Source organism: Aphelocoma coerulescens, chromosome 1 (genome assembly GCF_041296385.1).
Source record: "Aphelocoma coerulescens isolate FSJ_1873_10779 chromosome 1, UR_Acoe_1.0, whole genome shotgun sequence".
Lineage (NCBI taxonomy): Eukaryota > Metazoa > Chordata > Aves > Passeriformes > Corvidae > Aphelocoma > Aphelocoma coerulescens.
Genome location: NC_091013.1, coordinates 45,471,553 through 45,543,641, shown reverse-complemented (window position 1 = coordinate 45,543,641; position 72,089 = coordinate 45,471,553). Strand labels below are relative to the sequence as shown.

Below are 72,089 nucleotides of genomic sequence, written 5' to 3'. Positions count from 1 at the left end.
AGAGTATTCAATTAATTTAGAAACTTACCTTGAATGTTCTTACTATATCCCTTTTCTACTTTGTGATTAAAAGGTAAAATAAATGCATTTTTAAATTTGATGCACAGTCTTTGCAATCTTTACAAAGGCTATAATAACAACAAAAACTGTTCTCCCCTATTATTTTGAAAATGAAAAATATCTGCACATTGCCCCACTATTCAGTTTTCAGAGTTATTAATATATAAGGAAAGAGTTGAGATTAAATTGTGGACAAGAGTCACATATTTATACTAAAATGGAGGGGAGGGACGTGGGGGGGTGTTGTTCCATTACCTTGATCTAGATAGAACAAATTCTATGGAGCAGATACAAGATAAAAATCCCTCTGTTCTTACTATGGGTGTGGCAGAATGCAGATGGAGAAATAGACATGCACCTTTCATACTTATATTTCTTATGTGGTCTTCTTCAGTGAATCAGTTCCTTTTTTTCAACTTTGTGAATTTTCAGCATGTTTTGAATCATAATTTTTCCCATGAAAGAATGAAGAAACTTTGGTGACTGTGAATATCTCCCAAGGAGCGTGATGCGGATTCAGCTTTCTAGCCCATCCTCATAAAATAATTAAGTACACAAGTTATCAGAAGAAATACAACATTCTAGAAAGCATGAAATCATTTTTAGAACAAAGGCTATTAAATAACCCAAACAAAAAAACAGAAAATGACAACTCTCTTGGGGAACAAATCCTTCTCAGAAAAATAAATAGAAAAAAAGGGGTTGTTTTTTGGGTTTCTGGGGTGGGTTTTTTTAATGTGTGTGTGTTTGGTTGTTGTTTGTGTTTAGATTTTTTTTCCAGAAGTCTCATTTGAGGAGGAGAGTTATAAAGTGGAAAGTGGAAAATGTCCAAAATGCTTAACAAATTAGATCTTGAAACTCGTAGTCCTTTAAGCCATTAACTGTATTGTACTGTACCACCTTTTCACTCGTCTTGTTCCATTCCCTTTTCCTTCTTTATCTCCTTCTTTTCCCTTCCTTCTTCTTCCCCACAAAGAGACAAGCCCACTAACTTGACATTGAGGGCTCCATTTGCCCACACACAGACATGTATTATCATCTGGCTTGTTCCAAGGCAGCTTTCCAGGCTTTCAGTTGCCTGTCCAGAATGGCACACATACTGTCTTGATGCCTAGATTTAGAGTTGCTGGCTGTGCATGAATTATTTTGAGTAAACCTGTTCTCTTGCAAGGTACCAGATGCTAGTGTGGGGCAACTGAATGGAATCCTTGGAGCCTAACTCAGGATGAGACAAGTCACTAGACTCTGTTGAAGTACATTTCCATTGACTGTAGTGTATGTTTAGACCCTAGCTGACCATTTGCACACCTTGAGGCCCTTTTAGATAACTTAGTCCTTAACAACATATGCAAAAAGAGTTGCAATCAAATTAATTTTATCTTAATATTTGATTTATAACACTATCTACAGTCTCAACTTTTCTTTCCATGACAGAAGGGCTGGCAATCCAGCTTGCCTAATTTTACAAACTTGATTTGATTACCTAAACATCTTACTTATTCCCATTTGAGATGCACTACTCTATCCCTCCTTACCTCCAGCTACTAAACTAGAAGACCAAGGGTCTCCCATAAGTCCTTTGTCAGTTCTGCCAGCTTTGTGCAGATGTCTTCAGTATCCTGAATCATCTTAAATGACATTAGATATCTATCTTTAGCAACTTAGTCAACCCTGAGGATCTTAGTCAACCCTGAGGTGTCAACATAGAGAAATCTACATTTGAGCTAGTCATTGTAAGCTGTCTTTGTAGCTAATGAAGAGAAATGAGTCACAATTTATTTGCTTTAAATAATCTACAGTAGGATGAGATGATTGGCAATCTGTAAGTTTGTCTTTGTTTCCACTTGCTATAAAAAGAATCTAAGATGACTAACTCAGATGCAGAAATGCAACATTTCATTAATTAGATTTATTGGTATATTTGGTCTACATTTGGTTACAAAATCACAGAATCACTTACATTGGAAAGGACCTCTGAGGTCATTGAGTCCAACCTTTGACCAAACACTATCTTGTCAATTAGAACATGCATTAAGTGCCACATCCAGTCATTTCTTGAATGACTCCAGGGACAGTGACTCAATCCCCTCCCTGGGCAGTCTATTCCAGTGCTTAAGCACACTTTCCATGAAGAAATTCCTCCTGATGTCCAGCTGAATCTTCCCTGTTGCAGCTTGAGGCTACGTCCTCTCATCATGTCACTAACTGTCTGGGAGAAAAGGCCAACCCCCACCTTACTACACCCTCTTTTCAGGTCACTGTAGACAGCAATAAGGACCCCCCTAAGCCTCCTTTTCTTCAGGCTTAAACAATCCCAGTTCCTTCAGCTGCATTTCATATGACTTCCCTTCTAGACCCTTCCTCAGCTCTGATGTCCTTCTCTGGACACACTCCAGCCCCTCAATGTCTTTGTTGTAGTGAGGGACTCAGACCTGGAAACAGAAGTCTGAGGTGTGGCCTCACCAGTGCTGACTCCAGGGGAAAGATCACTGCTCAGGTCCTGCTGGCCACACTATTGCTGATACAGGCCAGATGCCATTGGTCTTCTTGGCCACCTGGGCACACTGCTGGCTCATGTTTAGCTGGTTGTCAGCCAGCACTCCCAGGCCCTTTTCCACTGGGAAGCCTTCCAGCCACTCTTCCTCCAGCCTGTAGCGCTACATGGGGTTGTTGTGATTGAAGTCCAGGACCTGGCACTTGGCCTTGTAGAACCTCACACCACTGGACTCAGCCCATCTAGCCAGCCTGTCCAGATCCCTTTGCAGAGCCTTCCTACCCTCCAGCAGATCAACTCTCCTACCCACCTTGGAGTCGTCTGTGAAATTGCTGAGGGCGGACTTGATCCCCTTACCCATCAATAAAGATATTAAATAGGACTGTGCTCAACACTGAGGCCTGGGGAACCCCATTAGTGACTGGCCCCCAGGTGGATGCAGCACCACTCACCACCACTCTCTGGGGACAGCCATCAAACATAGAGAAAACCTGTCCAAGCCATGGGCAGACATGGACAGGAGAATGCCATGGGAGACAGTGTCCAAGGCTGTGCTGAAGTTCCAGGCAAACATCCATGGCTTTTCCCGCATCCATTAGGCAGGTCACCTGGTCATAAAAGGAGACCAGGTTGGTCAGGAAGGATCTGCCTTTCTTAAACCCATACTGGCTGTGTCTGATCCCTTGGGTGTCCTGAGAGATAGCTTCTGTTCTACATGACCACTGTGAAGGCTACAATCAAACATAGGAATAGTTTCTTTTGGTAACATCAGCAATGATTGCATAAAGGAGAAAATACGTAAGAATGAATCATTGCTGCCAAGATATGGTTTTTTTCTCATTTGTTTTAGTGTTCTACTTCTACCTTTCTTGAAAATCAAAAACTGACAATATTGATATCTCTTCATTGATTTTGTTCAGATACACTGAAACTGAAAATAATATCTACTACAAAATATTCAGTATACCGATTACTGTCTCTTTATCAAATAGATGCTAACACTTCTGTGAAATTAAATATATATGTAGTTTACATGATAATTAATCTGTTTTTAACCTGTTTTTTAGTCATGTGTATGTTTAAAACTCAGAAGTCAAAACAATGAAAGTTTATTGCAATTTTAATCTTCTTATGTTTTCGTTTATGTCAAACTAGTCCTTATAAAGCAGCTTTATAAAAGGATTAATTATGTTAATTTTTAATTCTGTAGGCAGGAAAACAATAGGTTATTAGTCATCACAAGAATTTAGAGATTTTGTCTGGAAACACAGGTAATATAGATATAGGCCTGCAAGACAGAAAGACTTTCAAATGAAAAGGGAAAAAGAATCTAATCCATGAAAATCCTCCCAATGCAAGGACACAGGCGCCAAATTGCCCTGATTATCCACAAGTATTCCAATCTGCTTATTTTCTAATGCTGACTAACCTGTAGGGGACTATATTAAGTTCTTCTCCATTTAGCACGAGAATCTCCCAGGAACATAACAACAGGCAAACATTAATGCTTTGAGGTATCTGTTTTGGCCACAGAAGAGCCTATCACCTAGCTTTTCTGCAGTGTAGGCTGCAGTGAACAACTCCTAGAAAAGTGCTCAATGTCTTAAAAAGGTGGAAGGCATAGGTTTGCTGTCAGTATTTTTCATTCTTCACATAACTGATGTGAATGATTATTCCACACAAAATACAAGCCCTATTCAGTTTGAGGGACCACAGAGGATTTCTTCAGTGTGCAGGGTGTTTCTGAGTTATATGTCCCCCATCTCTTACCCTCTGGACACTGCTAGGTATGTAAGGGTGACAGTGATAATGCAAATGGGATTGTGGCTTCAGCCATGATAAAACCATTCCTATCGAGGTGGGTGACAGGGAGGAATAGACTTAGGATCTTAATTTCAACTGCCAGTTTCTGATTTATACTGCGAAAGGTAAACTTAATGTCTTTACATCTTTCAGGGAAATTACTGTGATCAGTGGCCTTTAACTTAAATCAAATGTATAATATATTCAAGACTATTGCTGACACTGCAGGTAGACAATTGAATCTTCAGAATGACGTTTATCAAAAGCTGAAAGCAAATTATGACCATATTTTCTGAGACAAACTGACTATGTTACTCTATATGATCATATTTGTTCTTGGCAATCTGATATATCTGGATTTCCAACTAATAAATGTTCAGATCCTTAAAAAAATACACAGACCAATATGCCTACTTCTACATATATCTTCTGCTGTTCAAACAACAGATTTTTGTAAATATTTCCAAGGAAAAAATACTCTACAATATTTCCAATATGTCTGGTTTATGAAGCTTATCGATGGAATATGAAAATCTGTCTTTTCATTTACTGCAATGTCTGTGAAAGCAAAACTGATTTGCCCTGTATATTAAACTGTTTTTTAAAGTTGAAAAATCGTAATTATGTATGCGCCACACATCATATCAGTTTCAGTAAAATATTTTTTGTTTGGTTTGTGTTATTATGCTAATTTTCACTCAGAAAGATGAATGAGAGAAAGATCTTCTATATGCATTAAATAACTTTCATTTTAAATGAGTTTTTTGGTATAAACTGCAACAATCTGATTGATAAATAATCTGTGAAATATCAATTTAAGCAAGTCCTTCAGAAAAAAATCATATGTTAAAGAGAGCTGTCCCTTCCTCTGCCAGGGTATCTATGTATCAAGAACATTTTCCCTGGGATGTTATTCTCTTTCAGGAACACTTTGGCAATAATGTATGTAATATACTACACTATATACCCATACTGGACCATACATCTGGATGGCAAGCTGAGGCTCTTAACCTAAGTACAGCACTTTTCTCAGCAGACAGGGCAGCTAGGGTGCACAGGGGACCAGAATCCCTCCTCAACACTCTGCAGTGAAGGTGGTGGATGAAGGATAATCACCCAAAACACATAGCACAGGATGAACAAAGGAATGTGAGACACCTCATCAGTGGAAAGGAAGTTGGTTGCTCCCAGGCCCATTGAGGAAAATGATGAGACCTTTATAACCAGAATGAGATTCCCTGGGAGTGGTCAACTAAACAAGTTCTCCCAAAAACACTTTACAGATCAAAGGGGTAATCTCCTATGGGGTTATAGAACTCATAATGGGATAAGAATAAGGAGGTGCCCACAATGGAGAAGACTAGAAATTTTTGATTTCTGGAAACCAGCAAAACTCCTTCTTGTCCTGAATTTACTGTACAGGTGTAATTCCCTTGGAATGGGTGAGGAAGATGACCTCCAGTCAGGCAGGCATCAGAGACATCTCAGCCTGAACCAACAAAGAGGGGTTGTCACAGGGGATGCCCTCTGATGGCGATGGAGGCACTCATCTGTTGATCTAAACTGATGTTTCAGAAGATTTTCTGCTTGACACTACGTGATTGACTCCTAGATCTCAAAAGAGACTGGCAAGGCTTGTGCAGTCCTGTGACTATTCCCATTGCTGCTTATCCATGTAAGCATCAATGCTACTGCCAGGGCAGCCCTGCACATAACAAGTGTCATTGCAGACTTCTGGCAACAGGAGGGAAGCAAAGGATGGAGGAGTAGTAGGAAAGGTTACTCCATCTGGAGGTCCAGGTGGTGGTCTCAGTCCCTCCAGCAAGGGGGAAAAGCTGAGGCAGAAGTGGATGCACCAGCATATCAGCACTTTGGTCAGGCGGCTGTGTCCCAGACAGAGTTTTGTGTATTATGATCATGGGAGCCTCTTTGAGGAAATAGGACTGACTACAAGGGACAGAATCCATCTGACAAATGGGACAAAAGGCTGAAGTAGGTACAACAGGAAAGGGTTGTCGTCATCTGAAAAAAAGGAAATATATGGAGGGACAGTAAAAAACTCTCTGGAGCTCTGCATGATGGGGAAGGTTCCTTCACTTTTCCTGTGAAAGCAGCATGTCTGGGTCCATCTTGAATATCTGTACCCAAACCAAACCATGCAGCATGGAAAACAAACAGGAGAAGCTGAAAATCTGTCCACAGCTGCAGAGCTGTGATGTCATTGGGATTACAGAGAAGTGGTGGAGCAAATTGCAGGGGTGGAGCCCTAGTGTCTGAGTGCAAAGTTTTCAGGAAGGTAGGTGAAAAATGTGTGGAGCAGGGCTTAGACTCAATGCATCTTCATTGTTTGCAGTGCAGAAAAACTGGAAATGGGAATGCGCTGTTTGAGGATAAGAGGATAGACCAGAATTAGTGCTAATGAGTTGGGCAATCTGTTGCAAAAAGCCTGATAGGGAAGAAGAAGTTAGATGGAATCTTCTTTAAATAACTGGAAAAAAATCCTCACAATTGCAGTTCTCCACACTATCTGCTTAAAGGGCTGTGTAAAAACAATACAAGAGATTTCTGGAATGTTTTGCAAAAAATTTCTTGATGCACATGACTGATGAGCTGTTACAGTGGGGATACTGCAACACGCATATATCAAACCAGGAGTCCCGTGAAAAAGAAATAAATATATACGGACGGATTCTTGCTAGATGTTTCAGAGATGTTTATTTCCCCAGCCGCATGGCCGGGCTCTGCTGAGGGACTCTTACAGTCGGGGCCCGAGCTGCTTTGCCCGCGCAGGGGAACACAAACCAACCAATGGGGAACGAGGCTGAGCAGGGGCAGGGAAACCCCGTGTCTCCCCTCAGGGCTACAGGGCGCGGGGGAGGGACCCCAACATCTCACCCGTTTTATTTTAATAAAAGGAGAATGAAGACAATTGGATAAACATAACAAGAACAGTTTCAAAACAAAACAAGCCACCCTCCTGAGTCTTTAAATGTCCAAACAAATTCTGTGGAACATCTCAGGGCTGACAGAAGGGAGACAGAACTCTCTGGACATGCCTGTGGGGAAACTGAGGCAGGAGAGGGTTTAATTTCTTTCCTCCCCCTTTTCATCCCCCCATCGGCATCGGAAAGGGATTTTTGGGGAAACAATTGGCAAAGGCAGGGGTTTGTGAGGGAAACCATGGATGAAAAAACGGATTGGGAATAAACTGGGGATAGGGTAAACTTAGGAAAGGGTTCATATTGGGTATAGGGTAAAAGGGGAAATTAGGCTGTGGGTAGGGAAATTGCTGGAATGGATATTGTTTATAATTTTGTGCATAACGGCTGCCTTTGACGGGAATACCTCCAGGCCCAGTAACATTCGCTGCTTGTAAACCCTTCTTTCCTTGCACTATATCAAATTGAACAACTTCCCCATCTCCTACACTTTGCAGGTAATTTTTAGGGTTATTCCTTTTAATGGCAGTTCTATGGATGAATAAATCTTCCCCTGTATCATCTCGTGTTATAAATCCATAGCTGTTTTTCACATTGTACCATTTCACAGTTCCTGTGACTTTCGTTGCTAGAACGTCTCCTATCACGTGCTTGCGTGTCTGTCGTGGCTGCTGGTCCCGCGTGGTCGCCGCCTCGCCGACTCCGACGTCTCGGTCAGGCCCCCGCGCCGCGGCCGCTCTGCGCTCTCTGCACGGCCCCGCTCCAGCGCCTGTCTGGGCTCTGCGCGGCTCCGCTCCGCAAACTCCACGCTGCTTTGAGAGCGGCCCCGTTTCGGCTCGGCGCTGCGCTGCGCGGCTTCTCGTGTCGCTGTGGAAACCGCCGCTTCTCCCTGCATAGGGCTCTCTGAGCCGTATGCACAGAGCGGGCTTCCACGCTGACCTCCGCTTCCTGGCTGCTCGTGGCCCACGGCACCCATGGCGCCTGCGGCATCGCTCCCTCACTCGCAGTCGCGTGGCCGGGGACCCCGAGACAGGGATGGGGTCCGCGGTAAGGCGCGCGCTCCCGAGGGGGCCGGGCACATCCAGCACAGGCACCTCCGCTGGCACAGCTGCAGTCATACGCTCCTGGGGTGGCCGCCACGCGGTCTCGGCCACGGGAGAAGTATGATCTTCTGCTTTAGGGGTAATGGGATCATACAGATGCTCCTGAAGAGCGTCACTGATTATAAAGGATCCACGGAGAGCTTCTATCGCTAGTCCATCCCTTAGCTTATCACAGATCTCGTTCCAGAAACACTCCTGAGAATATCCAGGAGGTTTGATATCAAAAAGTAAGTCTCGAGAAATATAGGGGAACTCTTTGAAAAGCCAGATAAAAAAGTGTTCAAGATCTCCCGGTTCCAATACTTTTTTGTTTTGTTGTTCAAGGATCCCTTTTACTTCTAGATACATTTTTTTCTGTGGCTCAGAGAGCCCCATTTCCCACGATTCTTCCATAGTCCAGATATGCAATAGCAAAACAAAACCAAGAAGAGGAATCCAAAGTTTCCAGGGTTTACTCACACAAATCAGTCACGGGGATCGTTCTGCCCGCATTCTCCACCATATGTTACAGTGGGGATACTGCAACACGCATATATCAAACCAGGAGTCCCGTGAAAAAGAAATAAATATATACGGACGGATTCTTGCTAGATGTTTAAGAGATGTTTATTTCCCCAGCCGCATGGCCGGGCTCTGCTGAGGGACTCTTACAGTCGGGGCCCGAGCTGCTTTGCCCGCGCAGGGGAACACAAACCAACCAACGGGGAACGAGGCTGAGCAGGGGCAGGGAAACCCCGTGCCTCCCTCAGGGCTACATGGCGCGGGGGAGGGACCCCAACAATGAGCCATATGGAACAATTGTTTCAGCTTTTAGTCACAATTCATGAAATAGTGATGAAGGTGCAAAGGTCAAGAGCAGTTTTAACTGCAGTGAGCATGAGAATGTGGAGTTTAAAATCCTGAGAGAATGAAGAAAAACAAATAGTATGCAGCAAAAACAGAGGCCTATTATACCTATAAATTATAATTGCAATAACCAGGATAGAATGAATTTACTTTAAACAAAATATATTCTACTGATAGTGTAATCAAAATTAGTATGTTAACATCTTATAACATTATGGTAGAGCCACATATAAGATTTATATATGTGTGAGCCATGTGAACACCCAAAGTGCAAAGATTTGTGTACCTGCATTCAGAATAAACAGGAAAACATGTCAACAGTGACCCAAGTAACAGAATTTGCAAGACTAAGAGAAAAAAGTAAGGTAAGTACAAGAGAATGAAATTAACCAGAACATTTTGTTGAAGACAGAAGAAAGATAACTGTCAAAAGCAGCAAGAAAATAAACAAGGGAGGACAAGATATGCCGGACAGAATATTTCTAACCTTTGGAAACTTTTGGATATAATTTCTTTTAACCCTCAGCTGTCTACGCTGGAATTTCTGTGAACATACATTGATGTTTACGTTCCATTTGTAAAACAATACAGTGAAAAGAAGACAGATGAATTCCACTTTTGAAGTGCTTGTTTCTCATTATTATCTATTAGGAAGCTTTGAGGTCAGCATCATATCATATAAACCCACCTTAAGAAATAATTGAGTCTCAAAAGATACAGAAGGTCTGACAAGGAAAGAGACAAAGGACACTAGAGGGCTAATGATACACATTGAGTTCAGGATAGGGATATTTTCCATTCCAATCCCAAAACAAAGCAGGTCAAAGCAAAGCAAAACAAAGCAAAGCAAAGCAAAGCAAAGCAAAGCAAACCAAACCAAACCAAACCAAACCAAACCAAACCAAACCAGACAGACAGGATCTGTTTGCTGTGGCTATTTTACACGAGAAGTTCTATTCTTATGTGTGTAACATGTAAATCATATGTAGTTCTACATCCAGCAGAGCAGGGTTAACCCATTGGTTAAGTTAAAGAGTTGGATCTAAAAGAACTAATGAGGCAAAGTTCCTGAAAAGAATACTTGCCTTTGGAGGAAATTGTAAACAACAATTTCAAATCTCTTCAAAAGCTCATTGGTATTCATCACACATTGGCCAAAATAAAAACAAACAGTGATTTGTACTGCAACAGGCTTTTCAGGCAGTAGGCGAAGACAAGCAGAGAAGCAAGTGGAACTATTGAAGTTAATTTCCTGACTAGAAAATTAAAGTTTTGACAGTCATTGATTTTTCTGGCAGCTCCTTACCTGCTTATCAGTTTTGGAGTAATTATTTAATTATTGAATTAAATAATAGACGGCAAACAAGTGATTTCTATATTGTTCATCACTCATTTAAATAACACTTCCATTTCATGCATGTATATGTATGCACATTAGACTGCCGTTCTTAAATGGTAACAAATCATGCCAACTTGCTAAGCAGACTGTTTCCTAATCTTTGTAGAGGTATCCTAAAGACATTTTAGCACAGCTATGAATTCAAGTCTTTATTAAATGCAGCAGGGAAGTCCACTTGATTTCATTTTGCTGAACTGCTGAATGTTAATCTTTCAAAGCATACGGCTGTGCCATTCATTCAGCACAGCTGAAGGTGTGTCTGTGATCAAAGATGCAGACTGAGTCCTCTTTCTTTTCTTCAAGCAAGTTTGCTCTGTAGCCTATGCAGTTTCTTGAAATCATATTGATTCTAGTGGAGACTTGAGTGACAGTGCCCAGTTACATCTATTACAGTCTTTTCTAGAGCATTATAGCTATAAAGGTGTTTATTTTAGAAATATTTATACTGAGAATTGCATATATTTGAGGCTGACCTACAGAGTGTTCTAGACTGCCTCAGAAGATGTGGGTCTACGGTATTGTCAAATACTGTCCTTCACTCTCTGGCTACCATAAAAAGAATGGACCATAATTCAGTAGTTTCATTCCACTCACTCACTCACACTCATTTACACCAACCATATCTGAATTTTCTTCAGTCATGCCACCATTTCTATTAAAACTGAAGAAATCAAAAGTCGTTTCACAGGAATGCCTAGAAGACACTCCTTGTATGTGTACCTTCAATGGCTGAATTTTGTCAGAAGACGTTTTTTCATTCATGCAAATTTCTTCCTATGTGTGCTTGATATCCTGTTCATTGGGCTGAACGTGGAGACATCTTTGAAAATGAAGTAGCTCTTCTAGAACATTCTTCTCTCCAGAGCCCTCTTATCTGGGATTCTTCCAAGCAGATCTCTGAAAAGGCCAGAATATACTCTCCAAAAGGCCAGGGTTAGGAGTCTACTAGTGGGCTTGCTTTCTCCTCTCAGGATTCTGAACTGCATCTCACAGTTAAGAGCAGCCAAGGCTGACCCCAACCAGTTCCTCCTTGTTTATTTGTGTCACTTTTACAAGAGTACCACCCATCATTGTCTTCTCAATTTCCTGTGCCAGGAAGCTTTCATCAATGCATTTCATAAATCTTCTGGATTGCCCGTGCCCGAGTGTGCTGTCCTTCTAGCAGATATGGATGTGCTAAAGTCACTTGTGAGCACCAGGGTCTGTGAACATGGGGCATCTTGCAGTGTCTGAATAAGGTTTCTGCTACATTTTCCTAATGTGACCCGCAGCAGACACTTGGTACATTATCTCCTGTGCTGGTCTTTCCAGCAATCCTGAACCACAAGCTCTCAGCTGGCTCCTCGTGTGACCTCAGAGTTCCTTGCATTCCTGCTGCTCTCTCACATAAATGGCAGCTCTCCCAGCTCACCATCCCAGGCTGTCCTGTCCACTGCAACCCTTCAGTTGTGTGAGCTATCTGACCTTGTTTCTGTCATTGAAGTGAGATCATAGCCCTTCAACTGCTGCCAGACATCTAGTTCTTCCTCTTTGTTCTCTGTGTGCATGCATTAAAATATAGGTATTCCAGTTGTGCTGATTTCCCAGAGAAGATATGAGAAGCTTCCCCTGTTATTCTGTCCTGTAGATCTTTCCTAATTTGTGTGCATATAATTGAGGTGGGCCCCCTTCAGTCCCATTTCACAGATTATGAGGTTTCTCCTTTTTTATATAACCCTGTGCAATTTGCTTGACATTAAAATATGCAGCAAAGGTAATATCATAAAAGAAGACATCAAGGTAATTCTGTAGGTAATGAAGACTTCAGTTATCTACAACACTGGCATTGTGGAAAGAGAAATTAAGACAAGATAGTGGAGAAGGCATGATCAATGAGAACCAGGTACAAATGCTTGAAAAGGATCAAGGGCAAAGGAAAAGAGCACATCCAAATTTTTGGCCCTCCATCAAAACTTAGGGGACGTCTCTGGTGTCGCTCAAATTGTCCCCATTACTTAGAGCCTTGCCCTTGGCTATCCTACCACAGTGCTCCTCACTCCAGTAGGACATGGCAAACAACTAAATTGCTTCCTCAAAGTGAAATCATGGTCTCAAGTAGGAGTTTAGTCTTTCTGCACAGAACATTTTTTGTCTTAGTGTTCATGCTTCAGCAGATATTAGATAATTTAAGATTTATTTCATTTTTTTTATTTTTTGTAACCGCCTATAGTCTCTGTATCATTTTGACCCAGATCACTGTGTTCAGGTCACAAATGACTAACTTCTCTGTTTCATCTTCCTGTTCTGTTCTGGCCCTAGCCCTTCAATATGGCTTGTGCTGCATGATAATTTCTTAGCATTTGGGAAGCCAGAAATAATCTAAGGCTGCTACAAATGCTGTTTTAGTGGAGGCTTATCTTATTACTAGGAAGCCAATGACAAATAGGAAAGAAAATCTTCTTTATTTGAGAAAACTGGCAACACTTATGGTTTCTTTATGGTTTTATTACAAACTCTGACAATGTAAAACTAGAGTTATTATTCTGGACTTGGGAAAAAAAGAAAAATACCTGCAGCTGCAATACCATAGATCAGCCAGGAATTAAAGGCACCATTTTAAATCATTCAGCTCTGACTGAGCCAGTAAAACAGCTATCCTGGTTGAGTACCACAATTACTCTAGAGCTATGCTACCTGGATCTTTTCACTGCTGGCTGTTTGACCTAAGCATGTAATACTTCTGAGACAGTATTTTCTTTCAATCAACTGGATAAAGAAAAAAAAAAAAAAGCTATGGGAGAGGTAGATGATTCGACTGGGAAATTGAACATATTCCAAGTCATAAAATTGACCAGGCAATTCAACTTCACAGATTTTGAAGGGAATCTATTCAAATAGTTTAAACTAGAAGCTTCACTTCAAATTGACCTTGGGGTAAGGTCAAACCTAACCACAGTGTCTCAGGAATCTTGGGAAAGGGTCTTCATTCAGAGGGTGGTTGGGCACTGGAATAGGCTCCCAGGAAAGGAGTGGACCCAGCACCAGCCTGACAGAGTTCAAGAAGCATTTGGACAATGCTCTCAGGCATATGATCTGATTCTTAGGGTGTCCTGTGCAGAGCCAGAAGTTGAACTCAATGATCCTTGTGGATCCCTTCCAACCCAGGATGTTCTATGATTCTATGCATTTTAAGAATAACTTGGAAAAGGGAACTGTTATTATTGTATTTGGAAGAATAAATAGGAAAAAAAAAAAAAAAAAAGGGGGGAATTAATGAGAAGAAAGAATAAACATAAGAAAAACATTAAGAAAATCCCAGTAATAATGAATAACATTTGTGTGCACTTTGTTTTGCTTAGATTTTTCATTATCTGTCAGAATTCCTAGTTAAGTAATAGAATGAGGAGCCTCTCCATTACAACAGGTCAAATGGTCTACAGCAAATATAATTTTCCATTAAAAAGACCAGATATATAGCAGTGAAATAAATATGAAAATGTTTATACTCTACATATTAGCTTTCACGTCCAGAATTATATGTGGGAAAACATAATCCTATAGCACTGTAGAAAAGCTGTGAGATATACATCTTTCAGCTCAATAAGACAGAAACATTCTGCTCAAATGTCTGCTCAGTCAAATCACAGTGTATTCAAAAGTACCATTTCTTCTTAAATGAAGAAAAAAATGCGTAAAGAAGTGTAAAGAAGTGGGAAGAAAAAGAAAATTAAAAAAAGAAGGTGTCATGGAGGTAGGCAGAAATATATATTGTTCCTTGAAACCTCTGAGAGGAGAAAACATCCTAGTTCACACTGTGAGGATGCTATACATTTACAGAATCAAAGTGAGAGCAGTCTTCTGGACATTCTTTTATTGTATAAGAGAAAGAATAAGGGAGAGAACTTGTAATCAACAACTCTGTATAAGTAATATTTTTAGGATTTTAGGAGCCACTAAAAAGAAGCAGAAAAAGAAACTGAATAGCAATAACTTCCATAAATACATAAAAGAAATTTTCAGAGGACAAAACACAGTACAATTAAAAACTTAATAACAGGAGTGGTCATTTGTTTGTGTGTTGCTCCTGAGGTTTATCATGCATAAGAATTGTTGCCTGGCATAAGGAGAGATCAGTTGAAAAATGTTTATGTGAAATACAAAATTAACTTCTTTCTAGTGGTCCAGAACGGCAAGTACAATCTTGCAGCACTGTGTGGTGGAGGAGAGAGGAGACATTCATCATTACTGCTTGGTAATAAAGACAGTAAGATGAAGAACCCCTCAGGAAAACTCTTATAATATGAATTGCTGTACTTCTTAAAGGAAAGGATGATGTGTAGCATTTCTCTTCAGACAAGTCACTTCTAACGCTTATCTGTACCAAGTAGAATTTACATACTAGTTCAGAAATAGTGATCACCATTTCATGTAAGAAAATATTCATCAGCATTTATATACGGTCGTAGTTTAAGAATCAGCTCAGAGCAAATTTTGATGGAGGTCATGTAGTGTCCTTAGGGAGGAGTAAACCAAGAAAAATAATTTTGGTTGGTTGGTTGTTTTCCCCCAGTAAATTGTTCAGGGAAATTCTGAATCACATGATTTTTTTAGGGCTGCATTTATGAACTGTATGATGATGATAGAAAACTCCTGTCTGTCAGAACTTTTATGATTTTTTTCTTACTTTTTTTCCAAAATTCATGCTGTTATTACCTACAATATCTCTGGCAAAATGTACCAGAGGCAAATCATGCAAGAAAAGTGATTCACATATTATTAAGCTCCTATCATGTGATACTCTCAAGTTCTTGCACTTTAAGACATAATGTACACTGATTTTGGGTTCACTGTCTATGTCAAATTCCTGATTTTTTAAGTGTGTATCCTGTATGCCTCAGACATCTTTTATTTAAACTGAAGAATCCCTTTTAGTTCAAGAGTACTCATCAAATTGTTGTTGTTGCTTCACTTTTTTGTTCATTTGTTTTTAGTTTGTTGTCAGTTTTCTTGGTTTTAGGTTTTTTTCTATTATTTTCTGCTTCATAGCTGAACTGGCTGAAGTCATATGTAAGCAAGACAGAGGTGATGCATTTATTCATTTGCATAATAATGCTCTTTATTCACTTTTCATTCCATAATATTTCATAGTATTGTATTAATCTCTTTGGTTACCGCATCATAAGCACTGATATTGTATGTAGTCAACATCTTTTGTAAGTTGCCAAGACTTTTAAATGGCAGTACATTTAAATGGATCCCAGCTGATTAGTTGAGTTAGTTAGAGCATGCTGAGGTTGTGGGTTCAATCCCTGCTTGAGGGGGGCATTCACTTAAAAGCTGGATGCAGCGATCCCTTCCAACTAAATATTCTGTGATTCTGTGAAGTAAACATCAGAAACAATAGGTTAAAAAGACTAATATTATTTTTCTGAGAATTTATCTGTGCTTTCATAGCATTGCTTTTTTTTATTTTAGCATGTTGCAGAATTTTAAGATAGTAGGAATATACAAGTTTTTTTTACCAGCTTGTTTCTTTTTTTTTTTTTTTTTTTTTAATTAACTCTCAAACTGAAAAATATAGATTTAGGCTTCAAATTTTAACTTTCAGTGTAACTGAGTTTTATCTTTCAACTGGATAATGAGCAAAATATCTTATCTACAAAAAGTCATATCTGTGGTCCACAGCTGTGATAATATTAGTTTCCCCAGGAACTGATTAGATAGTGTGAAAATATTAAAATATCCTTTTCATGTATAATATAATGTAAAAAGAATAAAAATAAGTTTATGCAATAAAAAGTGGAAGTGAGATCCAATCTAACTTACACATCTACCATGCATGATAACTGCAGCTGTCCTTTGAAAGTATATTGCTTTTAAAAGTTTTCTTGATCTTCACTATCTAGTCAATGGACACATTTAAGAAAATATCATGGGGAAGATCATATTCACTTGACTGTTTTACCAAAATTTATCAGAGCTTTTTTCCTTCTGGAGGCTCAAAAAATATATCTACCCCTCTCTGCTGACAATGCAGGCAATTTAGAGCAGAACTTATTTCTTAGTTTTATGTGTTTTCTAACACTGTAAGTCATGGATCAGTTCTTACTCTTTCATGCCCCTTTAACAGAGTGGAAATAGATACTGTGTCCCTGAAAATAAGCTCAGTATGAGAGTGGACTTCATCATAATTAATTGGAACATCAATGTTAAGGTGTTTAGGCTTCATCATACTTATCTTACATACAATTATTATTTTTTCCTATAAAGACAAAAATAGGTGATTTTCTTTCCAAGTCAAATTATTAAATACAGACATCCAGATAAACAACATTACAGATTTTTTCTTAGAAACTTACTATGTGAGGAAAGAGATCCTACTTCTAATCATACTTAAAGATAGTCTCTATCTAGTCTCTTTCTAGTCTCAACTAATTGATTAGCTTTAGAAATTATTTTATTTTTCCACGTACTAGGAGAAGAAATGGACCTCTTTACGTTAATTGGTGCTTAGGATATCTGGTATAGTAGGCAGACAAAATTAAGGCACAAAAGCTAGGAAGACCAGAATGTTTACTTCTGCTTTTAAAATAACTTCTTAAAAAAATTATTCATTTAATTATATTGCATGCAGAAAAAAAATTCACATTTAAGCGCCATCTACAAAGCACTGAAGAACTATTTTCTAGATGATGCTTCACCTCTTAAAGACTAGAATTTGTTTAGGAATTTTCTTTAAGCATAACAAAATTGACAATCATAAATGTCCCTCAATGCATGTATTGTGTACCTGTTTCTTTAGAATCACTCTTCTGATTCACTAAAAGATTACCTTGCTCAGAGAGCACACAGCTTTCACATGTGAAACCTGGTTTGTTCAGAGTCACATGTTGCCACAGATTTGTGAAGTGTATTTCTTTGAGCAGTTATAAAAAAGAATGATAATTACTCTTATTGCTCCACCTCTTTCCCTTCTGATTTGTACTTCATGGTATAGCACATGTTCCACTGACCTTTTCAAAAAATGGGTTGCAAGGCTATTACATTCACAGATTTATCTTGACTGTGTCCGAGGTTATAGTTCCTGCATGTAACAAACACCTAAATGAATTGCAATCTCCCTTTAGTGTTTCTCTTTAACACTACAAATTAATAAGGAGTAAGAATGTATTCCTTCCAAAAGAACCTTTATTACCTTTCACTAGGTATCAATATGTTCATGTTTCTCTTCCAGATGACTTTTTAGATGAGAGCTGGACATTTGTAATTTTCCTAGATGTAGTCCCGCTTACAGTAGAAAACCTTCATGTCCACGTGGCGTATAAATGATAGGGGAATGCATTGCATATGTCCTACTGAGATTCTGGGAAATTAAAAAGAATTTGATTAGTAGTGATTACCAACTGAGGTAAGGGGAAAGAAGACAATAAAAAACGCCCTAATGTAAAAAAAAAAACCCAAAACAAAAAAGCAAATGCCTGGACTGTAAGAAGTTCTGAATGTGAAAGAAAAGTTTACTTAATTTATTCATGCATCAGTGTGAACACAATAGCAGCTACAAGGGGCAAAATTTAAAAACAAAGCAAAAAGTTTGAAGAAAATTATAATTACAGATTTAACAGGTCTTCTGGTAATGACACCATACACAGAAAAAAACAGTCTGGAGAAAAGCATACACTGCAAAATTAAGGAAAGCCTTGAAAAACTTAAAGCCCCTCTGAAAGCGGAATGGATCTTCCTACTGATGTTGTCCCAAGCCTGGGTACTGAACACCCTTCAGAGCAAACAGCATTATAAAGCAACATCATTTTTGCAATTTTAGGCTCTGCTTCTTTATAGAAAACTTCAAAGTGAAATTCAGTCTTTACTGTACTTGACTCTTCATCACCAACAGTTACAATGGATCTACACATGGCCCTTAATGTGGCTTTAAATAGATACAGTGAAAGAAATGAAACATTATTTTTATATACTTATCTGATATCCAGAAGAAATGAGATATGAAAAATATCATATTACTGCAGGCCTAGGCCCTAGGGTATATCACTGTGTCCCGCAGCCATAGGGAGGAGGAGGAGAGAAGATCCAGCAGGCAGGAATTGTGCAGCAAGATTGATTTATTTAATTATTTTACAAACTCTTTTATAGATTTTCCTTCATAGTCTAATTGGAAAAAGGACCAGCCACCCCTTGGGGTGATTGGCTAAAATCCTAAAACATCCATTGTCAAAATATTTTTCTACTGTACCATAAACAAGACTTTTCAAGGTTGCAGGTGGCTTGGTTGTTTACATAACTCTGCTACCTCTTCTGTGAGAGAGAAAAGTCTCTCACGGACTTAGAAAATAACAAGAAAATCCTTGCTAGCAGCATTTTTGTATCCACAATATGAAAACCTAAACCAAAATATTAAACATGTGCATGATTGGAATAATACAAATTTTCTTCCAATGTTTTTGAAGTCATAAGAAGTCTGACCATTGACGTTAACAGTTTTGTAAAGTGTTCCCAGATAATTAATTTCTTCTTGTTATTTATTGCGATACTTGAATGCCACGAGAAAGCTGTCAATGGTTTATCCACACAGAATGATCTTATTGAGGAAATTAAATTGAATTAATTAAATCTGTGGTGTTAATGTCAGGAATTTTTGTTTTCTGCAACAACAATAATATTAAGGAACTTGTCATAAATAGGTAACTGATGCTGGGGCTGTTGTTGGCAATAGTCAGCAAACTAGAAATAAAAACTGCAAATGTTGCTGCCAGTTACATCTGTTCCATCTTGTGTATGTTAGTAAAAATGGCATGATAGTCCAAGATCTTTTCTCCATGTTTTAAAGAATCAGCTTATTGAAGACAGAGAGAGTATATCAGTTCACTGGTTAGGGTGCTTACTCACTCTGAAAAGGCATTATACCAAAACAAACACAGAAAACCTAAATTCTCATCAATATTGCTATTTTTTGATCCCAGATAATAAACAGCTAAGCATTTACATGTTTGCACAAAGCAAATTTCTGCAAGTCATCTTCACTGGTTAAATTGTCATTTCATTCCTGAGAGTAGCTATGCAGAAAGAATGGGAATCTTCATTTATGCTAAATGGTTCTTAGATAATTTTTCTCTCAAAAGTCAGCAAAAGGAAAGATATCCAAATACAAACCTTAAGAAAAACAAATCTCATAAACCAAGTGAAAGTAAAAGTGTTAAGAGTTTTTCTTCATATAGTCAATATTCCATGAATGATATACCACGTATTTGTGGTGTTATTTTTGTTCTTATCCATTTTTTCATAAATGCTTTTTTTGTGCCAGTGCAATAGAGACCTGTGCACTTGTAATAATATCATTTTGATCAGGTATTGTATGATAAACCACCCTTGGAATCCAGTGTCTATTATAAAGAAAATAATTTGAAATTATCATTGACGAATTTTTTAATATATGCACAAGTTTGCTCCTTGCAATACTCTTTTATCCATATCAATTCCTCCTTTCTCTGCTATCCTTGAGCTTTTTCTTCTGGAGTTAGAAGGCTGCTAAGGATTGCAAGCTTTCCTATAACCTGTCTCATGTCTTAGCCTCAGCCCAGCTTTCTTCACAAACATCTGTTCAAATCCATGCTTTTCAAGCTTTCAGAAAAGAAAAGGAGGTACAGAGTTAACATACAAAGAGTGTCATAAAATTCTCAGTTTCAGGCATGACCCATTTTGCTTGTATACCCTCATGGCACTTCAAAAAAATTCCAGGCAAACACCATTTGGAGAGTAGAAATGAGACATAATAGGATGGAGATAGCTGCTCTTACAATTTCCACCTGGTTGTTGTTTTAAAATGTTCAGATTTATTTTCTGAATATTTGTTTTGACCAGGGTTTGAATATTTGCAGCTGATGATGCTGCACAGAACAAGGTGAAACCATAAAAGCACAAGTGTGTCATGCAAGCTCCTTAGGGACTGAGTGGACTACTAGAGCAATACTGTTTCATGTTTCTCAGATCCCTATCTTTAGTAGGCAAACACATTTCAGACTTTCAGTTCTAGCTCCACAGCTACCTTTACCTTCACCTCAGTATTTAAAAAATGTCATATGTTTTCTGAATTCAGAATACCAAATCACCTGAGACCTATCTCCTGTACAGGTATGACATATATTTATCATGCTCCTGGTAAGCTGAGGCTGATTTACCTGAATCTTTCAATTTTCATGTTTATGGCTGTTATCACTGGTTTCTGATTCATCAGTAGTCACAAAGTAGATATGTGAAACTTGACAAAATCCTTGACCTTAATAGAAAATATTTTTGTCACAGAGTAGAATGAAATTCCTTTATTGCATATTTCTTTGTAGCCTTCTATTATAAGTTTTTCTTCTGCTCTCTCTCCCCCTCTCTCTGGTAATAGAGTAATTCTGAGAAAAATCTGTGTTTCTCCCCAAGTAACCACATTCCTTAGAAGTTTAGAAATAAAGCAAGATCCTCAAGTGCATGTGGGAATAGGCAAAGTTTAATGAAAAACCTATTGTCTCTAATAACATTTTTTTTGCTTTCTTCTACAGCAAGATGAGGGACAGATGTCATAAAACTAGCCTTGGAGAAAATAGTTAAGCATGGATAGTTTATTGCCACATTATATCTAGTTTGTGTATTTTGTTCGAGTGAACAGACTGACATATCCTGACATCTCAACAACTTTTCATTGACTTAACATTGCACTTTCATCACCTCTGCTCTAATAGCATCAGAAAGGCCACAATGATGCCAGAATCCAGCTTTGCAAGTATATCACAGTGTTTGGAATTAACAATGTGCTGACCTAACTGCTACAACAGAAAGCTTCATGATTAAAAACCACTTTATACATATTTTCATTAAATAGGTCAATGCGTTAAAAAAAGAAAACAAACAAACAAACAAAACGAATCAAACAAGAAAAAAACAACATCATGTATACTATCTTACATTCTTTTTCTCCTCTTTTGCAAATAAAAACTTTCTTAATTATCTAGACTTCTCAGGAGTTTAAATGCTTTCTGCTTACATAAGTTGCAGACCTAAATATAGACAAGAATTTTCATCCTATAATTGTTAGGTTAATTTCAGACAACTGTAGCAAAGCGTACAAAATTATCTCCCTGGTCCCATATGTTAACCTGAAGTTTTCTGACTTTTCTCTTTTGTTACCAAGATCACTAGAGAGTCTGCAGGATATCGTATGTTACTTTATAACTACCAATATAACATCAAAGATCGTAACAAATTACCTACACCAACTCTACGAAGACCCTTGCAGAGAATCTGGAAGTCAACTAATGAAAAAAAAGTCTGCATGCATTGCCTTTGGAGTGTGGACCTGTTACTTACCTATCTATGACTGCATCTGGATTTTCTTACTCCTTTTCAAGATTCAAAACTTCCTTTAAGACCAAGGATGAGTTAACACTCTAAATAACTTGGTTCCATAGGCAGTAAAACAAATGAACTCTGCTCTCCAAGAACATTTTCATTGGTAGTTGGGTTCCCTGCTGTCCTTTGAGGTATAAAGCTACCATATTTCCTTTCAGAAACTTCAGCATCAAATATGTGGAGTTCATTATGTAGTCTCCATCCTGTTAGGTGGTCTTTAGTCCGCCATGAAAGAAGAAAATCACTGATCTTAAGTTCTCTGCTTCCCTGCAAAATTATGCACCTTTGATTGATAGGAATTTCCATTTCTCTAAGAAATCTACTCAAAAGATGTGGTTAGTAGAGGATTTATTAAAAAAAATGGGTAAAGCATAACATATAAAAAGCACTAACATATACCACATTATACCTGTATCTCCAGTTCCTGTTGGTAATGAACAAGTTAACATATAAAATCTTTTTATCACTGCAGAGTGAAAGCAATTATAGTTAGTTTTAACAGTGAAGGTCTGTAAGCCATATAATTTTTTGACTGAGGTTGTAGAGAGCTACTGAAGGAATATTAAATTATCCTATATCCATTTATCCAATATCCATTTATTATTCAGATCTGGTACAAAATAGCAGTTAGCTTCAGCTTACATAACTGAAATGCCCACATACAGGAGATTAAACTCTTGTCTTTTTTTTTTCCTTTTCTTTTTCTTTCTGTAGTCCTGGCAAATGCCAAGGTCTATTTCTGCTCCACTATAAAATCTTCAAAACTTTAAGTTATGTTCTTATTAAGATTTTTGTATTTTCTGTCTTCACAAGTGAACAAACCCCCCAAATACTTTACGAGAAGGGTGCTAGTGCAAAGAGTAGCACTAAACGCAGCCCAAAAAATTCCTATCCATAACCACTGCACATTCAGTTACAGAGAACTGTGTTAGCTCACTCTTGACTTTCTTTAAGGTTTTTTTTTTTTTTGCTTGTTTGTTTGGGGTTTTTTTTGGAGGGGGGGGGATGTTTCTGGGGTTTTTTGGTTATTTTTGTTTTTTGGGTTGTAGGGGTTTTTTGGTGGGTCTTTTTTGGGGGTTTTCAGTTGGGTTTTGTTTGGTTTGGTTTTGGTTTTTTTGTTTGTATTTTGGGTTTTTTTTTTTTTTTTTTGTTGGATCTTTGTTATTTTGGTGGTTAAAATTTTTAAATACTCCTGTGTTTGCTCATACACTAATATTTTATAGTTAAGCATTTTTTAAAACAAATTATTTCTGATCCTTTATTTATAAATATATTAAGGTAGTTTTAATTACTAATTTTGGAGGAAGGGAAAAGGGAGGAAGCAGCAAAAGATGAGGGAATTCATCCTCTGTCGTGTTTAAAAAATAAAGTAGAGGTTTAATTCAAATTAAATGTGTCAAATTAAAAGTGTAGAATGATTGGCTTATGCAGGGAAGCAGCAGGACCTATCCTTTGCAAAGCTGAGCTATTAGCTACCTCAGTGTATGTACCCAAACCACTTTTTGATGTTGGTTACCTACATTGCAGGTACTGGACCAAGTCTGGTCTGGCTCTTTTCTTACTACTCCATAATTCATTTCAGAAAAGAGGAGGTGATAAAATTTGCAACATAGGTATTGTTTTTACTTCTTCAGCTGAAATTAAGCAATATATAGCATATATGAGAAATGAATAAAAAAAATCGTCTTAGAAAATCATTGTATTTAATCAGTATTTAGTCTCAGGTTTTGGTTTATATATACAGAAATAAAGCCAAAAAGAAAAAAAAATCAAAAACAAACAAACCCCAAAACAAAAACAAACAAAACAAAACAAATAACAAAACCACACAGACATACACAGGCAACACTGACATTGCTGGTCACAGAGACAGCCAAAGACAAGTTGCTGGTTTCAACACCAGCCACACACAGACACAACTTCAGACAACTGTGTCCTGGCCTCTCTTGCGTTGTTAGAGGCAGGACGTCACTAGTGCAGCACACACAGCACTCTCCAGGTTTACAATCAGATATTCACTCATTAATTCTCTGAGTAGTGGGAGTACTGGCACAGGTCTTCTACCTCTTCATCCTGCCTGAATGACAGCCCTTCTTACCTACCCTGATATGCCCTCAACTCGATGGCTTCTCCAGTTTGAAGTTTGACAGGGAATACAAAGGCAAACCCCACACACACCTGGCTTGGGAAGATACAGACCCCCGCCTCACCTGGCACCAGGCACACAGAACCCACAGTCCTTCTCCAGCCTCTGTTGAGTCCCTCACCTGACTCATTCATCCTAAGCCCACCAGTAGCTAGTTTTGGAACTCTCTCTCTCTTTCTGTTCCTGCCTCACTGGCTGCAAGTTAAAGGTTCCCATTATTTCCAGTAGCTGACTCTGAGACCCCACAGGCTGAGGCTTCTGTAACCCCAGTCTGACTCCAGCAGCTGGCAACAAGTTTCACTCCCACACTCACATCTCACCAGCAGCTAACACTGAGTCCTTGCAGCACACACATGCACAAACACACACGCACAAACACACACACAGGCACACTCTGACTACAGTGTTATTATGCAGGAAGATAGTTAAACTAATAAGATGATGCAGGAAGACAGACCAGATTCACAGTGAGCAGAGAAGCATACTGACTGGCCCCATTTTACACACAATATCCCCTTTCACGTTCCAGTCTCTCTATCCCCACTCTTTGGTCCTCACTGCTCCTCCTTTCCGCTGCACATTCCTTCATCCCTTTGCACACTCCAATCAAATCAACATCATGTAACCCCAGGTTGGCACCCTCATGGATTGCAAAACCCATCCTTTCTAAAATGATTCCTGCATTTTGTTGATAGCCCATCAATTTGTGTATCTGACAGGGTTTCATGAGCTCCACTGTTGTTTGTCAGGTCTGTGTCTCCATATGCTTTGTTTATTGCCTCCTGCTTTTCCATGTCATGCCAGTTTCACCTGGTCCTCAATCAGATCATCTTATTGACATCATGCTCATACTCCACATACTCTTAAAAACTGACCAAACTGACCGAGGTTGTTTATTTATATTTTCTCTGTTTTCAGGTGTTTGCCTCCCCCTTTATCTTAGCATCCCGTTTTACGAGGTCTTTAATCAGATAACCTTAAAGGAACATGTGCTCTTTCATTACACATGGTCTAACCAAAAAAAAACAACTTTAAAAAATATTACTTTAAACATATACTCTGTCTTACTTTTTATGCAATATGGCTTTACTGAGAGTGATGTATTTGTCTGGTAAAGACATAATTTCACTGACTGACAAATATATATATATATATATATACTATACAACCACAAGAAAAACTTTAGTTGGCAAATATCAGCATGATGCCAACAGTGCAGCTTCCAGTGGACATCATGCATTGCCAAAATTCTGTCTTACAATTCTTTTTTTTTTTTTCTGCATATCATCATTCCCAAGATATTTCATGTGCAGATGAAAGCTCAATTTCCCTAATATTTCAAAGGGCTCCTCATTATTTTTCTTATAGTTGTTTCAGGTGACAAGAATAATTAATAAATGCCACTGAACCCGCTATGCAAGCTTACAAGGTAAATGATCAAGCACAATCAAAACCCCAAGGCAATGTGTCACTGGAGTTTGACTCGGGATAAAAGTCTGAGCAGCTCCAGAATTAGAATTGACTGCTCTTCTGTCTGGGTATGAGAGTCCTCAACTAACATTTATGCAATCCCAATGTATTTATGAAGAGGAGGTTCATGACCCTAAGCATTATCTATTTTACTTTAAACACCAATGCACATCAATACTATGAATTATTCAGGATACACTGAATTTCAATGTGTGACTTAGGTCAGGCTCCAAGATCATCATGTTTAAAATTCAGACAGAAGCTGTGCTTGAGGGGATTGTAAGAGGAAGGGATAACCTCTGGATTAATGAATGTATTACTAAGGATTTTATCATCATCTTTTTTTGTACATTCTGATCACAAGAATATGATAAGTACTGAAGTTAAAAAGGCTCAAATCCAAGCTTTTTCATGCCCTAAGAAAAATTCAGAAGTTACATCCTCTGTGGTCTATCTGCATGCTCTTCAGAAAGATGATCTGTCCTTCTGTCTTCCTTTGAATTTAATATAATTAGCAGTGACATGTGGATCAATATGGCTTAAGCTCCCTCATTCTTCAGCTGTTAGAAGGCCATTTAGAGATTTATAATTAGGAAGAAAAATTACTCAAGGATTCTAATTGTTAAAAATATATAAATATTATAATATTTTAACAGCCACCATCAAACTCAGTAGACTTAATTTTAACCCCCTAGTAAATCTGGCAGCTAGTTAAATTTATTTATGTTAACTTAGTCCATACTTGGTAATTTTCTCACTCTTCTTATTTTTTAATCTTTTGTTACAGAAGTGTTAATTGTCCTGGATTTTCAAAATATAAGAGGAAGGCATGCTTGGATGACAAGCTTATTAAAATATTCTTGAAGAGCATCTTTGCTTTACACTGACATTAAAAAGTTAACTGCCCTTCAAACATAAGCTTTCTTTCCATCACAAAATTAGAAAGCAAATAAAACAAACTATATTTTTGTGCATTCAGTACAGGTTCATAGTTAGATAGCTGTCTAGTAAATCACTATCTCCTCTTGAACAATGTTTTCTGAACTCTGTCAGACTTCTTTTTACGTGATTGCTAAGTTTCTGCTATTGTGGAAACAGTATTTTAGACCTCAATGGATTTTTTTCATCACAGCCTGAAGAAAATGTGATAGATAATTACACTGCTTAAGAAACTTAAACCTGAGACTAGTCTCCCTATCAAGGGGGAGAGAGAAGACTAACATAACAAGACTATTTCTGCACTATACTACAGTTAGTACTATAAACGATACACAGTTTTTATACTGTGAACTACTAAGGGTGCACAACAGTCATTTCTTACCTTCATGTAAATGGAGCACATGGAAATGTTACTCACTTCCTTCCCAGAGGCTTTGAGGAGAAAAGAAAAAAATATACATCCCCACTGTGAAGAATCAGGGACCCAAAACTTGATTTATTCCTCAGTAGACATACTTGAACATGGTCTAGATTACATTAAGACTTCAGAAGGTAACTTTATAGAACAAGATCCTTTGAAGCGACTTGGTGGGGGATGATGAATTATCTAGATTATGTGTTATTAAAATGGTGCACATATTCTGAGTATGGATTTTAAAGCACTCACTGAGGATGGGGAGATGTTCTGTGAGGACCAAAAGACAGAAATCTTACACTCAGAATAAGCAGAGAAGGAGAGAGAGGGAGAGAGAGAGAGAGTCCAGAGTAAGAATATTGTCAGAAGAGTATTTGACCATCAGTGGTAGATCATCATGTTTAATTTTCCATGAGAAAGATTGTGGTTTCATACCAGGAAAAGATTCACTCTGGTCCTGTTAATGTCTTGTCATAAAGTAGAATACTTGCTTTCAGTCATCCAGTAATTTTCCCTTGAATTGCATTCCAATATCCAACAAAACTTTATCACTTCCAGTGATAAAATGATTAACAATGATAATCTCACTATAACCATGCTCTAAGAGAAAATGCAAGATTCCTGAGTATTGAAAAAAGAAATTTGTCTGATTTTTTTCACAGTCCTGATAGATGTATACTGCTACACCTTCAATTTATTTCACCTTCTTTGTAACTTTAGTCTGTTGTTAAATGTTTTATTATATTCTTTTGTATCTGATTCTTTTGCTGAAGGATAAAGACAGGGATAATAGCACGGCTTTAAAATAATATTCTATTGCCATATAAAAAATGTAATGCAGCTACATGTCCACTTAAGCTAAAAAGTAGGCAAAGTGATTCTTTGATAAACAGTACAAATGAGCCAATGGCGAATATATAGATAAGATATAATGTGCATATCTTTGTTATTGCTGTATTTAATTAAAATGACTCATGTCTGGGAACATCATCAGTATGATGATGATGAATAATAGGCTCAATGATATATACAATATACCTCAAATTAACAAGATGTGTTGAATTCCCGCCTACATTTTTAAAAACTCATCCAAAGCTTGTTGAATCATTCCCTAATTACTAACAAAACAATGCTCATTAACAACAGCTCCTTTTATTTTTATGAGAATTTGTTGATAGGATCTGATTTATATAGATGCTGCATATTGTCTAGATCTGGCACGCATTAGTTGAAATCAAGAATTGGAAGAATTCAAACAGAATTTAAAAACTAGTTAGTAGGGGGATTTTTTTAGTTAATTTACTCAGATACACAGATCTGACAGTGGTAATAAGAAATGAGAAAATTAAGTTTCTTTGAGCTTTTAGAATTCCACACAATGATTTGTGTTTGCTGTTGCTTTTTGTAAGACTCTTTGTAACTGAAAACTGTTGGAATTTTTTGACCTTTACCTCCTCAGTGTCTACTGACAAAACCTTTCCCATCTTGCAAATATTGACCATGTTTTAATTTGTATTGAAATGTAGGATTTTACAATTCAGATTTAGAACTAGAGAAAAAAAAGCAAAAATAAATAACCATATATATAATTTTTAAACTATTATTTAGACACATAAGTAGATACTGTGACTGGTGCACAGAGAAGCTCTGCGGTCCCAAGGCAAGAACTGAAGAAGGGGGAAAGAGGGAAAAAAAAACCCCAAAACATTGGGCAGCATTATTCTTTGTTTTTCTTCTTAAGTTTTAGGATTATTTATAGTCAAAAAAAAAAAAAAAAATGCTTGCAATTTTTATATCCATTTGTAAAATATGTGATACTTACATAGCATAAATGAATAAAGCTAGTCAATTGTTAGTTATAGTTCTGATCAGAAATAATGTCACAATAAAGTCTGAACCAGGCTTCTTAGGAGGAAAAGTGGCTGCAGCTAAGTGAGAATCTCTTTTAATTTGTCTTTTAAATCTCAGAAATTAGATAGAAATATTATGTTGTGATTGTGCAAATACAGGAGAGGACTTGGTATCTCAGGAGGACTCTTGCAACACTTCAAATCTTGATTTAGCATGAATGCATAAGTTTCCTTAAGAAATTAATCTTGCCAGATGATAAACATGATTTTTAAATGTCTATTTATCCAAAGAAAAGGAGAGGAATGAGAAACAGGTAGACAGGAAAAAAAACAAAAATCAAACTCCAGCCCATCCAACCCCCTCCCCACAAACAAACAAACCAAAACCTAAATTAACAATCCACAAAGCAAAGTTCTACGATTTCATTGTCAGGGTGTTAACCTGTTATACTTTCTAACATACCAATAATTTTTTAAGTGTTATATAAGCATATGATTAATGAATGCCATATAACATTGACACACTAGGCAATCCAGTTTATGGCTATTGGTTAGTGACAGAAATCTCAAGGTACTGGCTTACTAACTAAAGTTAAAATAATAGGACACTCAGTTAAGTTACAGATGGTAGGAGCAGAAGCACTTTGAGCCAGCATAATTAATTTCAGCCATTTAAACTTAACTAACAATGGTTTTAGGTGGATTATGTTAACGTAGATGAAAAACTAGCAAGGTTCACATTAAACATGCCCCATGATACCTTGTGCTTTCCAAGAGCGGATTGGATTTGCCAGCAGTTTTATATCCCGCTGTGCTAACCATCCATGCAGAAAGTACAACTGTTGGTGGCCAGCTTAGAAATTCAAATGTTATATTTGAAAAACCAGGACAGCATGACTTCTTCATCAAGGCATCTTGCAATGGCTATAAAATGAAACCAACAGTTCCACAGTGCAAGCAGACAGAGTTCATGTAGTTTGTGCTGTTGGCAGTGAAGTGCCCTCTTGAATAAGCAGAAGTACAAACACAAGCATGTTATTCTGTGAATAGGATTCTCTCTAAACTGAATTTATTCCAGTTGCAAGCAAGTCCTTTTGTAATTAGTCATTTGAGTCATATGTTACCTTAGCTTTTGATATTTAAAATTACTAGCTGCTATTATTAGGACACTGACCAAAAGAAATGGAATAAAATTGAAACCATGACAGTATGGAAAAAGAACTGGAGTGTAACAAAGACAGTCTAATAACTTTATCAGAAATTGCAGATACACAGTTGGAGAGTTACTGCAAACTCCATGGCGACAAATTCTTTCATAATCATCAAAGACCTTTAGGAGATCAAAAGCCCTCAGCTTGAAAACATTCAAAATAAACATTTGATTACTTCTTGGAAAAAAATAAGCCAAAACACATTTTACCTGTAACAGTCTACAACAGTGAGGGAATTCAGCAGTTTAAATTAGAAACAAAAATCTACGTCTATGACTGTATGTCATGTGTTGAACATCTTCCAGTGAATGACCCCTGCCAGAAAGAACAACAAAGAACCTAATTACAATGACACCTATAAAAAGGTAGCAAAAAAAGAAAGCTTACAAACTTCTTTTCTAGAAATTATGAAACCAACCAAAGATAAAGTGCAGAAAAATCACCATAAACAGAGAATAGCAAAACTCGTTCTTGTGAGAATCTCATTTTACTACAAAGCATTGATACTTCTTACATATTCTTTTTCGTTATGGTTCTTGGGCCGGTTTTTTTGTTGTTGTTTTGGGTTTTTTTGGGGGGTTTTGCAATGTTAAAGCTTTACTTCATACTTCTTTTATTAAAATAGAGTGTGCAATCAAAATATGACTTTGTGTTCTGATGAAACGTTCATAGAAAGATCCAGCTTAGGCTTTGCAAGTGTGCAGTTCAGAGAAGAAGAAGGAAGGGAAAAGAGTAAATGTCAGTCAATAATGTCCATGATACATGAGTTTACTTTTACTTGTTTTTAATTAGTACCACATATAATACATTGATTTAGATCTTTGACCTGTAGAGGGTTTTAGGTCATTTCTTTTTGTGTTGTTTTGTTTTAGGTTGTTTTGTGGTTTTTTGTTTGTTTTTTTTTTCCCCATGAAACATTTGGGACCTGGGTTTGAATGTGAGATGAAACATATTCTCCACTACCATCCCAAAAGTAGAAAGGCAGGTTTCAGCACGAAAACTCCAAAGCATATATTTGAAGAATGGTGTAATAAGACAAATTCTAAATGTTATAAGAACTTCTATTCATACCTGCTTTTTTTAGTGCTTTTCTCACACAGGAAATTGCACACTTATTGCTACAATCATTTTCCCTGATTGAAGAGTAAAATGTTTCTGCTAATCAGTCATAAGTTGCTACCTCACTTCAAATAAATAGGGGAAAATCTTACCCCTGTATATAAATACCTCATGGAAGGGAATGATGAGTCTGTCTCCAACATCTTCTCACTGGTCAGTACCTAGTGACAGGATAAGAGGCAAAGCCCACACACTTAAATATAGTTAATTCCACTCCATTATATGAAAACAGCTCTTTTTCATTACTGTGAGAGTGGCCAAACACCAGCAAAAGTTGACTGTAGAAGCTGAGCAAATGAGAGAACTGGGGTTGAATGTAAAGAAGGCCTCAGGGAAACCTGGAGGCTGCAGCCTTCCAGTACCTGGAAGGGACTTAAATAAAAGGAGGGAGAGGGACTCTTTTTATGGGCAGATATGACAGGACAAGGGACAGTGGTGTAAACTGAATGAGGGTAAGTATAGATCAGGTGTTAGGAAGAAATTCTTTACTCAGAGGGTGGTGAAGCACTGTAACAGCTGAAGTTGTGGATGTCCCATTCCTGTGTTTCCACTTGGTTTTAGCAGGAGCTTAGGGCAACTGTTGGAATATTTATAAAAACCTACTCTTGTGTTCTTAAGAATTTTGGCATCAATCAAAATAATCCTTTTAGTAAATGAAAAGACATGGGTTTTTCATGAAGATGATTCATGGAAGGAATCTAGTTTTACATCCTCTGAGTATTAGTTTGGAGCAGTGTATTTCTAGTAACTACGTGAATTAAGGTGAATTCTCTATGAATTATCCTCTATAAGCTAATCTTGGAGTGTACTTTCAGGACCCCCTTTTTTAAGTAATGAATGACAATTTCAGGTGCTTTGGTTTGATATCTGAAGTCTGTTGAGCTGAACCAGAGATCTTTTTTCAAATACAGAGTTGGAGAGTTGTAGTACCTCTCAGGTTAACATCCTAATTCTAAAAATAAAGTGACAATGCATAATGTGATTTAATTCTTCAGACCCCTTGCTCACTCTACAAGGAAAATGGTAGACTTAGCCTGACCACTTACATACACTACAAAATTCATCTATTTACATAGATTCTCTGTATCTATATCAGTTGTTACTATCAAAATTTTGATTACCTAAGAAAAAGATGCAAAAAATCCAGCACATACTGTAAGATATTAAGCAGAGTGAATCGAATAGCCATGGAAATGTACTAAAATATTTATATAGTACCTGTTAAGTAATGCTCAGTGATTCTTCCTCAGTAATTATGTATTTTTAATTAAGTTCTGAGTTCTGTATATCCAAATTAAAAATATTAGTTCCACTGTAAATAATCTAATCTTTAGACATCCACTCTTTAAAACAGTTCAAGAAGACAAATATCTTTTGGAAACAAATAAGCAGATTCTTTATTTTCTGAATCTGCTATGCAATTTTATAGTAGCTCATATCTGATTTATAATTTTTGAGCTACTTATAATTCTTTTAATTAAGGAATATCATATAGCAAAGAACAGAAGTGATTCAATGTATTGCAAGATAAAGCACAGTCTAAGATACATTATTTGATTTCAAGAGCAAGGACAGATTCATCCTTGATCTGCCAGCAGAATTCAGTGAGCAATGCAGCTCACTCAGTGAATTCAGCTGAAGCTTAGTCACAGTACAGTAAAAATTCCTTCAGTAATAACTGGATTACCAGTGTTGCTTTTCTCTTCCTCCATCAAGAGTTATCCCAAAACAAAAAAGCAAAACCTACTAACTTCAAATGTTATTTATGCATTGTGGTGAGCCATGGCTCTTGCCAGGGTGTTCTGGGCCCCGCTGGACAAAAGGTCCAGTGGTTTAATTCTCATGAGGCCCAGGAACCCTAAGACAGCCGCCCGCCACAACATGGACACCCTCAGGCTGTCTGGCAAGAAAGTTTGCTGGCCAAGGCGGGAAAGACGTGGCACCCTGCCCGTCTGCAATGGCCACCACTCTCCCCTCCCTTGGCTCCCCCATCACTCTGCCACTGGCCCCTGCTCACCCTCTCCGCCTACCTCTCTCCCCCTTGGTTAAGTTGTATGGATCCCCGCCTATGTAACACCCCTTGTCTGTTCTGTTATTGGATGTTCTGTGATTGCTCCACCCTGAGCAGTGGGGCAGAAAACCACTTGTCAGAGGCTTTGCTTTGTTCTTCTTGGCCCCTCTCTCCACATATGCGATAAACCTGTTCCTGTCCTCCCGAGAAAGGTCCCTCATTGCTTCGTCTCTCCTTGCTCCTTCTCCATTGGTGGCTAGAGCAAGCCTTGCTTCCAGCTCTCCCTCGGCACCCATCCTCTACTACTGTGGCAGGCAAGGCTATTGGCCAGTGCCTGGCCCCTGAGCTAGCTGCCCAGCCGGCACCACGGCTTTTATGTGTCCCAAATTCCTCAAATGCTATTTGATGTATTAATGTATTTGTTTGTAGTAAAGCTAAAATAATTATTATATTACAGGTCTAATGTATTTGCAATGTAAAACAAACCCACCATTAGTTAAAAGCCGTAAGATGACTTGAAATGGCTTTAAAAAAGAGGGCTTTAATGCCTTCTCTCCTTACTTTGCCAGTCTGTGTGAAGAGTCAGTACATCTTAGGGCAGGCAACACCAAAATGACCTTCCTAGTTTTACAGCCTGCAATGGAGGAAAAGGATCTGTACCAGGACTTTTCTCTCAAAACTACGAAGCTGCGTCTTGACAGGACAAAATATTTTCTAATGCTGTCAGTGTGCCAGTTCTCTTCCATTTGAGAAACACATATTACTTGACTGAAAGTGGCTCATGTTGCCTTTATAGTAACTGAAGTCTTGAACTGTGGATATACCTACATATTTCTGATAGTACACTAGTCCTTTATATATGTGTAGCTATCTGTAACCATCTGCAAGAAATATTTCAAGAAAAAAAAGTTATTGAAACGTGATTGAGGAAAACTGATGACAATTTATCCACTTTTCAGCTGATAATGCTAAAGGAAAATATAAGAAATATGTTAGCATAAAATTAAGGGAAACAGAAAAAAAAATTAATCCTAGAAAATTCACAGTATTACTCTATTGTCGCATAATAAAACCAAGGAAGTAAAATATAAATAAGTCATCACTGAGTTTAAAGATGTGTAATACAAGTTTCTATTATCATGTTAATTTGATGAGATTTCAGAGCTCAATGCAATATTTAATTTATAATCTTGGTATCCATGAAATTATGAGGCTGAAGCTACACACTATGGCATGTTGTGCTTTTACAGTTTTTTTAAAAGAAGTCATCTATTGAAAATTACTTCTTTTAACTACCTGGTTGTTATTTATAAATTGCTGTGGCACAATTAACCTAGGTATGGCTATATTTAATAATGAAGCTCTTAAAATTTGAACAATGCTTGTATTTCTTTCACACTGTGAACTAAGTTTTTAATTGTAACATACAATTGTAATGAAAAATATTAAAAATTAATTAATGTACATCTTGTTCAGACAGAAGTGTTTTTTGAATCAAGCATACATAGAACAGGAAGGACTTGTATAAGAAGAAATGTGAACACTTAGTGCATTGTCAAATGCAACCATGAAGAAATAAAAATGGAAGTGGAATGTAAACAAGAGTCATATGACAGATTTATAAGGCATCAGAGTTTCAAAGTTAATTTGGTTACATTTTTAATATTTACTTGACCTACCTACAGCTCTTGTTTGGTATTCTTCAAGTGAATGTTGTTTCTATTTCCTTATTCTTCTACATGGAAAATTATCTCTATGAATGTAGCACTGATTTCTACTATCCTCCTGATGTGTGGCTTAGTAGAAAAAGAGGATATCTTGCTTGTGGATTGCAAGCAGTTGGAAAAAAAAACAGGAACCCTACCAAATGAAAGAAAAGTCCACACCAGGGCATTAAACATTCTCCACTAACTAGAAGTCAAGATAGGCAAGAGAAATCCTTTTTCATTGGCTTCAAAATCCTTCTGCAAAATGTATGAAGTGTTTAGTTTTGAGTTTTTCTTGGAGGATATCCAATTTCCAGGTGTAATCCAAGATTCATAATTTTTTGCATTACTGCACTAAATTTGCAAGTACAGCTAGCTCTCTCTGGATCAAATGCTGTTTCTAAACAAAAGATGCCAGCATCTGATGTCAGTGTTGCTCAGTGCCTGATTGCACTTAACACCACCATGTGCTGCCAGATCATTTGTCTGAGCTGGCTGTAATGGAACAGTTAGGTGCAATTTAGTATTCAGAACAGTGCTGAATGCAATGAGACATTTTAAATAGTGCTAATGTCGCAGTTAGCTTTGTTTCATCTTGGTTGTGGTTTTGGGTTTTATTTTTTTTCAATAGCTAGGTGATATATATGAGTATAGAGATACTAGATTAAATAAAAAAAATAGAAAATATGATGATCAGATATAGTCTGCATGTGAACCACTTATATTTCAACAAATCTTTTTTTAAATGGCTCATTTTAATGACTGAAGACAAACTTAAAATGGAGAAAGGTGAAGTTCACAAAGGTTGAAATTAAAAGTATTCACATTCCTTGTTCCACACATGATACATATTAAAAAAAAAATACTATGTCTTTTTTATCCTTTAAGGAAAGGTTTTCCTATTTCTAGAAGTAATTGTGAATTTTCCAATTTGGAAACTGGGTATTGTTAGAAATCCTAGCCTTGCAGAAAACTGTACATGAACTTCTAAGAAATGGATTGCATTCGCAAAGGCAAAATTTTTAACATACACTCAGGCAGCTAGTGACACTGAAAATGGAACACTCAATTTGTTCTTAAAGTAGAGAGCCACTGGTCAGATTTTCTCTGTGTGACTTAGAAAAAGTATTTAAATATATTCTCTATGCCACCTGTTCTGCCATGCTGAGCACTGGATTCTGAGGTACAATTCTGTCCTTTTGTAACTGTTCTCAGTGACATATCTCTGTGACAGACTACAAATTGTTGAAATGAAATTTGAGACATCTTCTTAAAATCCTTTGAGGAATTCCTTGATCTCTGGATAACCCATAAGGCTTTTTTGCTTTGTTATGTTTTAGTTCTGTCTGGAAGAATTTTTCCCCTAGGTTAGCTAAATAAACAAATTATTACTTTTCCAACCACCAATAAAATTCTCTTAAGAGATACATTCCAATGCTTTAAGCATTTTCCTGGTTTGAAGGAGACATGTTCAAACTGGTTCCTAGAATTTGCAGGAAAGGGACCTTTATCAAGGAACACGTGCATATCACATAACCAAATAGAGCTAGTCCTCTAGGTGTTTGCTGTGATACAGCTACTGTGAGTAGTGGATAGAAGAAATAACAGGCAGACTTTTTGTAAGGGCATGGTGAAAACATGGAACCATGACTCAGTCCTCTGCAGGCAACTAAATAGGATTCATCTTACTTAACTCCAGACATTTGCAGATGGGACTAATCCTCTTTAATAGTCAGTGGCAAAATCAGGCACTTTTGACCTATATTTTCAGTTTACCTTGAGATGAGAGAATTCATGGACTCAACATGACTGTACTTTTCCCACTGGTTTTAAAATAAAACTAGAAAAATAATTTTAAAAATCCCATGTGTATACATATATCTGGTCAGCTGAGTATGATTTCCAGAAACTAAAAGATCTCATATTCCCATGAAAACATAACTTAGTTAGATGGGAAATATGTCCTTCATTCATGGGAATTACATTGGGATTTTTTTGTAGCAGCAATTCGCCTGGCTTGAAATACCATTCTTAAAGACAAGTTAGTGCATAACATATTATACTACATATTCAGTGACACAATTCAAAGCCAGACAGTTGGTAAAGGAAGTAACTGCTCTAGCAGTTATAAGCATACTCCTGAAATCTGAACTGCCAAGACCTTTACCTTTTTTATTCATCATGTCCCAGTCTATTATATTTCATTGAATTTAAGCTTCTTGTTTATGTGCTGTCTTTTGTCCTAATAGGACAAAAAGTTTCCCAACTCATAAACCATATAAGGTGGCACCCATAAGCTACTGCTGGTTTACTTAGTAATTCTGAAGTATGAGCCATATGGTTGAGCAAAATTATTTTTTAAGAGAAACGCTCTAATAAGATGTTGTAGTTTTAAGACCAGCTGGAAAAGAAACACCATGTGGTCACTCGCCCAACCCCCCCTTCTCACCACCCCACCCCAGTGGAATGGGGAGAAGAATCAAAGTAAAACTTCTATGTTGAGATAAGAAAAGTCCAATGATAGAAAATAAATTAAAATAGAGTAATAAAGGTAAATTATAATAATAATGATAATAAAAAGGAACAAAAGTGATGCACAATGCAGTTGCTCACCATCTGCTGACCAATTCCAGACCCCCCTTCCCAAAAGCAGATCAACCACCCTTCTGGGTAACTCCCCCCAGTTTATTTACAGGGCATGGCATTCTATGGTGTGGAATATCCCTTTGAACAGTTCTGATCACCTGTTCCAGCTGTGCTCCCTCCAGTTTCTTTTGCACAGCTCCTCACTGGCAGAGCATGAGACAAGAAGGAAAAAATAGTCCTTGGCTTAGGATAAACAAAACTTAACAAGAAACAAAACATCAGTGTGTTATCAACACCATTCTCATTCTGAATCCAAAACACAGCACTGGAACAGCTACTGAGAAGAAATTAACTCTACCCTAGCTGAAAACCAGGACATAAAATTTCAGGTGAAACATGAAGAGGAGAAAAAAAGAACATTTCTGCATCATGTGAAGGAGTTCAAAAGGCAACTTGGTACACCAAAACCCGTTCAGAATGATTAGAAAACAAGGTTTGGTCATTTCCTGATTTACTCTCATGTCAAAGCAGCTGACAGATGGCTAACACAACTAACAAGAGCAACAGGACTGCAGAGCCACATAAACCACTAACTCTGACACTTAAGATATTAATATCCTGTTAGTATCCTAGGTGGATTCTTATCCCCTGACCCTGATGCAACATTTATAGCCACCACACACACTTATATTTGAACTTTCTGCCCTTGTGACTTTCTGACCTTTCTGTGCCTACGCTCAGTCTGCCTGCTAATCCCCTTTTCTTTCTCTATATGAATTGAACAATCCTTTTTGTCACTTCTAAATTAAATTCTCTCAGAATATTTCTACATTAAGAATCAACCATTATTATATGGGTCTGTAAGGTACTCCAGCAAGAATCTTATGTAGTAGTAGTTCCAAATTACTCAGTCATTCTCAAGGAGTTTAGCCTGACACTTCCTTAGTAAAATATTGCCTTGAATTCAGCTTTAGGGTAGATCTGCTGAACTCTATCCTGTTAACAAATTGTTAATTGAGTATTACCCTTTTTCTTGTTTTGCTTGACTTCAAAACTTATTAACAATTTTTTATTCTTCCTTGCAGCCAAGATGCAGCATTACAAATCAATTTTTTAAAAGTACCTCCTCTTGTTTAAATATTGATCTGCAGGACTTGAAGCAACTCTCTGAAATTGCAGAACACTCTGACATTTCTTTTATTTGTACTTTGGCTAAGGAATTCAGAAGATGAACATGACTTAGTGAGCAACATCCAGGAAAGAAACAGTCAAGTCAGCTACAGTTCACACAGATACTGCTGAATGTTTTGAATTTCAGGAAAGTCTGTGTCAAGACAACAGCATCTATTCCTTTCCAGTTTGATTCTTTAATCTTTGTGACAGTCTGACTGATACTACTGCTCACACATTGAGTAACTCCTGTGCAATGAGATTAAAGATGCATACAGAAGGATGATTTCTTGTGCTTTTATTCTCTTCTGACCTTATTCCTACTCATAGCAAATGTACTAAGCTGCAAGATTTAACATCAAGAAAAACTAAGTTTTATTTCAGATGAAAAGTAAAAATTCAACATCAGTATGAGTTAATTGCTATTCTCTCAACTTGCCATAGTAAGCAAACAATGCCTTTCTTTTCTTATTTTATTGGTAGGACTCTTCTTATTTCAGTTCCAGTTGCATGATTCATCCCATTATGTTTCCATGATAGCAACTAAGTCATAGTTTGCTGGCTGTATCATGGTGTCCAACTCCTTTTGCTTGTTTTCCATGCCGTGTGCATTGGTGTAGAGGCACTGCAGCTAGGCTATCAGCCTCTTCACCTCTTGGGAAGAGCCTTTCCTAATTCCTTTGGGACAGTTTATCTCTGTTGCTTCCCAAAGAGTTGGTGTTTCCTGGTTCCTCTCTGACACTCAGAAATATATCCCCTCCCCTGCCAAAACTAATTAAACGTTCTGGTAATAAGTCCAGCCAGTTCGCTTCCCAGAATACTCTTACACCCCTTGGTCAGGTGTGCCCCATCCACTGTCAATAACTCCAGTCTCTCAAAGGTGCATCTGAGATCGTACTGCTCCAAACCATGACTGTAGCACCAGCCACTCTAGTCATTCATCTGATCCATGCATCTCTTTCCTCCTGGGTCCCAGTCTCCAAATGGGAGGATAGAGAACACTACCTGTGATTCTGATCCCTTCAACTTCTTTGTGAGAGACATTAAGTCCCTTTCAATGTTTTGCAATCTTCTCATTACAGCTTTATTTGACCCTATGAAAAAGAGTAGGAGTGGATGGTAGTCCTCTGACTTTACTAGGTTTGGTAGCCTCTTTGTGGCATTGCTATTGCAGGCCCCAGTAGGCAGCAAACTCATTTAGAGAGTGGTTGACCAGACAGTAAGAAGGTGGTTCAGGGCCTCTCAGTGACAAGTCTCTGCAGGAGCTCATGCCTTCTGATCAATGAATCAATATGATTATGCAGAAGCTTCTTATTGTTTAAAATACCCCTGTGTTCACACATCTCACAACTCTGACATAATACCTTACTTACACACTTTGCTTACTTATACATTTCACTCACTTATCTTATACTACTTATACATACCACTCTACTTATGCATTTTCTTACTTACTTTTACCTTTTATATAACACAGTACTTACACATTTTTCTTAGATGTTTTACCTACTTATACGTAATACACTATTTATACATTTTACTTGCTTATACATACTTATACATGTTACTCTACTTATACATCTTACAACCATTACACGATACTCTACTTATACATCTTACAACTTATCCATAATACAGTACATATACATTTTGCAACTGCAAAACAAAATCTCACATTGCTTGATTGGTTTCTCTGTTTTGTCCATGAACGCCACACACACTTTTCTGATAATATGATTGGTTTTAATCTAATGCAGCACAGTCCTTTTTATCTATTCCTTGCTGTCTTGGTATTTAGTTTTTCAGCTTCTGCTTTCCCAATTCAGCACAGTTTACCTTTCCATGCTTGATGAATTCCTGAGGGCTCTAACAGGTGGGGCTCCAGATCCAGGCAAGCACAGTCCAGATGATGACAGCAACAAAACCCATCCAGTGATCAGCAGCCAAGTTAGTCCAGGAAATCCAAACAGCAAGACAGCAAAGGACAGAGAACCGATATAAGCCTACCACACCTCTCCCCTCAAACCTTCAGACTGGAGCTTAAAAACCTTCTTGAGGCTGATGTGCTGCAGCTGAAGGTGGAAAGGCCAGGTGAAGACAGTGAGGGTAATTCCAGCCTGGTCCCACTCTGAGGGCTCTGGTAAAAATAACTAAAAATGGTTTGGCTGGGGCAGACGATCAAGGTTCAAATACTTTACAACAAATCTCTAGTTGCTAACACCTTTAGTGCTTTTTTGGTGGTACTCATTCTAACATGGATGGTTGATCGTACTGATGCCATGATTTTTTGCCTTTTCTTTTATACCTTTTTATAACTTTTGTATTCTTAGTGGTTTTTAGCCTACATTCTTGGACTTGTCTGTCAAGCTAGGAGACTAAACATTTTAGAAGCTTTGTAGTTAGGGATCAGAATGCACCAGACCCCAAAGTCCTCTCCAGAACACATTTTGTAAACTAAGATAGAACCATCCAGGGGAAGGTTCCTTGGGGAGGGGGGCTCACTCCAGATTGGAGAATCTTTGATAGATATGCTAATTAGTAAGACCTGTAATGTTATACTCGATCTATTGTGGGTGTGCATCGCAGTGTGCATTGGGGTGTGCATTTTGGTGCATTCGACCTGGACGTGTGCACCTAAGGATTCTTAAAATAAATACCAGGGTAAAATCCCTTTTTCCCTTCTAACCATGTTTGAGTCTTGATTTTAAGACCAGGAAAAGGCATCAGTACCAACTTTTTAACACTGTAATTTTCTTGGTCTTGGCGCCTTAATGTGGCATCTTCTCCTTCCAGGTCCAGAGCATCCTATCTATAACATAAGGGCACATTGGTAACAGGAGGGAGATTCTTCCCTCTGCTTGAGCAGAGATGAGAGTCCAGTCTCCTGTCTCTTGTGAATCATCCAAGTCTGTCAGTTCCGTTTTGGAAGCTAACTTACCTGCTGCTTGCAAGGACTTTAGGCAGGACTGTCACTCTGCTGGTGTCAGTGATTAATTCTGACTCAGTATCATGCATCATCTCCTATTGAGATTCCTGCATAGCACATGGCTGATGAGCTCTTCATACAACATGGCAACCTGCTCAAAAAGCTTATCCAGCTGGGCACACTTGCACCCACAACACCCAGATTCATTGGGAAAGTATTGCTACTAAGAAACAAAGGCAGTCAGGTTTTACAGAGTTCAGAAAATTCCTGTGTCTAATTAAGTTTTCTTTGCTTTTAATTTTCTTTCTTACAAGAATGTGTACCAGGCATTTTTTCTTATTATTCTGAAGCTTTCTTTGTTTACACTACCCTTTAAATTGAAACCATTTTCAGGAGAGATGTTGAAAAGCATCATAAATGTTAGTGTGGTTCTGATAAAAATAGATTTCCAGAGAATTTCTGAATTATACATTATGTACTAACACATATGTAGGAGTAAAGCCAGTGTCTGATTGGCTGAGAAAATTGGAAAAATTTCCACACTTGACTTTTCAGTCAAATTGGCATTTGCAGATCTTTCCAAATGACACATCCCCTTCTACACTGTGCAGTCACTTTTATTTCTGCATTATGGCAGCTGGTGTTCATATCTGAGATAAAAGCACTTCAGTTTGCCTTTTCTGCTGCTGTTGTTAGCATCAGCATTTGATGTTTTGTGCTGGATGCAAAGGTTCTTTCAGTGTAGAGACTGCTTGCTACATAACAGTAATTTGTTAAGCAAATTTTACTGCTTCAAAACAATATTTTGACAGCTCATAATGTTTCCAAATGTTATTTTCAAGTAATTACTGTACTTACTTTAAAACATTTTAAATGGAAAAATGATTTGTGATGTTTCAAAATTTGTATGCCTAGTTTTCTGTGTTTTTGTCAATAAAATGCAAATAAATTTTTGTAAATATTTAAAATTTTAATTATTTTTCATTCTGCTAATGCATATTTCTTATATGCCTGTGGTAAATTCTACACAGCTGAACATAGGTGAATCAAAAGGTACAGGTTGCGGTAAAGAACTTTTACTCTTTTTGTTATTGATGAATTTAACACCTTTATAATACAGAAATAAATTCTCAATAGTGTCAGGATTTTAAATATATGTTAGAGCACTTTCACATTGTTAAAAAATTTTATCATTATATTTATTGAAATTTAGACTATTAACTGACATTTCATGCTGTATATCATTTGGCAGTATAGCTTGCAATGCTCTGCAACATAGTTTGTTCCAAGAATATAACATTTCCTTGAAAACTCTATTGGCTTCCTAGGCCATATTTACTATTTTTTTCTGACTGGTGATCCTTTGTAGTTTCTTAGTGGGAAAGGTAATAGCTGCCATCCCATTATCCATGCTGCTGATACTCAGTTTCATTTTTTTTAATGTAAACTTTTATTGCATCTAAGTATTTTTGGCTATTTAGAAAGTTAAGAAACATGACCATACTATGAATGATTATAAAGACAGAGAATATGTTTTGTGAGCAATTGTTTTTTCTTTCACACAGAAAATATTCTATCACTACTCTGTGCTTTTTGTTTATATATTCAGCCTCATAATGGAGATGTAGTCGTCACTTCACAAACCATGAAAAAGACATGTATTCAAAGAACAAGAAGGAGAAATGTGAGAATTGAAGTCTTTCACCATTTCTACCACAGATTTATGTGTTTTGAAGATGATCCTTTACTTCTTCCAGTGGCTTTTTATTTCTGAATTACTTTAGGGGACACAAGATGTTTCTTCCTCATGCTGTTTTTTGGACTTAGATTTGCGTATTATCCTGGCAAACAGAGTTATAAATGGCATCAGTGATTTATTCTATTTTTCAGCAGACCTTTTCATACCGCCTAATTTGTTTCTTCTCCTCAGAAAATAGAGGGCAGCTGCCTAAGCAGCAAGTGCCAGAGTCCCTACAACATCCGGAAGGAGGATGTTGCTGCCAATGAAAACTGATGGAAAAATGGGAAGCAGCACCTGCTGCCACCACTCTGCTTCTTTCTGTTTTCACTCTTCCTTTCATCCTCCAGTTCATCTGCTCATGATAGCAGCAGTAGTAACAACCTCTTATGCAGCATATTAGAACAGGAATATGTGTTCAATACTTGCTACAGCATAAAGCCAGAATTTAAAAAGCTCTCTATAGACTCAGACCCACTGAATTTGGAACTCTAAAACATACTTGTTCTCCAAAGCCTTTGAGTATCTATGTGATCTGTTATAAGTTATTATCACAGGGCAAAGACAGGAAGTGGATTTATGAGAAAGTAGACTTCAAATAATCTGGAGACGTATCCACTACTAACAACAAATTCAATTTATCGGATAGAGGACCATTGACCCTTTGATAGTGTTTGATGGAAGAAATACCTGAGACATTATTCAAAAAAAGGCAGAGGTGAAAGAATTTCATCACCAATATTGGTCAGTATCTGTTCTAATACAGCAGAAGGAGATCATCAATGAATAAGCATTTATAAAAAGAACAATTAGGAAGCTAGTAGGTGTGATGGGTTCCAGGTCCTTGTTCTATTTTGCAGGTTTTTTGGTGTGTTTTCTCTTGTTTTGTTTGGTTTTGGGGTTTTTTGTTGTTGTTTTGTTTGGTTGGCTTTTTTTCTTTTTTTTTTGTTTTTCTTTGTTTGTTTCTGTTTTGTTTCTTTTTTTCTTTGGTTTTGGGTTTGGGTTTGGTTTGGTTTGGGTTTTTTTCTGGAGTAAAATTTCAAGAAAAGCCTACAAATTGAGGACATCCAGAGTTCCCCTTAGAAAATTTTTTCGATAATATCTTGTGCTCATAATCTGTAGGTAGATGAATGCTTTTGTATATTCTTGAACTGTATACAATCTAGAATTCATTTCACTTCAGTGTTTCAATTCCTGCAGTGGGTCCAGTTCTTGAGTTACTAAAACACTTTCATATGACAAACTCATATATGATTTTTTTCTCTTCATCTAGTCCTAATTTTATTGGGAACAACATAGGCATGGAAATAGAGAAGCTGAAAAGACAAGCTAATAGACAGGTAAAAAAAAATATTACTTTACCAAAATGTAAGATGCTATTACAAAATAAAAAATTATTCACATGGGACATATGATATAGTTCATGTGGGACATTGATAGTCTTGTGTACTTTCATAATAGAATCCTTTCAAAAGAGGAGAGAAAACCACAAATACAATAGAGTACGTTAAAAGGTAGTTTAGAAAAGTAGTTTAGAAAACTGGTGTTTGAAAACAAATCTAACATTTTTCAAAGTTGGAAGCAGAAAGCCAAAGGCAGACAGATAAATTCAAGAAGTAGTACACTTCAAATTTATTCTCTAGCAAGTATGTAATTAACATCCACAAAATTATCAAATGTTCAGCATGAAAAGTCTGTATCCATTCTAATTTCAAAGGAACTTTCTTTAATCTCCCACTAAAGAATCTCAGACTGAGTTTGTGATAACATTATTGCTTTATAGCTTAAAATAGCTTAATCAAATATAGAATAACTTTTACCTTTGAAACTATTTCCTTTGAAAACATGTTTAATTCCAAATCACTTTACATTTCCCTGTGAAAACATGTTTCTGAGAAAGTTCTCACCTGCCTTTTGAAAAAGGTCTAAAGAAGAAAGACTCATTGAAGTGTATAAAGTGTTTGAAAAAAAAAAAAAAAATGAAAGAGACAGAAAGATGGAGGAACTATTTTTTCATATGTTTGTGAAACTTTATTAAATGTTTTACCTGTTAACAGTGAAACTTCTGCAGTCTGGCAATACACTTTTTTAAAACAAAGACAGGGCTGACAATGGAGAAAAAAATATAAACTATTAAATCTGATTTTCATAGATTAATGAATAAAAACACTTCCATATTTTTTATTCTCAGACACTTAGAAGGTAACTTTGTCGTAATATTTTGCTGGTACAACTTGTGCGAAGGATACATAGAAGTAGACTTTGCAAATATTTTTAATATCATGGTAAATGTTTGAAACATATGAATGAAAATAAGGCAACAAACAGGAATTACAGAATCACAGGGAGGATACAGTTTTCTAAGTACCCTTTGGACTTCATGATCTGCAAGAAAAAAATCTGGGGAACAGGTAGGCTAAGAGGGTACTTGGGACTGAATTCAGAAGTTTGTGCATGCTGATAAGTACCACGATATTTATTTTTGAGTAAGCCAATGCCTCATGTATTTTGAATCTTTGATAGGGGAATAAATGAAAAAAGAGAAGATCTGAGCTGTTTGGCTTTAGATTTCTCCTGCCTGAGTGTATCTGCAGCAAGACCTCCAAAAATGTGCAGTGTGTCTCCAGCCCCCAGCAGTTTCAAATTTATTTCTGAAATACGTCTGAGTATGGGTGCTGTGTGCTTGTCTGATGCTCTGAAGTTTTAGTGCATGATGGGCTACTAACAACAGTTTGAGCTGTCTGGAATGGGATGTGACAGTCATTTGACAGTTCACTGTCTCTTCCCACACAAGTTACCCCTATAGTCCACCACTACTTAAACTCTGTAATTTTTGCTAAGTACAAAGATATAGTTGATTAGAAATTGCTGATGATTACAAATTAGTGTAATAACATGCCTGATTAATACTATGTATTAAGCCAAAAAACTACAAACAGAAAGTTCTAGGGTTAAGCATGAAATAGTCTAAATATACTGTTTGGATTTGATACCAGGAAGAGGTTCTTCATGCAGAGGGTGTTTGGGCACTGGAACAGGCTCCCCAGGGAAGTGGTCACAGCACCAGCCTGACAGAGTTCAAGAGGTGTTTGGACAACGCTCCCAGGCACATGGTGTTATTCTCAGGGTCAGGAACAGGAATTGATGATCCTGATGGGTCACTTCCGACTCAGATTATTCTATGATTCTATTTATTTAGTGGTTATTTACCATGATGTTAGGTTTCTATGTTACTTACTTACATGTTGAGAAAAATGTACTTCTATTAGATGCTCAAGGGCAGAATGGGGGGAGTCTAAACCAACCGGAGACTAATTAATGGAGCAAGAGATGTAAGAGGTAAACTGCAACTACATGTGATACATTGTTACATAAGTCTGAGTAGCTGAGACATTTTTAAGTTAGACCAACCACTATTAATGAAAATTACCCTACCAATATTCCCACAGTAAAACACAATAAGCATCAACTACAAATTTGCATCTGCACATGAAGTCCTGTGCCCTGATTTCACAGGAGAGGCTGGAGCAGGTGTCCAACAGAGCATTTGAACCAGCTGAGCTTCAGACAGCAGCAGCACTAGAAGGAAGCAGTGAGTGACAGTGTTGGAGAGTCCCTGTTAAAGGAGATGCAGTACATATTTGCTGGTTTGAACAGCTGTCTAAAAATTTTGCTGCTTGCCAGAAGCTTGAACCTAGAACATAGTGGGGAGGCTGTCAAAATTCATCTGGCCTTTGGACTATAATGCCCTGATACTCTTTCATATGTGCACCAACAATAATACCAGGGAAGACCAGGAGCATATCATGGTAATTGGCTCTAGGGACAAGGAACAAGAATGGTTTCCTGCTTGAGCCTAATGCTGCAGGTGAAGGGCTTGAGGAGTAGATTTATCCTGTGTGTCAACATCTGTTTGCAAAGTTCATGAGTTTGTGTCAACAAAAGAGATTTGGGTTTTGCTATGATGCCTTTGAGGACTGAGGACTGCTAGAAAGTGACCTAAGATCCACCTGTTAAAGTAGGGGAAAAGCATTTTGGCAGACAGATAAGGAAGTATTTTAACTAGGAACAAAACAGAGAGGAGGAGGAGGATGAAAAATCAACCAAGAAAGTGGTGGATTGAGTGGTTTAGGGTACTGCGGGCAAGAGTGACCTCCTGTTCAACAAAAGTGCTGCACATCATGCTGTCACCAGAGCTGCTCACTTCAGCCATGGAGAGTTCACTCCTTCCAAAAGGAATGGATGTTCAGAATCTTCTAAAATCTGTTAGGGCTTTTTGTGTTTTGATTATTTTTGCTGTGGTGGTGTTTTTTTAATGTTTTGAGGAATGCTTTATTCTTGAAGTCATAAAGTACTGGGTATGCATTTGTGGAAAAAAGATGTTATCATGAGAAATAAGAATAATTCCTCACTGCTTATAGAGTAATCTCTATATATGTTACTTCTATGAACTGCAAAGTAATTGTTCTGCTAAGAAAGCACAAGTGAGCTGACCCTGACTTTGCATTACAGATGATAAGTCATTGGAAAATATTCCTACCAACCTTAGGTTATATGAATCAAACCAAAATATGAATATATGAAATCATAAATAAGTTGTGGGGGTTTTTTGAGTTACACAGAAATCTTTTTAAGAAAAGTTAAGTAGGAACTCAGTAAACTTCAACACTTGTATACTATCTTGACATATTCACAAGCAGATTGCTACAAATTACACATTACTCAAAAATTATTCATAAATTCCAGTAAAGTCCATAGACATTCTGAATAAAATTCTGCTTCAAATTGTAATGTACTTTTAGTTGGATTTTTTTTTTTTTTTTTTTTTTTTTTTTGGTCTGCAGAGGTGGACTACTGACTGACTAATGAAAATTCTGTGAAAAGTCTGCCCACACAGACTTACTTCTGGGAAAGAGACTTTTGTTAGTCAGATATTTGTTTTCTTTATCCTCTGGAATTTTATTATGAAATGCAATAGAATCTGGGTTTCAAGTTCTGAATGTTAACAGGTGAATATGTAGTCAGAATTTACTGTTCAATAAAATCACAAACAATTTTCATACAGGGGCCTAAGAAATACTTGTTGAAACACTCTCTGTGTTTAGCAAGTCCTATATTAAAGGGAAAGGTTCACAGAAGTATTGTGAACTGACAATTTTTTTCATGTAAAAACAATTCTTGCTGAAAATATTTTCTTTTTCTTGCTAAAATTTACCCTATGTCTATTCTGAAGTCACATGGTAATATACAAATATTCAATTTAGGTTTCATTGACCATCTTAGATACTTGCAGCACTCTCATTTATGAATCCTGTTGTTCACCACGGTGCTGCTTATTTTTATGAGCAGTGGAGAGTTTTTTACAACTTCCCTGTCTGGCCTCATGTTCTCTTTTTCATTTTTTCCTCTCTCTAGATGTTACAGCTGTTTGACATTTCATTTTCTATAATAACATCTGTCTTCTAACTTGCCATATACTACCTTTTTTTTTTGGACTCTGAGGAAACCTCCACTGTTTAAGATTAAATTCCTCAGTAAGAGCTATGAACACTGACTATCTCCTGGTGTTGTGGTTCATCTGTGTGAGCTAACTAGTCAGGCAATAGAGTCACAGAATCTTGCCACCTTAGAATGGTTTGCATTTGAAGTGACCTTTAAAGTTTATTACCAGTGCCCCTTGCAGTGGGCAGAAACCCCCTCTATGAAGTCAGCTTCCTTGAACTCCTGTTCAGCCTGACTTTGAACATTTTCAGGGATGTGACATTCACAGCTTCTCTGGGCAACCTTCTCCTGTGTCTCACCATTTTTTTTACAAAATACATTTACATTTTAATTCTTTTTATACATGCCATGAATATTGTGGAAAATTCTGACTATACCGACTGAAAATTTACAGCACTGACTCAGAATTTGGCATGTCTAGGCTGAACATCCTGTAAATTTTGTGGGACTACACATAGTTTTTACTCAGGAAAAAGAGCAAAAGGAACAAAAGAAGTAGAGTCATTCTAGTAAATTAGCTGCAGTCAAAGAAAATAGTTCAAAATCATATGCCAAAATAATGGAACAGACTGCAGCTTAAGTGGTAGAGCATTTTTCTGGAAGGGGAGTAAGAGGATTCTGGTTCTTAATTTTAGGTTTATTGCTCTATGGTACTTTGAACATTCATTATAGAGTCTCGGTCACAGGTTTTGAGAAATGCTAGACAGTATCTATTAAGACAGGTGCTTCTCATCCTTTTGCGGTTCAATAAATGAAAAAGTTCCTGTGACAGCTCTCTTGCAAGTCATACCTTCTTTTGTTCTATAACTTTTAAATACATCTGGGTAACATAAGTGGAAGTCCAGAATTCTTAATTGTCAAATGTATCAATCTTTATCAACCTACAAGGTTAATATTCCCTCTCTATTGCCTGGTTCATTCTTAGTAGTGTTGCCATGAGACAAGAATGTAGCAAAAATTATGATCTTCAAGATGATTGTGCCTATGACACTGGGATGAAAGAAAAGGAATTACTCCATCTGCAATTCAAAGAAAGAATTGAAAGGAAGAATGGCATTAAACTGTGAGTTGTGATTCATACATATTGTTCATCCATTGTACTTTGTTTCAAACTGTGTCCATAAATAGATGTTCAAGCAAAGCTAAAAATTTGGCAATGCTCTGTGAGATTTCCTCAAATTACTCTTTTAGCTTCTGACTGTTTTCTGTTCTGTTTTCTAACATTTAGCTTTTCTAGCTGGTAAACCTACAGTGGATCCCTCTTCCAACCATTAGTCTAGTCCATCTTCTCCTTGAGCTTCTTTAAATTCCCAGCAAAAACAAAGTCCTTTGCAAAGCAGAAAGAGGTCTGCTATTCTCTTCATGAAATGATACCACCTTCTTTTGATCTCAGACTTTGATTTGGTGGCTGGAGTTCTTTTTTTGGAAGAGCCTGTGAACAGATGTCTCATATGTTTTAATTCTACCACTTAAAAGCTTTTAGACTTTGTTATAACTTTGTTATTATTTCTCCTTCCCTGGCTGAGAAGATCTATTCACCATTCCACATGCAAATCTTAGTTTTATCAATCCTTATTGCTGTTCTGTGAAATATTTCCTATTTTAATGTGTTCTTTTAGGTAAGAGGATTGGATTTGCTCCCAACCTCAAATTGACTGAAACACATTTATGCTGTGGGATCCCTGTGCTTTCTGTGTTTTTTCAAATACTACATAGGTCTGTTATATATATGCGTGTATGTTTGATATTCTTTTTTTCCAGCATTTTTGGATTCTATTTAGTCACCTAGTACAGCAGATAAGGCACAGGACCTGAAAAAAACTTCTGGAACCTCCTTTGGAAGGTTTAATGAGGTCAGATTCCCCAGAAGAATACAATAAAGAACAACAGAATTTCAAGTGTATGCCTATGTTTTTCTGGCTGTCAAGGTTTTATTCTGAGATTCATGTTGAGTTCAGCTAGGGGGTAGGTGTCTTGTAAATTTAGGTGCCTAAGTCCCATATGATCTACAGTTGTCTTCATTGTCTTAGAAACTTCTCGTACAGCAGTGTGTCTATGACATTCCAGACCATGACATCAGGCAAATATCTGACCAGTTGTGGCGGTGCATCCCTCCCCTTCCAGGTAACACTGTCATCTAAGAAATGCTCATTAGGCCTCAGCCTTGATGAGCAGCACCTGGGCTGAGCTCCTCTTGAGCTTCTCAGAAGCACTGTCTGCTCCCAGGCACTCGTGTTGTCTAACAAGCTCCTGCTTTTTTAATAAGGAACATCCTTGGAGACTTATTTTTTGCCTGAATATCAACCCACATGGAATAGTATTTTTGTTACCAAATTTTCAAAGAAACTTACCCACCTGAGTTGCAGCCAGGATGAAAAATTTTTGTGCCTATGACCCACTCTCTTGCTGCCCTATAAAGAGTGGTCCAAAATGAGACCCTTTGAGCTCTCCTGGACCACAGCAGCCGTGACCAGCAAAGTCCCTCTGAGTGGGGAATATCAGAGCCAGAGAACTCTTGAGTTTGCTGTACTCAGAGGATTGCTAAATGATGATAGATCCTGAGCTGATAACTCCTGTTCTGCCTGTTAAGAAGAGGCAGAGGCATCTTAAGTGAGTATTTCACTGAATTCAAGGGGAATTTTTCACAGGTACTTTGTACAAACTCTTTGTACAAACTCACTTTATCTGCATGTGAGCCTGAAGATGTTAGCTCACATGTACTAGGAATGCAGCTCTCCTAGATTCTTACCTACTTTGGATTTGTAAGTAAGTTAGGCCTGTAAGAAAGTTACTGTTGTGATAAATTCTATATTAATCCTTTGCTAAATTAAGTTATTGATTAAGTTAAATGCTGTTGAGTTTAAGTTCAGATAATTTAAGTGCTGTTGAGCCTTTAAGCTATATTTATTTCATCCTTACCCTTTCCTCTGCTTTTGTCTCCCTGCCCTCCTTGCCCACCCCAGCCTATGCATAGATAGGTTTGCTTTATTTTTATTTAGATTGATTGAATCTGGATTTTTGTTTGCTTTTCCTCATTGTGTTTTAACCATGTGGCAAGTAGTAGAGTGAACCTTGCCAAGGAACTTTGTCATATTCTCACTTTTATATAAAACCTGTTATTGCTGATACCTTCACTGTCTTTAAGTGACCTTAAAATGTTCATTCACATTACCAGTATAGGGATAACAAGAAATCACTGAAAAGGGAAATGTATTTTGATTTTTTAAATTAATAAAATAATCTTGGGGGCTAATTGTTCTTTTCACACATATAAAGATAAAAATTAAAAGCCCAAAAAACTGGCATGCATTAAAGAAACTAAATTATGATTTAATTTATGTTTTATAATGGATCTGACTTTTTTTGCTACCTTCTTCTTACTTTATTGGTTGTATTGTTTAAGTTTTTAAAAATATATTTTTTTAAGAAAATCCCCATAATCTTAAAGTCAAAATGTGTAAAAATTAGGGAAAAAGCAAAAATCCAAAATCTATTAAAACTGACTACAGTGGCAACCCCTTAAATCTGATCTCTAATCCCATAAATTCTTTGAAAGTGAAAATGAGAGTGATTTTCATTCTTATTTATATATTTGTTTATTTTTTTATAAGTTGTGGTTGCTGGTACATAAAATAATTTAACAAGAGATCTGAAAAAAAAAATTACTTGATTCAATTTAAACACATATTTAAACATGTAGTCCTAAGATATTTAGAGTGTTTGTCATGTTTAAAAATAACTGCTAGGTATATTAAGGAACCCTAAAACTTTTAAAGAAAAAAAAAATTATCTATTAAGGACAAAAAAATCAAAACCACTCAAAATTTTTCTTCATTTAAACAAATTGCACATTTTTTCTATTTTTAAAATTATTGTTTTTTCTCACACTTCTGTAAATGAAAATACCTTTTCATATTTAGATATTTATAAAACATTGATCTGATTTTATTTAGACAGACATGAATTATAATGAGCTCTCTATCCTGGAATTAAACCTTTAGCTTGTGTTCACTGGTCCCTAACAAAAACCTGTCAGGTTGGGATTAATCTGAGCTGATGTTATCTGTCTAAATCCTAGGCACTTCACAGCTTCAGGGGTTCCTCTAATAGTTGTCATGTGGCAAAACGCATCTTGTGAAAATTAATTAATCCTAGATGTTGGATGTGTATTTACCTTAGTGAGCTGTCTTTGTCTTTAGCCCCACAAAGGATTTAAGCTTGTTTGGACCAAAAAAAACAAACAAACAAAAAAAAAGGGATCAAAAGTGCAAAAGTGATATCTAGAACTTGCAGCAAAGCTTTAAAAATATGCACAGTTAAATGTGGGAGGGGATTATTATTATTTTTCACTTTAAGAAAATTAATAACAATGAGATGTGGACTAAATTCTAATTTTCTAAGTGCTCTGATTTTCCAATCAGTGATTAAAAGTGCAATAATTTGCTTGCCAGAAAAAGACTTTGATGGACTGACTAACCCCACACATAACTGACAAAGTCCCATTGTTATTAGCAGCTCTCTAGAGGAAGAATTTAACTGCTTTATTGGAGCCAAATTACTTCCCATAGATCTCAGAATATTTTCAACTGTAATTGCCTTGAGAAAATGGGTTAATATCTTCAGAGATGATTGTCTAATCCTGTAAAAGTTACTGTAATAGTATTGTATGAAGTTAGCTTGTTCTGAATGGTTTATTGGTTTGATTTGGTTTGGGCTTGTTTTTTAGTCTTTCTTTCAAATTATACTCAGATATCTCTTTTTCAGTTTAATAAATTTAAAATACACATAGAAAGTTCAAGTCAAAAAAACTGAACTATATAATAAATGAAAATAGTCTTATTTTGTATTCTTGTAATGTAAAAATATATCTGAACAAAGCGTACTGGGTTGTTTTTGTAAGGACAGCTGAGTTCAACAAAGTTGAAGTAATTTAATAAAGTGGAGTTCAAATATAACTGTAGCTGAAGCTTAATATCACCTTTAAAATGAAAAAAAAACCAAAAACTGAACCTCTGTTTCGACAATCTATACAAAAGAATAAAAACTGGCAGTTGTCATTATAAATTGAGGCTTTTATAATTTCATCTAGCATAACTCAGGAGTCTGAACTCAAATCAGTAAAATTATCAATACAGAAGTGCTTTGTCTCTGTCTAAATGTAAGAACAAATTGATAATTCAAAGTCTGTGTTCTCTTGTTGTTTAATTTGCTTTCTTTCTCATCTTAACAGCAAAACCAGAAGAATATAAACTTATAATCATTTATTTGCAAATTTAAGTTGGCCATTTAAATAAAAAATATTTCTTGAAGATCGTAGAGATAAATGGGGGGTGGGGTGGAATACTGACTAATACCAGAATTGAATTTTTAAAGTGAAATATTTATATTAAAACTATGAATGTCAGGTTTAAATAATAAATTATCTATTTTATATTTTTTATCTATTAAATTCTTCTAATGTGCTAATTAAAATACTATTAACTTTAGCAACATTTTTGGATTCATGCATGAAGGATTAGCTGACAGACACATTCAAAAATGGCCAGTGTACATAAAGGGCTTGTTGAAAACCCCTTGGGTAACACTGCATTGTGTCAACAAAATCCAGAGTAGTTTTCAGTTAGAAAACCTGACAAAGTAACACACCTTCAGGCTAATTTGACATCACGGTTTGATGGTGAAAGACAAGATGAAAAAACGGCCTACTGCAAAATATATTTCTCTAGTATGTGTTATTTAAGATGACTTTTAAGCCAGTATTATAATGTTTAAAAATACTGTCTCTAATTAAAAAAAAAAAAAATCTATATCTCTCTCTATATATATCTATATATATATATAGGGGCTGAGGGAGAAGAAGGGGAGATAAATTTAACTGTGATACCCAGAAACAAATTGAACTGAGATGATGACTTAAGTAGTGCCTCTCTGTAGCTATAACATATCAGGATCCAAATATTAATTTGAAAGTTAATTCCACTTACATTAAAACAAAACATCATATTCTTCAGTATACCCACAGTAGGTGTTGTCTAACAGTGTAGAAGTTTCTGCAGATGTTCAATATGAACATGGGGAAAAAAAGTCTGAATATTAAAACACTTTGTTTTGTTTTTTCAGAGAGAGTAGGAGACAAATGATGCTGAAAATAGTTTAAATAAAACTCAATACAGCTAAGATAAAATGTGAAAAATATTTTTGTTAAATGCTGAATAACAATAGGCAAGTATGAAGAAGACACAAATAGCAGATACGCACTAAAAATGCATATGCTAGAATATGACAAACCATTTTAAAATTAAAAAAAAACCAAAATGGAAGGAGATACTGTACTTTTACTGCTAAGAAAAAAGCACAAGCTGGGTTGCTAGATCACTGCTCATGAAAACTATTTAATATTTTTTTTGTTCCCAATTTAGACAGTTTTTAAGACAGTGCCATTTGGACACACAGGATGCTATCCATAACCAAAATAGATCCAAGGCAACCAGTGTTTTAGACCTCTTTTGTTATCAGTTTGGACACTGAAAGAAAACAAAAGATAAGGAAGATCTACTAAGGAGACACCGGATTTAAATAAATCAACAAGCAAATAAATAATAACAGCTGAGAATTAATGAATTCTGATGGATGCAGGCCAAATTGTTTGACACTCATAGCAAAAAAAATGGAAGGGTGGAAAAGATAAACTTTTTTCTTTCTCTGTATCGGGCCTTTTCCTTTAATTTACATGCCATTGAGGAAGGAAATCAATAAGATCCTAACTGTCATACTTTCTTCAGAACAAAAATAGCATGAGCGGAAAAATTTTTATAAAGCAATGAAAAATTGCTCCCTTTGGCTGGAAAATTATCAATTTTGCTTCTTGGCAAGTGTAGGTGGAAAGACTGTCAGCTAGTGAAATTTTTTTTGTAATGAAGATTAAATAAGGAATCAGGCAGTATGCTGAAATTCCTTTATGATGTGACAGGTGAAGACTATATTTGACAATAGATGTTTAGATGCTGTCTACTTTAAATTACAATAATAGTCAATGAGCGGTGCTGTTAGGTTGGAATATATACGTTGTTGCTTATTTGTAGTGATTATTGGTTTCTAATTAGTTAATCAAGTTAAAATTTGTCTAAGAGAAAGAAAAAGCATGGAGAGCAGTTAAGGTATAAAATAAAACAGAATAAAAGTCTGCTCCAATGGAAGAAATATGCTAGATGGAAAATGATATTACATTATTTCAGCATTGATGTGGCAGTAAAATTCATAGGGGATAAAAAGAAGAAAGGAAAGGCAAAGCTGAACTAATCTTGAAAATTTAGCTGAATTCATGAAGAAAAATAGGGAGAAATTACAATTACTAACAGAAGTGTAGGCTGACAACATATGACAAAATTTCACCAAATAAAAATCTACATTTAAACTCTTTGTTTGAACTCACTTTTACAGTCAATATAGAAAACTTTACAACTCTAAAGTAAAATCTGCCCGTAGAAATATACCTACATAGATTACAGAATCAATCCTAATTCTCTCCACCAATTAAAATAAAGATCTTGTAAGCATATACTGTCATTAATACCGTAGATTATTGTGGTAGGTTTAAAGCTTGATTTGATGGGCAGGTTTCTGGGCCAATAGCAGAGCTGGTAACACCTCTGCGATTTACATATTTAAAGAAAGAGCAAGCGTGGGAATTTGCCTTTTGTTCCTGCTTTCCTGGCAAGGGGTGGTGGGGAAGGGGGGGCCTCCAGGCCCCCTCCCAGAGCAGGCCCAGGCTTCCCCCCTGGCATGGTGTTGCAGGCCAAGCCCTGGGGGAAAAAAGCCACCCTGGAGCCGTGAGTTGCCACGTGGCTGGAAATGCCCCCCCAACTGAACCAGGACCTCACGGCCAAGATTTCATCTGAAGCTGCCTCCCCTCAGCCAGCACAGCTTGCACCAAACCAATAAAAACACCATGCAGCCGGCAGTGAGAAACATGGCAGAGCCCAGACAAGACCAACTTTCTTCCCGGTCAGAGAGAAAGGAAAAGTAAGATCACGTGGGACGAAGCCAACATGGCGACTCCAAGATCAGTTGTGAGGGAAGGGAAAAGAGAGCAGAGGTGCTTTTAGCTCCAGAGCTGAAAATTGTCCTTGCAAGCTGTGGTGAGGACTGTAATATTATGAACCGTTTCTCTACAATTCATTGAAGTACATTGGGGGGATGCAGAAATCCACACACAGCTTGTGAAATAGTTGTTAACGCCAGAGCCCGTAGATGGTGTGAAAGGCTTTTAGAGATTGAAGAAAGCCTTTGCTTTCAGGCTGGAGTAGCTCATCCTTAAAAGATTAAAACCCCACGAACCACTATGGCCCACCCTGGCAACTGCGAGAGGACTGCTAAACTGTGGGAGAGATTTCTTCACTGCAGCAGATTCAGGCGGGGCTGCTGCCTGTGAAAGTTTGAACCATGTTAAAGCAGAAGAAACTCTTTTCCTTGAAGATAATGAAAGATCTTAAGAGATGAAACACTGACCAAACTCCATGTTTTGTTTGCTTTTGATGTCTATATAATTTCGGGCATCACCTTGCATGGGTTGGTGGAAAGAGGGATGGTACTGGAAGGAAAAAGTGTTCTTGAAGTTTGCTTTAATTTCTTCTTATTTGTTTTTTCTTTTAATGTTGTTGGTAATAAATTTTCTTTATACTGTAACTGTTTAAGTGTGGACCTGTTTTGCCATGAAGTTTCTTTCCATTTTCCTCAATAATCATTATTTCACCTTATGAAAAATGGAGTTTTATTTTCCCCTTCTCTTCCCAACTATCATAGAAGCAAAAAAATAAGTAGATTTCATGGGGCTTGGAACTTAACCAGTGTCAAACCATGACAATTATTTATAAAGATAGCCTATTCTTTGAGATTTTTCTCACAAAGAAAAATATCATGCTGCTTGTTCACAGAAAATATTCACATGTTTTGATTGGTTAACTTGTTTTAGAAAACTGTACATACCAGCAATCTTATTTTTTACCCACATTCACAAAACGGGAGCAAGAATGAGTAGTCACACAAAACAGAATATTATTCTATAATCTGAAGTGGAAACTTGCTTTTTCTAAACCTTTTTCTTGACATTTAGCTTTTTAAGACTTCACAATATCTATTCTAAATTTGCACTAGCAAATTTTGGTAGGTGAGCATGTCATTAGGTGTTCTTGATTGTGATAAAGTTGGTGTAAAAACACCTGTTCATGCACTATCTTTGATTTAAATTCTCTTCTTGTTGGTGTTCGGAAATACTAAAAAACTGTAGGTAGATGGGTAAGAGACTCTCATACAGCTGCTGAGTTTCAATACCTCATTTAGTAGAATAATGGTATAGCTGATTATAAATTACCCTTGTGATTATTATACTTAAAGATTTGAAAAGTATAAATTGGAGTTCATGAGCCACAAACAAAATGTATATTAATCTTTGGATAGACAGAGCTGAAAACAGTGTTAAGTACCAACTTGATTTACAATTACTTATGTAGTTCCCTTTTCTGTAAAATAAAAGCTCTAATTGCAATTCAGTATCAGAAAGCAATGCCTACATACTTTTAGTATTTTTAGATTTTAAACTTTTTAAGTTTGGTTTGAGGTGTTTTGGTTCATTTTTACTGTGATGACATAGAATATGACTGAATGGACATTTTCACTCATTTGGATTGTCACTGACTTAATGAATTACATATTATGTGATTTATTTCCCTATTCCTACACTAATTGTATAACAAATTTTGACAGCTTAAATTTTATTTTACTGCAACTCTTTACAACATTGTTCACTGGTGAAGTTTTTGGTTATAAATTATGCAGTAGGATGAGGCAGATTAAGTGCAAATATAACATGAGATATGTGACACATGTAATCTTCCTGACTCTCACTCTCATAGGCATAATTCTCTAATAAATCATTCATTCACAACAGCCAAAGGACATTAGCACTGAACCCTCTATACCTTTTACCTAGTTGTGCAATGAAGAAGAGCAGTGTACATTTCTAAATACTGCCTGTATTATTGTAAAGTAATGATTGTTTCTCCATGCCAGTTTTCAATTTTATGCAGAATCTTGCTCTTAAAAAGTATTTTCAATGTAATGCTTCGAAAAGATTTTCAAGTGAGCTTGGACCATACAATTTTCAAGGTGTTTTATATAAGGGTCAAGGATCATTGAGTCCAGTTCCCTTCTTCTTGAAGGACCACCTAAAACTAAACCATGTGACTAAGAGCATCATCTAGATGCTCCTTGAACTCTGACAGGTTTGGTGTTGTGACCACTTCCCTGGGAAGCCTGTCCCAGTGACAGACCACCCTCTTAGTGAAGAACCTTCTCCTTATGTCCAGTCTTCCCCTAGCACAGCTTCATGCAATTGCTTTGTATCCTGTTGCTGGTTAGCAGAGAGATGAGATGAAAATCTCCCCATCCAATGTCCCCCTTAAGCAAGTTTAAGACTGTGATGAGGTCACACTTCATCAACCTTCTTTTTTCTAAGGTGAGCAGGCCAAGTGATCTCAGTTGCTCTTCCTAAATGTTGCCTTTGAGACCTTTCACCGTCTGGGTCTCCCTCCTCTGGACATACTCTGGACCCAACTGTTATATTGAGGTGCCTGTAACTACGCAATACTCAAGCTGAGGCCACACCACAGCAGAGCAGAGTGGGACAATTGCAGCCCTTGCCTGGCTGCAATGCTCTGCCTGATGCACCATAGGACACGGTTGGTCCTTTTGGCTGCCAAGGCACACTGCTGACTCATATTCAACTTTCTGTTGACCAGAAACTCCACATCTCTTTCTGGGGGATTGTTCCTCAACCTCTTGTCACCTAGTTTGTATCTATAACCAGGATTACACCACTGTATGGTTGATTGTTTCCCAGGCCTTCAGTCTACCCAGATCCCTCTATAATATCTCTCTACCCTCAAGGGACTCCCACAGCTCTTTCTATATCACTATTAGCAGCAAACTTACTTAGTTTACATTCAAATTGCACATCCAGAAAACTTCTAAAATATTAAAAAACACAGGCCCTAAAATTGGGCCCTGGAGAAACCCACTGATGACTGGATGGTAGCCTGATGTAACACCATTCACTATAACTCTTCAAGACTCACCCATATGCCAGTTGTCCACCCAATATCTCACCAGTTATACCCTTCTACTGAAAAATCTAGCCTCAGATGAAGATTCTGAGTATCCAGATATTTAATTTCAACTGTTTTGAAAACGTAGTAGCTCTGTATTAGATAGCATAAAGGATCTATTAAAAAATTACAAAAGAAAAGCAATATCTTGCACTTTCAGTTGACATACTTAATTTATCCCATTTTTTTCCAGGATTTGTTATTAAAAATTTAGATGGTTAACTCTACTCATATGATGTTGGAAACTGTAGTCCTATATATATATATAGCAAGAATGACAAAAATTTTTGTTTATTTTCATTATTCACCTCCCTTCCTGTTTCCTTTCAGTTACAATGTAAACTTCAGGAGTGTGTTCTCTCTAGGAATCCCAACTGCAAAGTTCTTAAGAGAATTTGAAGTGTTATCTTTGGGATTTAAAGCATGGAAAATGAACAATCTCTGAATAAGCCCACTTTTAAAACAAAGTAGACAAAAAAAAAAATCCCCAAAAAACCCAACACTGCACACCCCCCCTCCAGTGGGATGGGTAGTAGAATCTTGAAAAAAAAGATAAAATCTGTGTGTTAAGAATAGTTAAATAATTGAAGCAAAGGAAAACATAACGATAATATAAATAATAATCATAATCATAATAGGAATTAAAAGAGAGAGAAAGAAAGGAATAAAACACAATCAATACAAGTGATGCACAATGCAAGTGTTCAGCACTCACTGATCAATGCCCAGCCTGTCCCTGAGCAGCAATTTATGGATCCCAAACAGTTCCCCCCAGTTTATATACTGACGTTCCCTTTTGCTGGTTTGTGTCAGCTGTCCTGGCCATGCTCTCTCCTGGCTTCTTATGCCTCTCCTCACTGTCAGGGCATGGGAAACTGAGAACATCTCGATTGAGGGTAAGCCACTACTAAAACATCAGTTTTCAATGTGTTATCAATATTATTCTCATACTAAATCCAAAATGCATCACTACACTTGCTACCAGGAAGAAAAATCATCCTATCCCAGACACAACCAAGTTAGTGGGAACAAAAATAAGGAAATTAGATCCTTCTCTGAAGTGTCCAGTGACAGGAGTCTCAAATTAAAACACATGAGAATCCACCTGAATACAAGAGCACAATTTCTTACTGCAAGGGTGGTCAAACATCAGAAGAAGCCATGCTGAGAAGTTGCAGATTCTCCATCCTTGGAGCTTCTCAGTACCCAACTGGACAATGTCCTGGGCAGCCTGCTCTAGATCATTGTGCTTGAGCAACTGGGATGGCAGGAGGGGCAAGAAGGTGTGTGTGGGCAAGAAAACCTGCATGAGTGCTTTCCAATCGCAACCATTCTTGTTGTGAAGAAAGGGCTTAAGCATAGTAATACCGTGTCTTTCAACCATATTCCCTCTCACAAAGCACAATTTTTGCATCACAGCACCCAGGGGATTACCCTGATGCCTGAAAGAGTCTGTGTGACAGCTATGCTCTCAAATGGTGGGCAGGAGAACAGGAATATTATGCTTGTCCAGAGAATAGTCCTTGCAGAAAAATAACAAATGTAATTTCTCAAAGTTTGCTTTGCAGCTAGTAATAAAAGTGGATCAGGAGGAAATAGAGGAATCCTTAGTCTCATTACTGTGTGACAGACAAAATTCTCTTTTCCCTTGTTCTTGCAGCTTTTCATTCTCTCTCCTGAGCCAGACTGACTTGCTTTTTCTGATTTTGTTGTTGTTCTTCTTTTTCTATTTCTATTAATTTCCCCTGTTATTTAGTTCCCGTCTGTGTTCTATAAATACAATTTTCTCACAAGGATTACGTCTTCCTTTCTTAATTGTTTTTGGGTTTTTTTTCTATCTTCGAAATGTCTTGTAAACCATGTAGTATTTCAGCCTCTCTGTATTGCTGTGCCTGTTTTTATATACTGCTGTTAAGAAGCAGGATGCAGTGTAAGTCACTTAGAACCTTCACTGGCAGATACTGTGGAGATGAGATGAGAGTTTCTGGCGCACATCGAGAAAAGAGGGAAACCTCCACTCTCTTTACATAATTCTTTGAAGCCAGGAGGAGGAATTAAAAAGAAATCCAACTGTCTCCCTGCAGTCTCTTGTGAATTATTTTGGAGCTGACATGAATGAAAATAGTAGAAGGGAACTTCAGATGACTGGCAGATTTTTTTTTCCTTTAATTGCTTCTTCCACTTACCTTGTGGTTGCTTTTCTTATCATCTATCCCATTGCTTCAATTTCTCACAATATAAGATACCTCATATTTATGCAGCCAACTTAAATTGCTTTAACAAAAACTGTTTGGGCTTTTAAAGCTGCTTGTACGATCTCAATTTTATTTATATTTTCTTGAGGTTTTCATCATCTGTTGGTGATAATCCATTAATATTGATCCTTCCTGATGATAAAATTTCTAAAATATTTAAAATACAATATGCATATATTTTGATGACTGCTGTGTGAGGAGAGAAAAAGTTAAAAGCATAAAGAAAATTTGTTCATGAAAATTCTAAAAATTGGGTTTTGATAACTTCATGGATCATGATTTGGTGCCTTACTATGGAATAAATCCTTTTGATGAGACATTTATACCAATAAAAAGTAAAATTTACTTGAACGTGGAATATAATAAGTTTCAGGGTTTAGGGATTTATTTCAGGCCAAAGTCATAAAGGCAAAGGAAATCACTGAAACAGACACAGTAATTTAATGGCAGAAATAAACTGCATATAAAATGTATGGCTATTTAATGATGAATTGAAACATTGAAGGCTTTTCTACTATTTAAAGATATATTTTTTAAAGACATATCAAAACATGAAGGAAATTTTTACCTACAGTAGTAATCAAGTTAGCATTTTTATTAAAAAGATAACAAATATTTCAGAACCTAAAGTATTTTCTTTTTAAAATTATCAATTGAATTTCAAATTTGGAATTTATTTTGTAAGCCTGGCCAAGTTTTTGGGTTTTTTTCCTTATGATGAAATATCAAATATTTGTACCAAAAGCTTGGCACAAAGGAACCTCAGTGGAACAAATAACACCACTGTGTTTGTTTGCCTTTTGATATTGTTAAAGAGAAGGAATTAGGAATGGAAGAAATGCAAAATAATTTTCATCCGATAGATTTAAGTATTAATATTACCCTTTGCATTCCCATAGATTATTTTGCTGGTCAGCTGTTCTTATCCGTACCTTAGGTAAAATTAACTATTTCTGAAAAATTCTTAAAATATTTTTGACAGTAGGAATCAGCTGAGATGCTAAGTGTGTGGATCTTCTGTAAATCAAAATATTTGTTCATAAGCTTAAGAAACACTAAAGTAGTCTAGTGTGTGATTCTGAGATCAGGGGCTGCCTGTCAGGAGCAACATTCCTTTTTCTGTCCTCTGAAGAAAAATCTGAAGACTGCAGAACACAGACAGCTGCATAAGAGGAAACACTAAGGATGTAAAGAAAACATAGTCTTACCAAGAGTCAAGTCTGTGGAGTATGGGATGAATTATTCTTAACAAATAAACGATAGGATTGTATTTTTAACACTTAGAAATAATTTATCTGTTTTTTAAGATATTGAAAGCATGTATTATTTTAAGTCTATTGCTATTACATTAATACCTTCATTTTCTTTAACATTCAAGGTATGAAAAGAGAGGAGGTACTTCTGTATCATAATTTTTAAGGGGATTCTGGCAACTTTTGAAGTAGGTCTTTGAGCTCTGAACCAAATCCCCAGGATACAGATGGTAATAACTTACCTTGTTCTTTACTTATGCAAGTTAAACGTTTAAATATATTTTCATTTTCCCACTCTTCAAGGTACTTATTCTTTAGAACAATGACATCTATGACACTAATTTTTCATGTGGTTTTCTTTATTCTCCCCTACCAGTAATAGAGTGTTTGGTTTCCTCTATCTATGTATGCTGTTAAAAAGTGAGATCTCAAAATATTTGTATTTTATCATTTGCTGACATAATTTTGAAATCTCATCACTCTTAACCCATAAGATTTTATAGCAAAAAGGTTTACAGACACTTAGGGAAGATATTCAGCAATAAGAAATGATGTGCATATATAAAAGAAGGAGAAGCAGGTGAATCAAATACTAAAGCAGACTACGCTGAAAAATAAGTTAAAACTAAATAAATAGTTGCAAATAAGCTGACTACTGACAGACAGCTAAGTACACTTAAGAAATTTAATGTTCTCTATCCCAATATTTTTCAGCTCTAATAAAATAATTTGAATTTGGGCTTCAGATAAAATGACTCTAGTTCTCCAGGTTATGCTTAATTTAGTGGAGAAATAAATCTTCACAAAATCAAGATAGTGCCAAATTCCAGAGCAAATTATGTCTGAACAGCTTGTATTCAATTCCCAATATAGTTGCTTCTTTCACTACTTTTTTCCACTGTCTTACTCTCCATCAACTTGTATTAAAAAGGGAGCTGTGGACAGCTGGCATTTAAATGTCAGATACAAACAGCAAAGATTCCTCCTGGACCACAGAGTCTTTTGTAGTGGTGTTTTCTAGTTTAGTCTGGTAAAAACCTATCACATCATGGGCAAGCCACTCACCTATTCTCCAACTGTGTGCCTGTTATTGAAGCAAATATTTTTTTCAGTTTGTCCCAGTGAGAACTTTGCCTGCATAGGAAAACAGGCTATAAACCTTTACCACTCACTTTATTTCTGACCCATATACTTACCCATTTTCATACCCTGGCTCATACTTTTCAGATTTCATTATTACTTTATGGAAACTTTGTTATTAATCATTCCTGTAGACAAGCTATGTTTCCTGCTCCCTAAAATATTTTAAAGTATCATCTGAGATCACCTGTGTTCGTTCCTAAATGGTTACAGGTAAGAAATACGTCAAAATCTTTACCAAGAGAGTCATTATTTCTATTTATTTTCTGTAGCTGCAATTAATTCTTTGCCCTTGCCAGCTCAAATAAGTTTCAAAAGTGTGTGTAAAAGTCAGTATTATCAAGCAAGATTTAAATTTGAAAAATATTTTTACTCATTATTATCTTTCTATGAAAATAACTTGCTTTCTTCTGTTTCGTGTTTTGGCTTCTGTTTTCAAAATTTCTGAGATAAGGGGAAAAAAGAGACCAATAATGAACAGAATTAAGTGTTCTAAAAATAAAACCAAACCACCCCCCCCCAACCCTCTAATTATATCTTTTGAATAAGTTTCACACAGCCTCTAAGGTTCTGAGCTACAATTTGATGTCAAGTTTCCTGAAGCAGTCACAGGGTGAGTCTACTACATTCTGTTAATTGTATCACATTAGGCATACTGTTAGTGCTATTAATAAGTATGTCGAGCAATTCCTCTTGACAGGTTGCACCCGAGGCAGAGAAATGCCAGTGGAAACTAAAAGAGATCAACAGAAAATGGTTTTTCATTAGAAAATCACTGAAACATTCTTTGTCTTTCAGTGGCAGGGTGTGATACAACTGTGAGAATGTTTACACTGCTGATATAATCCATAATTTTAATGTATACGTAGTACCATTAAAACATTCTAAATAATAATTATTATTATTATAATTGTTAATTCTGCTGCTACTACTACTACTACTGATACTAATATTTTGAAGTCTGGGGCTAGTTCATTACAGAGGTTCAGGTTCATAATACATGTAATATACTCTTTGTAGGTCCAAAAGGAAAGGAAAAACTTACTAAACAGTAAGAAGAAAAATATAATTTTTATAATATATGTAATATATACAATAAATAAAACTTCAAGGGTGGGATTAAAACTTAGATTGAGAAACATAAATTTAGGTATCAACAGTCTTTTCATATGCAAATAAGATATCTCTAAACTCCTCTTGCATCAGATGAAGATATGGAAGCAGACTCAGTCGATCAAAAGCCTCTTGCCTCCTACCGTAACAATTTACATCATCCACATGGGACTGTATACTATTACACTAGACCTCAGAGAGATCATCAGTTTTCTGGACTGATGATTGGATTCCAGGTAAGGTACCCTAGGATATTTCAAATATTATGAGAGGACTTCATGTGGGCGACTTAATCATATTTTTAATTAAAACAGAGCAAATCACAGAATCACAGAATGGTAAGGTTGGAAGGGACCACAGTAGGTCATCTAAGCCAACCTCCCTGCCTGTCCTAGAGCACATGGCACATAACCGTGTCCAGACAGTTCTTGAATGTCTCCCATGAGGGAGACTCCCCAAACTCTCTGGAGTTCCAGTGGGTGGTCACTCACACAGTAAAGTTCTTCCTCATGTTCGTGAGGGAAATGAAGTTGCAGGGAGCTCTCTCACAGAGAGCCCGCAGGTGCTGACAGAACACATAAACGACATTGTGCTTGAGCAGATAGAAATGGATGCATGTTTCGATTTGCAGCCTTGGCAAAGACTGCCTGACTTAGAGCAATAAGCTTTTGCAAAACTAAAGCAAATGTAGATTTGTAGTTTTGAAATAAATATGCCTTATAAGAATAGAAATGTAGTAAAAATATACTTTATACAAGAAATAATAGTGATAAATAAAAGAGTAAATAGTTTTGATTTTAATAATAAGTTTAATAATAAAGTTTCCTAGAAAGTTAAGATGTATTAGTGTAAGCTTGTGCAATAGGCTATAATAGCAATATGTTTATTGGATAAGAAAGTACGCATTGCGGCAAAATTATACAGTGTTGATTGATACAAATGTGTAGCAAGCTTTGTGGTATTTGCTCATTGGCTAAAAAAAGTTATAAAAAGCCTTGTAGAGATATAGTGGGGCTGGCTGCTGTTTCTTCAGCAAGCTGTTGCTACCTCATTGAATTGCTGCTACCTGGCATCTGTACCTGCTGCAGCTGCCAGGCCTACTGCTTCTGCTATTGTGACTGTAACTACTGCCTTTGATATTAGAGATGCTGTTCATAATGACTCTTCTGTCTCACCCTTCAATAAACATGAGACTGATTCAGCAATAAATCATCTCAGTGACATCTCGTGCATACTTTAATCCCGGGACAATCCTGGAAATCCTGACATGTTCAGATGGAGGCTCCTGTGCACCAGTTTCTTGCCCATTGCCTCTTGTCCTATTGCTTGGCAGCACTGAGAAGATCCCAGATGCTTCCCCTTGACACCCTCCCTTCAGATACTTATATAGACATTGCTGAGGTCCCTTCACAGTCATGTCTTCTTGAGGCTGAATAGGCCCAGCTCCCTCCACCTATGCTCAAGATAAGATGATGATAAGAGAGATTATTCCATCCCTTAATCATCTTTGTTGCCCTCCACTGAACCCATTTAGGAAGGTCGATGTCTCCCTTGTACTGAGGAGCCCAGAACTGGACACAGCACTCCAGATGTGGCCTCAACAGGCCTGAGCAGAGTGGCAGAATCACCTCCCTCATCCTGCTGGCAATGCTCTTCCTAATGTACCCCGGAACATCATTGTCCTTCTTGGGCACAAGGACACTGCTGGCTCATGGACAGCTTGTTGTCCACAAGCACCCCTAGGTCCTTCTCTGCAGAGCTGTTTTCCAGCAGGTCAGCCCCCAGCCTGTGCAGGGGGTTTTTCTTCCCCAGGTGCAGGACCCTGCATTTGCCTTTGTTGAATTTCAGATGGTTCTCCTCTGCCCATCTCTGCTTCCTGTTGAGGTCCCTCTGAAGGGCTGCACAGCTCTCTGGGGTATCAGCCACTCCTCACAGGTTTGTGTCATCAGACAACTTTCTGAGGAGGAATCTGTGCCTTCATCCAAGTCATTGATGGATAAGTTAAATGATACTGGACACCACTACTGACAGGCCTCCAACACTGTGACACTGACCGGGGACCTGCCATTCATCCAGTTCTCAATTCACTTCACTGCCCAATCATCTAGTCCATAAGATATATGGGATGTCTGTGCTTTTTAGAGTGTAAATTGGATGTCAACTGGTCATTAAGGTGGTGTCTACAGTGTATCCCACTGTAAGGCATCAAGTTACTATTATGGCTGGTAAAGATCTAGGAAAACTGTTCTGTAAGTATAGGAGAACAGTTCCATTTAATTTCCTATACCTACTCACGTCTCCTTCAGCTGCTGATTCAGAAGGGCATGGGTCTCCTTAAATTCTGTCAATACTGAAAGCCTCATACAGATTTCTCAGATAACCAAGACAGTTTCAAATTACACTACAAACCTCTGTTTGACAAATGAATTGATCTCATAGTCAGTAAAGTCAGTGGAGAGCTACACATTTATTTTAAAATGCTGTTTATTTTAGGGTGAGATGAGTCAATCAAGTGTATTGATTAGTTCATCTCTGTGGGAGTTGACACGGCTAACTCTCTTGCAGTCACACGGTATGCACCAAGAGTCTGTACAGTTATCTGTACATAGGTGCTTGATGTGTCCTAGGATACACTTTTTATGTTCAGCTGTTGCTCCTGGAAAGTAAGAGTCTACCATAGATCCTGTGTCATATCTCTCATGCCTACACTGGTGCTGTAGAAGTCTGGGGTTATTTGAGCTGTCATTAGATGCTTATGTGTGGATGAGTGAAATAAATTCTTTAAGCCCATGAAAGCGAACTTCCATGCAATGTCTGCTGCTTTTGGTCTCAGGATCTTATTTTATGAAAAGGTAATTTTTTAAAAAAAAAAAAAGCTCTCCTGTGTTTCTTTTCAAGTCTTTTAAAATGCTTTCACTTAATTGTCCTCTGTTGTGAGGTTTTGCTTATCTGAAAGGGAACAGCAAGAGCATGATTGCTCCATGAAATGAGCCAGAGCCAAGTCTTGTCCCAATACAGGCATGAACAGCAATCTTACCAACAGAGGTATAGTCCCTGATCTTAAAAGAAGCTCCAGGGCTTCTTGGCAAAAGGTGTTTTCAGGTGAGGCTTATCATGGCCTGTATGATGGTGAAGTGAGGCATAAGAATCTTGGGAGGACATAGGAATCAGAAGTTCCTGACAGCAACAATGAATAAGTATTGCTCTATCTACTCTATTCAGAGTACACAAAATTTATAAAAAAATGAGTTGTTTTTAAGGTGAGAATTTTAAAAAATTGTGTGAGTGGAACAAATGATTTTTTCACATGTTTAGCTTTAAATCTGTTGATCAGTTTATCTGAGTACTATCTTTGGAAAAATCAAATCTGATATACAGAGTTTGAAATAATAACCCGTAATCTATCATTTCCTCATAACATTTTCTGACTTGTTAGTAATTACAGTCACCATGTCACCTGTCAACTGAAGAGCTGTGCAAGTTACTCTCCTGTACTGACAGAGAGACCATGCAGACTATCCCATATCAGCAAAAATGGCACTACATGTATGTCCTTCGACAACTACTTCATGAATTAAATTCATAATGATCTAGTACAATAGCATCTTAGGTAAGTCTCATATTGACATCCATTATTTCAATACCTCTAAACTGAAAATTATGATAATATGGAGCTAAAGTCACTCCCCAAAATCTTATTAATCCTCCCTGATAATAGCTACATTCATTTTTAGTTCCTATGATCTCATTGCATTTTCCATGAAGGTTTCATTTTCTTATGAATTGTGCTGTGCTTCATTTTCTCTTAGAAGAAACAACATCATGGAGGGGTATAGAAGCAGTAATACTTCATGAGAAACTAACTTCACTGCTGAAAAGTTCATTATCTAGAGATTTAACAGTCATTTTATGTATTTTTCTGAGACAAAAAGAGAGAGAAAAGCAGGTAAGGAGAAAGTTTATGAGAGTCAGTTCAGCCAAAATCTATTCTCTATGGGTATAATCAAGCAGTGGAAGATTCCTTGCAGCCTTCACTATTGAAAGTTGTCAAGACCCAGGTGCACAAAACCCTGAGAAACCTGCTCTGATCTGCTCTTATCTGAGACCTGACTACTCAAGTTTTTCCTGGAAATCTGATGCCTATCCAATTTTAAATGTTTCAGGCTTGATTTTTTTTACGGTTGTTGTTTTGTTGGGGCTTTTTTAGATAAAATTATTTGTCATAGCAGTCAGCCCATATTTATTTTGTAGAAGTTTTATGTTTTCGAAATGTATTTTTTCTTTCATTCATATATATAAAGCAATATTAAACCTCTATTGCTTTTTGTATTATAGAAAAGCTAGAAATTATCAATTCATCTCTGCACTTGAGCTATTTTTGCACATTTCGTATACAATAGTAAAAGCTTTCCACAGTAATGGCCTTTAGTTTACAGTTCTTCCAAGTATAATAATGAAAACATTTGAAATAATATTTAATATGAAAGAATGTTGGATTCAGTTAAGTTTCTTGAGAGTGATATACACTCTGTGACATGTTTAAGTCAGAGTGCAGAAGTGAAAAATTCAGTTGTGGTTCTAAAGTATATTTCTGAACTATTTTATTACTTCTAAGAACACAACAAGAGTTCTCTCAAGTTTAATTATAAGGATATGTTGTAGAGAAAATAATTCAAAGGAATAAGTGAATGAAGTTGTGACCATGCTTCTAACAGTTATCTAAGAAATGAACCTTGGATTAAAAATATAGTCTACATGTTCTTTATAACAAAATATGATCTCTAAAAAAACTGCCAACAACCCTTCTTATCTAAGATATGGAGGAGATAGGAACAAGATTGCTGAAAATACAAAAATTAAATTAACCCTTTAACTATTATAGTATTCTTTAGCCCATTTACTTTTTGCTTTCAAAGAGAAGCAATCATGACTGTACTGCATCTGGCTGGGATGGAGTTAGTTTCATGTTAGCTTTATAGTTTTCTAGTTTTCAACATGTGTTTATAAAATTGAAAGTTGATAACACACTAATGTTTTGCTATTTTTGCATTTTTCTTGCTCACGGTTTTATCTTTTTCTCAGAGGGATAGCTGGGGATGGGCAAGTTAGGAGGGGACAGAGCTGGGACTGTGACCTGAATGATCCAAAGGGATGTTCCATAACATAGGATGTCATGCTCAGCAATAAAACCTAAAGCAGAGAAAGAAGAAGAGGAAGTGGAGAGCAGGGTGTTGTCTCCCAAGGTGGCTATGGCTCAGAGACTGGCTGGGCATCAATCTACTTGTGTGGTTGGTGAGGAATTGCCTGTCTGTCATTTCCTTCTTCTTCTTTTTATTTTTACTTTCCTTCATCCATTAACTGTCTTCGCATCAACTCAAAAGTTTTCTTGCATGTCCAGCAGGATGCAGTGAGCAAGCAGCTGTATGATTGCTTGGTTGTTGGCTTGTATCAACCTATCACAATGAGGATAAAATTTAATTTTACAGTCAATAATTATTAAAGGTTTTACTAGTTATTTTCCATTCTGAAAAAAAATCTAGCAGCATGCATATATGTTGAGATATCTATCTATGTGTGTATGTATATATAAAAATATATTTATTCCTCTTACTGTTTCCTAGAAATTGTTTCCTCATTATTTCCCATAAAACTTAGAAAGAAAAATGTTGTTTCAAATTTTGGCACATATCTCTCTTTCATAATTAATGAAGCCTGGTTCAAAATGTGGACAGAAGAATTTTACACTAAATCTGACTTTTGAGACACTGATAACCTGTACGAAAGTCAGACTGTGTATGGCCTTTCTGTGAGGTATCTCCCCCATAAGAGGCAAAGTTGGCTGGTTAAGATTGAGTTAATGACAAGCTGTGCTGGTTGGGGCTGTGGTAGAGTTAATTTTCTTCCCAAGGGCTAGAATGGCCTGTGGATTTGATTTGTGCTGGGCATGGGGTTAACAATATAGAGATGCTTTTGTTATTGCTGAGCAGGGCTTGCACAGAGCCAAGGCCTTTTCTGCTTTCTGCACTGCCACGCTGGCGAGGACATTGAGGTTGCATGGGAGGTTGGGAGGAAACATAGCCAGGACCAGACCATTAGTTTGGGGACCCAAACTAATCAAAGGGATATTCCAGATCACATGACATCATGCTCAGTATATAAAGTTGGGAGGAAGGAGGAGGAAATGGGTGGGACCTTTGGAGTGATGGCGTTTGTTTTCCCAAGCACCGTTACATGTGATGGGGCCCAGCTCTCCTGAAGAAGGCCGAACACCTGGAACTTCAGGTGTGTTTAGAGAACAGCAAGTCATGCTCATACTCATCCTAGAGAGCAGCAGTGAATAAAGGCATC

The 72,089-nt window shown here is 36.9% G+C and overlaps 1 long non-coding RNA gene across 3 annotated transcripts; it reads right to left on the bottom strand.

Moving 5' to 3' along the window:
• Positions 1-14,578: 14,578 nt before the first annotated feature.
• On the bottom strand, positions 14,579-40,665 carry LOC138107197 (uncharacterized). 3 transcript variants are annotated; one of them, XR_011149316.1, is made up of 7 exons: positions 37,641-40,665; positions 34,870-35,050; positions 31,288-31,340; positions 30,270-30,375; positions 17,819-17,986; positions 17,637-17,707; positions 14,579-16,000 (listed from the first exon to the last, which is right to left on the bottom strand). It is a non-coding gene; the product is annotated as an uncharacterized lncRNA (long non-coding RNA). The 3 variants fall into 3 exon arrangements; XR_011149309.1 differs by lacking the exon at positions 17,637-17,707 and having other exon boundaries at positions 31,272-31,340; XR_011149305.1 differs by lacking the exon at positions 17,637-17,707.
• Between the last annotated feature and the right edge of the window lie 31,424 nt (positions 40,666-72,089).